The sequence below is a fragment of the Vigna angularis genome, chromosome 1, assembly GCF_016808095.1.
Source record: "Vigna angularis cultivar LongXiaoDou No.4 chromosome 1, ASM1680809v1, whole genome shotgun sequence".
Lineage (NCBI taxonomy): Eukaryota > Viridiplantae > Streptophyta > Magnoliopsida > Fabales > Fabaceae > Vigna > Vigna angularis.
Genome location: NC_068970.1, coordinates 3,685,123 through 3,754,533, shown reverse-complemented (window position 1 = coordinate 3,754,533; position 69,411 = coordinate 3,685,123). Strand labels below are relative to the sequence as shown.

General features: G+C 31.8%; 10 protein-coding genes and 1 non-coding gene across 16 annotated transcripts; 7 read left to right on the top strand and 4 right to left on the bottom strand.

Annotated features, from left to right (window-relative positions):
• The first annotated feature begins 1,173 nt into the window (after positions 1 to 1,173).
• LOC108322935 (uncharacterized) lies at positions 1,174 to 6,187 on the top strand. Of its 3 annotated transcripts, none has more exons than XR_008246521.1 (5): positions 1,174 to 1,330; positions 1,621 to 1,695; positions 1,833 to 2,185; positions 2,419 to 4,392; positions 5,686 to 6,187. XR_008246521.1 is itself a non-coding variant. In XM_017555254.2 (5 exons), the coding sequence occupies exons 3-4, from the start codon at positions 1,836 to 1,838 to the stop codon at positions 4,310 to 4,312; spliced, it is 2,244 nt and encodes a 747-aa protein (XP_017410743.1). In that variant the 5' UTR covers positions 1,174 to 1,330; positions 1,647 to 1,695; positions 1,833 to 1,835; the 3' UTR covers positions 4,313 to 4,331; positions 5,686 to 6,187. The 3 variants fall into 3 exon arrangements, 2 of the variants coding, with proteins under 2 accessions (XP_017410743.1, XP_017410734.1); XM_017555254.2 differs by having other exon boundaries at positions 1,647 to 1,695; positions 2,419 to 4,331; XM_017555245.2 differs by having other exon boundaries at positions 2,419 to 4,331.
• A 2,867-nt stretch (positions 6,188 to 9,054) lies between these two features.
• LOC108324617 (late embryogenesis abundant protein D-29) lies at positions 9,055 to 10,828 on the top strand. The gene is made up of 2 exons (XM_017557562.2): positions 9,055 to 10,241; positions 10,511 to 10,828. The coding sequence occupies exons 1-2, from the start codon at positions 9,164 to 9,166 to the stop codon at positions 10,642 to 10,644; spliced, it is 1,212 nt and encodes a 403-aa protein (XP_017413051.1). The 5' UTR covers positions 9,055 to 9,163; the 3' UTR covers positions 10,645 to 10,828.
• Positions 10,829 to 21,641: 10,813 nt separating this feature from the next.
• LOC108333444 (CBL-interacting serine/threonine-protein kinase 1) lies at positions 21,642 to 26,214 on the top strand. Of its 2 annotated transcripts, none has more exons than XM_017568889.2 (11): positions 21,642 to 22,136; positions 22,319 to 22,381; positions 24,137 to 24,208; positions 24,296 to 24,403; positions 24,494 to 24,574; positions 24,662 to 24,841; positions 24,938 to 25,243; positions 25,397 to 25,513; positions 25,621 to 25,683; positions 25,763 to 25,837; positions 25,916 to 26,214. In XM_017568889.2, exons 1-11 carry the CDS (start codon positions 21,987 to 21,989, stop codon positions 25,967 to 25,969), a joined length of 1,269 nt encoding a protein of 422 aa, XP_017424378.1. In that variant the 5' UTR covers positions 21,642 to 21,986; the 3' UTR covers positions 25,970 to 26,214. The 2 variants fall into 2 exon arrangements, with proteins under 2 accessions (XP_017424378.1, XP_052727735.1); XM_052871775.1 differs by lacking the exon at positions 21,642 to 22,136 and adding an exon at positions 23,546 to 23,610 and having other exon boundaries at positions 22,348 to 22,381.
• Positions 26,215 to 28,634: 2,420 nt separating this feature from the next.
• On the bottom strand, positions 28,635 to 31,962 carry LOC108338591 (probable GTP diphosphokinase CRSH, chloroplastic). The gene is made up of 4 exons (XM_017575601.2): positions 31,502 to 31,962; positions 29,748 to 30,680; positions 29,221 to 29,505; positions 28,635 to 28,926 (listed from the first exon to the last, which is right to left on the bottom strand). Exons 1-4 carry the CDS (start codon positions 31,877 to 31,879, stop codon positions 28,792 to 28,794), a joined length of 1,731 nt encoding a protein of 576 aa, XP_017431090.1. The 5' UTR covers positions 31,880 to 31,962; the 3' UTR covers positions 28,635 to 28,791.
• Positions 31,963 to 32,290: 328 nt separating this feature from the next.
• Positions 32,291 to 34,291, top strand: LOC108337119 (pentatricopeptide repeat-containing protein At5g66520). Its single transcript, XM_017573579.2, has one exon. The coding sequence runs from the start codon at positions 32,345 to 32,347 to the stop codon at positions 34,160 to 34,162; it is 1,818 nt and encodes a 605-aa protein (XP_017429068.1). The 5' UTR covers positions 32,291 to 32,344; the 3' UTR covers positions 34,163 to 34,291.
• Positions 34,292 to 34,651: 360 nt separating this feature from the next.
• On the top strand, positions 34,652 to 34,847 carry LOC128195128 (U2 spliceosomal RNA). Its single transcript, XR_008246700.1, has one exon. It is a non-coding gene; the product is annotated as a U2 spliceosomal RNA (small nuclear RNA).
• Positions 34,848 to 34,990: 143 nt separating this feature from the next.
• On the bottom strand, positions 34,991 to 37,235 carry LOC108337382 (pyruvate dehydrogenase (acetyl-transferring) kinase, mitochondrial). Its single transcript, XM_017573906.2, has 6 exons — positions 36,772 to 37,235; positions 36,300 to 36,540; positions 36,026 to 36,206; positions 35,746 to 35,893; positions 35,430 to 35,649; positions 34,991 to 35,109 (listed from the first exon to the last, which is right to left on the bottom strand). Exons 1-6 carry the CDS (start codon positions 37,021 to 37,023, stop codon positions 35,048 to 35,050), a joined length of 1,104 nt encoding a protein of 367 aa, XP_017429395.1. The 5' UTR covers positions 37,024 to 37,235; the 3' UTR covers positions 34,991 to 35,047.
• A 5,115-nt stretch (positions 37,236 to 42,350) lies between these two features.
• Positions 42,351 to 47,036, top strand: LOC108323862 (novel plant SNARE 13). The gene is made up of 10 exons (XM_017556659.2): positions 42,351 to 42,767; positions 43,509 to 43,601; positions 44,026 to 44,119; positions 44,395 to 44,432; positions 44,700 to 44,797; positions 45,639 to 45,718; positions 45,785 to 45,841; positions 45,933 to 46,025; positions 46,109 to 46,183; positions 46,522 to 47,036. The coding sequence occupies exons 1-10, from the start codon at positions 42,691 to 42,693 to the stop codon at positions 46,624 to 46,626; spliced, it is 810 nt and encodes a 269-aa protein (XP_017412148.1). The 5' UTR covers positions 42,351 to 42,690; the 3' UTR covers positions 46,627 to 47,036.
• Positions 47,037 to 47,385: 349 nt separating this feature from the next.
• Positions 47,386 to 52,192, bottom strand: LOC108322982 (probable sugar phosphate/phosphate translocator At3g17430). Of its 3 annotated transcripts, XM_017555302.2 has the most exons (10): positions 52,022 to 52,192; positions 51,751 to 51,860; positions 51,535 to 51,642; positions 51,007 to 51,038; positions 50,876 to 50,926; positions 50,017 to 50,078; positions 49,677 to 49,938; positions 48,150 to 48,415; positions 47,984 to 48,078; positions 47,386 to 47,845 (listed from the first exon to the last, which is right to left on the bottom strand). In XM_017555302.2, the coding sequence occupies exons 2-10, from the start codon at positions 51,832 to 51,834 to the stop codon at positions 47,657 to 47,659; spliced, it is 1,149 nt and encodes a 382-aa protein (XP_017410791.1). In that variant the 5' UTR covers positions 51,835 to 51,860; positions 52,022 to 52,192; the 3' UTR covers positions 47,386 to 47,656. The 3 variants fall into 3 exon arrangements, with proteins under 3 accessions (XP_017410791.1, XP_052727733.1, XP_052727734.1); XM_052871773.1 differs by having other exon boundaries at positions 51,751 to 52,192; XM_052871774.1 differs by having other exon boundaries at positions 49,887 to 49,938; positions 51,751 to 52,192.
• Positions 52,193 to 61,743: 9,551 nt separating this feature from the next.
• On the top strand, positions 61,744 to 66,277 carry LOC108321004 (probable receptor-like protein kinase At5g18500). The gene is made up of 8 exons (XM_017552629.2): positions 61,744 to 62,349; positions 62,938 to 63,604; positions 63,753 to 63,857; positions 64,218 to 64,340; positions 64,438 to 64,608; positions 64,969 to 65,098; positions 65,369 to 65,581; positions 65,722 to 66,277. The coding sequence occupies exons 2-8, from the start codon at positions 62,958 to 62,960 to the stop codon at positions 65,845 to 65,847; spliced, it is 1,515 nt and encodes a 504-aa protein (XP_017408118.1). The 5' UTR covers positions 61,744 to 62,349; positions 62,938 to 62,957; the 3' UTR covers positions 65,848 to 66,277.
• A 2,061-nt stretch (positions 66,278 to 68,338) lies between these two features.
• On the bottom strand, positions 68,339 to 69,166 carry LOC108339331 (uncharacterized). The gene has a single exon (XM_017576472.2). It carries the CDS (start codon positions 68,987 to 68,989, stop codon positions 68,522 to 68,524), a length of 468 nt encoding a protein of 155 aa, XP_017431961.1. The 5' UTR covers positions 68,990 to 69,166; the 3' UTR covers positions 68,339 to 68,521.
• Between the last annotated feature and the right edge of the window lie 245 nt (positions 69,167 to 69,411).

Sequence of the window (69,411 nt, the reverse complement as noted above, 5' to 3'; positions counted from 1 at the left end):
GACATGAATCGACAGTTTGCTCAACTGAATCAAAATGTTAACTTGATTCTTCACCATTTAGATGATTAAGTATTGTAATTATGACGTCACTGTATGCAATGAGTTTATATTTGATGTAATGGATAATTATAACTTCTGTTAATTTTATGCGGTCTACAAAATGAATAAATTTTACTTCCATAACAATTAAATTTATACTTCTTAAAACTAAATTATATCACAAACAAGTACTATATTTAAAAAAAAAAATCATTTCAATCAAGTATATTTTAATTATATTTTTAAATTAATTTTAATAATTATTCCAAATTTTTATCTTTTAATAAACATTTTTACAATTAAATATAACATTAACAAATATAATTTTATATTACTTTAATACCTAGGGACATTTTGGTAATCTTCAATTTCTACCAATTAAACCAATTTTTTAAAATCGTCACATCAATCAAATCCTACAATAATTCTCACAAACTTTCACCCAAAATTCACTCTCAATTACCTTCAAATCCACTCAAATAAACACACAAAAAAATCACCCTCAAATCCCCTCAAATCCACTCAATCACTCTCCCCCAATCACTCTCCCCCAATTACCTCCAACTAAACACACCCTTAGGGATTTAGGAAAATACAATCTAATTTTCATTTATACATAAACTATCATAGATTAATATCATTCAATTTTATGAGAAGTTATTCAAAATAGATTGAATTTTTGTTGTATTTGTTATGAGTTTTCGATGATTGAATCACCAAGTAACTTCATTGACGCTAATCTAACAAGGAGGAATTCAACATAAGAATTTTCTTATTACATATACAAGATTTAATTATTTAAAATTATAATAAAATTAAATATACAGGTAAAAGAATTCAGACATTTTGTCTTCTAAACCATATAAATTTGTTCCTTTTTCACACTTTATTTTACATTAAGTTAATTATGTTCCTCATATTTTTCTTCTCCAAAACAATCACTTCTTACAAACCGTGTTTTATATAATATAAAAAAGTCACTTTAAAAAAATAATCATAAACTGAAACAAAAAATCAGAAATTATTTGAAATGGATTTGACCCTAAAAAGGAAAAAAAAGATTTGTTAGGGTAGAATGATTGTAATAAAAATAAGTAGAGTGGTGTTTTGTGGAAATCAAATCAGAAAGGTGAATGTGAAGTGACATTGTCAATACGTCGTCGTAGAGTGAGGCTTTAGACAATTTGGGGGTAAACACAAAAGAACAGACCTTTCTCTCTCCGATTGCTTCCCTCTCATCATCTCTGCAAACATCAATACCAGCAATTGCACCCTCCATTCTGCATTTTAGGTTCATATTTTCTTCTTCTTCTCCGATAGGGTTTTCTTCCTTTCTTTCTCTTTTCATTTCAATTACATCCTTTCCAGCACTCTTCTGCTTTCTTGATATCAAAATAATATTTTAGTTCACTGTTTTTTCTTTCTACCAATAAACTTTTCTCTTTCTCTCTCTAAATCATTGGTTTTTCATTTGGGAAGCTCCTGCTATTTGTGTTATAGAGATTGGAATTTTATCTAAACTTTCTATGGTAGATTGTGTTGTTCTTGTTTAATGTGTGTTTCGCTTCTGAAATTTGATAGCAAACGTGACTGTGGATTCTGCGCAGTGAAATTTACTTGTTAGGCCCTTGCAGTAAGGAGTTCAGAACACTAAAGGCAAGGACCTCTTTCACTGTTTATTATCATCTACCCAGATATTTTGACTTTGAGTTATGAGTTATGAGTCATGACATTGACATTTTACATTTTGTCACCTGTATAAAAATAATAATTGTATGTTTGCTACTTGGCAGGCCATGGCTACGAGGAAAGTTATTGCTATATGTCAATCAGGAGGTGAGTTTGTGACAGACAAGGATGGATTATTGTCATACAGTGGAGGGGATGCGTATGCAATAGACATTGATCAGCAGACGAATTTAAGTGATTTTAAGTCAGAGATAGCAGAAATGTTCAACTGCAATATAAATACGATGATTATCAAGTACTTTCTTCCTGGCAACAAGAAAACACTTATTACAGTGTCTAAAGACAAGGATTTGCAACGCATGGTCAGTTTCCTTGGGGATGTTAACACGGTTGATGTGTTTATTATGTCAGAGGAAGGAGCTGCTCGAAATAACAATTCCAACATGCCTGGTAGTAGGTAGTTTTTCACAAGTCTGTTTGTTTATCACTCATTCTTACGTAGACTTTCCCTCATACTGATAGACATTTATCATTTATATACTTTGATTTGGCCCATAAATGTAGAAGTTAGGATGTTGAAGAGTAGTGGATGCTGTGGCTGCGACCAAATAAGGATGGCCATAGGATTTGCTAGGATCATATGCATTCACATGTGCACTTGAAAATCTTTTAGAACACTTGTTTTTTCAGGTCAAGCAGGACAACTGTGTCGGAAGCCGTTGTTCCTGTCGTTGCTCCTATTGATGTGATTGTTGATGCTGTCCAATGCATTGATCAAGTAGAGGTTGATGTAGCTAATGATGTCTCTGCACGTTCTATTTGTTCTGGGGGTAATGATGACAGTCATCGTAAAGCTGCACAGCAGTGGGAAAATACCATCACTGGTGTGGGCCAAAGATTCAATAGTTTTAGTGAATTTCGTGAAGCATTGCATAAATACTCTATTGCTCACGGGTTTGCTTACAAATATAAGAAAAATGATAGTCATCGTGTCACCGTCAAATGTAAATGTCAAGGCTGTCCTTGGAGAATATATGCATCTAGGTTGTCTACCACACAGTTGATTTGCATTAAGAAAATGCACTACAATCATACTTGTGAAGGATCTGCCGTTAAAGCTGGGTATCGAGCAACTAGGGGTTGGGTGGGAAGTATTATAAAAGAGAAATTGAAAGATTCACCCAATTACAAGCCAAAGGATATTGCTGATGACATAAAGCGGGAATATGGGATTCAGTTAAATTATTCTCAAGCGTGGCGTGCAAAAGAAATTGCTAGAGAGCAGCTTCAAGGCTCCTATAAAGAGGCTTATACGCAGTTGCCATTTTTCTGTGAGAAGATAAAAGAGACCAATCCAGGGAGTTTTGCAACATTCACAACTAAGGAGGACTCAAGTTTTCATCGTCTCTTTGTAGCATTTCATGCCTCAATATCTGGTTTTCAGCTAGGTTGTCGCCCTCTCATTTTCCTTGACAGAACTCCTTTAAACTCAAAGTACCAAGGGGAATTATTGGCTGCCACTGCTGTGGATGGAAATGATGGCATTTTTCCTGTAGCCTTTGCAGTTGTAGACACCGAGACTGAGGACAATTGGTGCTGGTTTCTGCAGGAACTGAAATTAGCTATATCAACATCTGAGCAGATCACATTTGTTGCAGATTTTCAAAATGGCCTAAAAAGTTCATTGTCTAATATATTTGAAAAATGCTACCATAGCTATTGCTTACGTCACCTTGCTGAGAAATTGAACAAGGACTTGAAGGGACAATTTTCTCATGAGGCCAGACGGTTCATGATTAATGATTTTTACGCTGCTGCTTATGCCCCCAAATTGGATACTTTTGAACGTAGTATTGAGAACATTAAAGGTATTTCTCCGGAGGCCTATGATTGGGTGATCCAAAGTGAGCCAGGCCACTGGGCAAATGCATTCTTTAATGGAGCAAGGTATAATCTCCTTTCATCAAATTTTGGACAGCAGTTCTACAGTTGGGTGTCAGAGGCACATGAGTTGCCAATTACTCAAATGATTGATGCATTACGAGGTAAGATGATGGAAACAATTTATGCACGACGTGTAGAATCTAATCAATGGATTACAAAGCTGACACCATCCAAGGAGGACTTGCTACAAAAGGAAACATTAGTTGCTCGTTCACTTCAAGTATTGTTCTCAGAAGGTAGCACATTTGAGGTCCGTGGAGAATCTGTTGATATTGTTGATATTGATAACTGGGATTGCAGCTGCAAGGGGTGGCAACTTACTGGTGTACCATGCTGTCATGCCATTGCTGTCTTTGAATGTGTTGGTAGGAGTCCATATGATTATTGTTCAAGATACTTCACAGTTGAGAATTATCAATTAACATATGCAGAGTCTATTCACCCTGTGCCAAATGTTGACAGACCACCTGTACAGGGTGAATCCGCTGCTTTAGTTATGGTAACCCCTCCACCAACTAAGCGCCCTCCAGGTCGGCCAAAAATAAAGCAAGTTGAATCAATAGACATAATTAAACGTCAGCTTCAGTGTAGTAAATGCAAGGGACTTGGCCATAATAGGAAGACGTGCAAAGTTTCATAGTATCACAATTCACAACGTAGTAAGCAGCCCTCTCTCTCTCTCTTTGTGCAACCACTGGGGTGTCTGTGTATGACTTCTATGTATGTATATTTGTTACCAAGCTAGATTTTTGCATAAAATTATTGGATTGGATTGATGGGAGGTTTTAGACCTTTGTAACTTGTTATAACCTGTTGGGTTTGGACTTCTTTTAGCACAAGTCCACTTCCACACACTTTCCAAAGCACCCGGACACATCCAACTCAACAATTTTGAGGAGGAAATCATTTCTCTTTTCCTAGAATACTTGTCAGTGTTGAAAAACTCAAAAACCAACATGATGATTCATATATAGGACAATTGTATGAGTTTTGTTGGTATTTACTTGTATATTTTGTTTACTGTTAATTCTTTGTTAGTAGTTTTGATAATTTTTTCAGAACTTATATATCATATCAGCATCGTTAAATGACCGTTTTGGCGGTTCTACATTGCTGTTGCATTGGGGAATTCCTTGACTTCGTGACAGCAATTCTGTCCACTTTGTGAGCAGAATGCGTGTCATGGTCGGAGCATACTCCTGCATCCTCATGTCATATCCAGCAAGACTCTGGCCAATTGAACTTTTGCCTTAATATTAAGCAAATTTTAATACATTTTTCTTATTTGCACATAACTTAGTTTTTTACACATGTATAATTGATATATATTATTTTTCAACAGCCATATAAGTTCCGCATGTTGGTGACGCAATCAGCCATATGATGTTGTGCATTATAGGCTTTCCAGTATTTTCCGTGATACGCGATTGATATCATATTATATAAGAAGACTACATAAAAAATTCAATATAGTAGTTATCCGATATCACGCATCTTGCTATCGCGTGTTTGGTACCGTCACTACATGCCTATATTTGGGATTTAAAACATGGTTTAGAATTCATTCAAATAATATTTTAGTTTGAGTTCAGAAATCTTTGGTTGAAACTTAAATTTTCACAAAGCTGTTTAATATTTTTTTTACCACATTTGAAAATCACGTGGTTTAGCGAAATGTTCGTTTAATTGGATGCTTCACTAATTATTCTAACTAGCCAATTGCTGTTGAATTTATAACTTTTACACATGTTCCTAATCAGGGATAGAGATTCTATCTGTTGGGATGACTTTATGATAGCCTTTATACCTGAACAGTTAGAGGTCTTATTCTTTTGTAATGTCATACATGCATTCTAATCTTTACATAATAGCATTTCTGATATATATATATATATATATATACATATATATATATATGTATGTATGTATGTATGCTTAATGCTGCTTATTTGTAATTATATGATTATTTTTACCAGTAACTGATACAGGAAATCTGAAACATTTGTGTCACAGGGAATCTTTAATCATATTGGATATCTGTGAGCTATTTCCAACAACAGTAGAAATTGAGATAGTAAGATACATTGTAGTGGCTGCATGGGATTTGGTTTGAATCTCCTAAATTCCTTGCTGAGTATATAGAGATTGTCAATTTGTCATATTAGTCAGTTTTTCTATTGTTTTCTCCTGTCCAATGTTATCTTCGAGGGAACAAATTAATTGGTCTTGAGAAGTAAATATAATTTTGTATACTATTTAGATAGAACAGAATCCAAGAGTTCCATAGTAGGCTTTCTTTCCTTGTTACTATTTTCTGTTTATTTATTTAGTAGAATCTAGTTCTGGGCTGAAGGCTTGTGTTTTTCTCATAGAGCCATCTTCATGACGGGTAGAAGACATGTACTTGTAGAGATATATGTTGCATACAATACAAGTCTGCAAGAGTGCTCATATGAAGTGTCTTTTGCAGGCTTACTGAATGCCAAATTTATAATCATAGGTGCTCTTAATGATTTTTTAAGGTGTATTCCTAAAATTTTCTCTGGGCAAATTAATTAAACTGATGTAGATTTAAGTTCAGCCCAATATTTATTTATTTATATATATATATATATATATATACTCATCCAATTCCCAAGGCCCTCGTGGTTGTAACTGATTGAACAAAATTTAGTAGCAGAATTGATTTTGATGGATTCTAGTGAACTTGTATTTACCGTGCTTAAGTTTGTGTGCTGATGTAAATATTGACAGGAACGGATAACAGAGCAGGTAAGGTACATGTAAATCAATTTTAATATTCAGTAATTGTTTATAAAAGACTAGAGTCTTTGTTTACATGCGTGTAATTTAAAATATAAATAAATCTGAGTTTAAGGCCAGGCTACGATACATGTTACAGTGTTTGTTCTTACACTCTGAGGATTTGGTTTTGACGTTTGGAGTTTCAAAATTACCTTTCAGATGTTGAAAAGTAGAAGATATTCAAAATAGTTTTTGTTTTGCTATGGTCCCATCTTCTTCAGCATTGGTGTTGAAAAAAAAGTTTGAACAATGAGCATATTTCATATTGCGTAGATATATGAATGTTTGAGTATAAGCAGGTATAGTTAACATCACATGCTTCCTTTGATTGCTAGTATGAGCAAGCAGTGTTGTGCACAAGGACAACCACAACATGAAAAAGTACTCTTTTAGTTCAGTGCTGCAAGGGCCCTTAGCGATACTATGTGGTTACTGTTTCTTTAAGATTTTACATTAATTATAAGCCTAATTCAAACTTATTATCGATTATATGGTAGGGCAGTGAGTACTGCTTTTACAGTGAATTTTAATTTAAAGTGTGGTAAAACTACTGATCCATGATAGGTTTTGGTTGAGGTATGTCAATATATAAAAATTACACCACCCTACATTTTAATATTACTTTAATTAATATAAATTGGGAAAGTTTATAATATCTCGAACCCAATTGACTTAATAATTTGAGTCAAGTTGAAAACATTCTAAAAGACAAATTAACAATGTCGTTATTAAAAGCATCATGTTATTTTACCATTCAAAAAAGTTTTACACCACTTCACTTTTATTATTTTACCTTTTAATCTATCTTCTTTTGTATAAATATAAAAAATCACTTTTTTAACAACTATTTTATCCTAAATTTGAGTTGTCAAAAAGCCATTCCTCTTATTAAAATCAAATTCATGAGTGTGTGTGTGTGTGTATAAGATAGAATATAAAAAGTTTTAAAATTTTATTCTCTATATTAAGTAGAAATATTTTAACTTTTAATAATCAAATCAGACTTGTAAGCTTTTAAAATTTCTGATTCAGATGACGTATTTTGTTGAAATAAACATTCAAATTCTACGTATATGGATTACACTCTACAAATTTTTCATCTACTATTAAATTTCAAACTTATTTGTAAATTGAAACCTTAAATTTTGACAATGGGCTTGATGTTTACTTTTTCACATTCGAAACACATTGTTTCATTATGATGGTTCATAAATAGGAATGGTAAAAAAACCGATTCCCATATATATTACCTGAATTGGTCCGGTTTTAATTGGATTCTACGCATTGATTGAGATTTTCGGATATACATGAGTATACAATTTTTTCAACTAGCAGTAGAAATGAGATGGGTATGTATATATATATCCCTATATCCGTATGTCCCTGTACCCATCTCATCCTCGTACTCTTTAAATTATTAAAGTACTTGTAATATGTGGTTGCTGCTTAGTAGTGGAACTAATAAACAACTCACTTTTATATTATTTCAATTATATGATGCCATGTCACTTTAATTTGCACATAATTTATTTATATTTTTAAAATAAATAATTTATTCAATAAATTATAATATTAAAAATAATAAATAAAAATGTAAATCTAATTGCCAGATCTTCCTGACATTTTTAAATATATCAAATTCAATCTAAATTTAGAATTCTAAAAAGGATTTAATATAAATTTGTTTATAACATTTTAACATAATACACATATTTTTTTTATTAGTTTATTATCTATTGCTATTGTGCTAATATACTAGAAACTTAATAAGAAAATTACCTGTGTGTGTTGTGTTACCATTGGAAAATTTTGTGTTAACGTATTATTACCAATAAAAATACTGCTGATTAAAAAAAAAAGAACTACTGAAGCTCGTTTCCACTCTTGTACTGTTTCCAGATTAATCCGCACTAGCCCATTGCAAGAAAAGCTACATGCAACTTCCATTTGTTCATCACTTGATAATATTGTAAATAAATTATTGAAACAAATGTATTTTATATAATGTGAAACAATACCTTTTGAAGAGTATATATTTAATTACTCTTCAAATATACAATAATTTTGCCCTGTATCCAATCCTGTAGAAAGAAGTTGAAAGATTCATCCTAAATTTCTCAAGTCTTCAAGATGATAGCTAAAATGCAGCTTGAGACTCTTCCCAAACAATTCAGACTTTTTAGATTAATTTTCTAGCAAGAAACAAAAAGGTGTATTAATTCAACAATGTCTAAATAAAAACTAGAAAATTTTTGTTTAATGGGAGTAGAAGAAAGAAAGTAAATAAAAGACTGATGAGGCCTTTCTGCATTCTCATGGAGTTCTTTGGCGGTGTCAAGAATAAAGATTACAAGAAGCAACCAGAAAAATTATAACCCCTTCTCATGACACGTGCCAATTCCATGAACCATACCTTAAGAGGCAAATGATGTAATGGCATGCAGTTTCAGACATTATTTGTTCCTGTAACTGACACGTTAGATTTTGACATGTCTGTAAAGAAGCCACGTTGCATGCATCACACCCTTCATGTTCATCATCTCCCTCCACTCCCTTATATAAACCTCCCAATCCTCAACCACTCTCTACCACTACTTCTACTTCTGTTTCATTCGTTCTGGAATCTCGCAAACTTTTTTGTTTACTTCTTCTCAAACTTACATATATTAACCTTTCTTATACTATCATGGCTTCCAGGGTGGTTTTTGTTTTGTTGATGGCGGTGATGTTGCTTGCCATCAACTGTAACTGCACCAGTGTTGGTCACATGCCTTCCACCAAAGAGGAAGGTCGTGATTTTGACGAGGCTAAAGCCAAGACCACGCAAACAGCCAACAAGGCCATGGACACTGGTAAAGAGGGGAAAGAAGCTGCAGAGTCATGGACAGAATGGGCTAAAGAGAAAATCACCGAGGGACTTGGCTTCAAACATGATCAAGAACCCAAGGAATCCACCACCAACAAAGTCTCTGACTGTGCTACGGATACTGCACAGAGATCAAAGGACTGTGCAGCTGACACTGCAAAGAAGACCAAGGACTATGTTGGTGATGCTGCTCAGAAGACCAAGGATTCTGCCACCGATGCTGCCCAGAAGACTAAAGATTATGCTGCTCAGAAGACCAGCGATGCTGCCAAAAAGACGAAAGATTATGCTGCTGAAAAAACCAAGGAATATGCCAGTGACGCTGGTGATGCTGCCAAAAAGACGAAAGATTATGCTGCTGAAAAAACCAAGGAATATGCCAGTGACGCTGGTGATGCTGCCAAGAAAACCAAAGATTATGCTGCTGAAAAAACCAAGGAATATGCCAGTGACGCTGGTGATGCTGCAAAGAATGCTGCAAAGAAAACCAAAGATTACGGTGCTCAAAAGGTCAGCGATGGAGCACAGAAGACCAAGGAGTATGTCAGTGGTACTGCTCAAAATGCAGGGCAGAATATCAAAGATTATGCAAATGATGCAGCACAGAAGACCAGAGAGTACACTGGTGATGCAGCTCACAGGAGCAAAGAAGCTTCTGATTATGCCAGTGACACGGCTCAGAAGACCAAATACTATGTTGATGATGCTGCTCAGAGAAGCAAAGAGGCATCTGAATATGCCAATGATGCGGCTCAGAGGAGCAAAGACTATTCCAGTGATGCTACCAGAAAAAGCAAAGATGCTTCTGATTATGCCAGTGAAACGGCTCGGAAGACCAATGAACAGGCCAGTGATGCGGCTCAGAGAACCAAAGAGAAGCTCCATGAATTTGCTTCTGGTTGGTACACTAACTTCAAAAACATTTCTGCTCTGCTACCGCTATACAGCATATGAAAACCATTTTCACACACATAATCAGTGGCCTCATTTCCTGTTTTCTTTGTTTTTTAAACAAGTTAATGGTTTTCAATTTGATTTCTTTTATTTTTTGACATAGCAGAACATTTGCAGCATGTTATTAACTCAAAAGCATGAAGAGTTTTAAGCATAATTAAGAAAACAGTTATGGAAAAGGTGGTTTAATTTGATGTTGTTGATGATGAACAGAGGCTGGTCAATACAGTGCAGAGAAAGCGAGAGAAATGAAGGATGCAGCAGCACAGAAGGCTAGTGACATAGCAAAAGCTGCCAAGAAAAAATCAGAAGAAGTGAAAGAGAATATAAGGGATGCTGAGCTTTGAAATGGCTTGATGGCCTTGAACTTTTAATTATACTACAAAAAGTTGTCAAATTCTGCAGAAATAATGTGTTGTGTGTTTGTATATGTGGGACTGTTTGTCTATGGTCAAGGGTGGAATACTTTGTACTAAATATCTAGTATTTTCTTTTAAGTTTTTTCTTCAAAATAATAATAGATTTTCTGCATCTCATTTCTTTAAATAAGTGCCTAGCTTTTGAAGTGAGATAAAAATAATAACAATTAACTATATTTCATTTATAAGGGCAAAGAAATAAGAATGTCACTGTACAGAAAAAGTACTATTCATGAAAAAGAGGAGAATAAAAAAGAAGATAATCATCCACATTTTCGAAAGACGCTCACCCATTCCTATTCCGGAAAATATTTTCTGAAAACTTTGATAGGGTGCAGGAAGAAACCTTTTGGGGTGCGGGAAGAAACAACCTAGTCAAGGCTTATTGCATGGGATAATTGGGTTTTGGGCTACACTCATTAATTTGTCGGCCTTTTAAATTTGAGAACTCGAACTCCAATGCTTAAATATATATATATATATATATATATATTCTCATTTTTCTTTTAATGAGAATTAATAGCGACCTCAATTTTGTTTTATTTTTCTTCAAATAAAATAATTATTCAAATAAGTGATAACCTAGCTATATAATATATTTCCTAACACTTTTTTTAGTGATATAAAATCATATACGAGAATCATCATACTACATTATAGTATTAATAATATTACATTGTATTAATAATATTACATTGTATTAATAATATTACATTGTATTAATAATACTACATTGTATTAATAGTATTAATAATACTACATTGTATTAATAGTATTAATAATACTACATTGTATTAATAGTATTAATAATACTACATTGTATTAATAATATTAATAATACTACATTGTATTAATAATATTAATAATACTACATTATTAATAATATTAATAATACTACATTGTATTAATAATATTAATAATACTACATTGTATTAATAATATTAATAATACTACATTGTATTAATAATATTAATAATACTACATTGTATTAATAATATTAATAATACTACATTGTATTAATAATATTAATAATACTACATTGTATTAATAATATTAATAATACTACATTGTATTAATAATATTAATAATACTACATTGTATTAATAATATTAATAATACTACATTGTATTAATAATATTAATAATACTACATTGTATTAATAATATTAATAATACTACATTGTATTAATAATATTAATAATACTACATTGTATTAATAATATTAATAATACTACATTGTATTAATAATATTAATAATACTACATTGTATTAATAATATTAATAATACTACATTATTAATAATATTAATAATACTACATTGTATTAATAATATTAATAATACTACATTGTATTAATAATATTAATAATACTACATTGTATTAATAATATTAATAATACTACATTATAGTATTATAGTATTAATAATATTAATAATACTACATTATAGTATTAATGTATTAATAATATTAATAATACTACATTATAGTATTAATGTATTAATAATATTAATAATACTACATTATAGTATTAATAATATTACAGTATAGCCGAACGCTAGCTACAAGACCAAACAGTTTACAAAATAAACTATTATCGAACGGTCTTACAAACGATAAAGCTAACAACAGACCGAATATTCCTAAGGTTTGGCTTTTACTTTCGCCACATCTTCTAATACTTTTTCCAGCAACTCTTCTCCTTCTGCTCACATCCACATAGATGATCATTGCAACAGGACAACGACAGAACGCATAACACAGACAAAAATTGATAAACAAGGTAAGCTTATGTAATTTAATTTATTCAATAACAACATACAACATTCATAATTAAACCAACAACACCCAAATCATCACTCATATATCAAGACATGCAATTGACGACCACTTGACTCTGACTGTCCGGACTGTATAAATCCTGTGTAGCTACGACGTTCGTGCACCCGGATGATGTAGTAACTCGGATGCCCTCAACAGCTGCCACCTGAGGTTAATCCATTTTGTCCAAGTTAACCTTATAGACTAGGATCTCCTGCCATTCTCACACATGACTTACTTCTCTCTATTTGAGAATGAGTAATCATGGAGTATCAAGATAAACGTCTGCTAAGCTTTGCCCACATTCATACTTTACCAATCAATAACCGCTTTCTGAGATATTCCTCCATAGAATACTCGTTCATAATCAAACTATTTCATTCACATCACATTTCAAATTCTCTTATACTTCATCATTAATACATTCAACTAAAATACGATCATCCTCTCTCATCATAGCATAAGTCCAACTAGAATAACACTTCTTAGAAAACTAACATGACTGAGCGTTACTTATTCACTTCAATAAACAGACCACTAAGAGTTTCAAACGGACGCCACGAAGCCTAGGCCGAGTACTAAGACTCTAGGTCGAACACCTTTTAAAGACCAACACTGTTTGACACACAATACTAATACTGATGAGAAACTATGAGTAACGAACGTTATCGATTTTGGCTGAAGACCCTTATTCTAAAACGGTAAAAATAGATTACTGAAAACGAGACCCAATGCTTGGTTTAAGACCGAGCCCTGTAGAAAACGAACACTATCGAACGAGCGCTGGTCCAAGACCAAGTACTTATCATGAACGAGCGTTGCTGAGATCGAACACTTGGTCCAAGACCGAACACTGATAAACTTACATAAAACGAATGAATATATATATATATATATATATATATATATATATATATATATATATATATATATATATATATACACACACACACACAATTGCTCCACACTTATTTTTAATGAAAAAGAACGATAACGTCTACGACCTTAAGTTAGTATATAATACATTAACTACACTATTTAGGAAACCTAAAGAAGGACTACACTTAGGCCGAACATTCATTTATACTTATCTAATATTATAACACTATCTTCATTGAAGAATTTAATATAGACAAACCTCAAAGGAAAACTGAACGGTGAATACGAACTCTCGATCACAGTTTACCAAATCCCATATAGTATTACAGAAAGACTCTTAGACACTATCCCTAAAACATGAGGAATCAGTTAAGACCATGCACTCCCAAGAAGAATCGAACGCTCGCTAATGATGCTCGACCATACTATCACCTTTACTCAGAGTACTACAGTTTGAATATCAAGCCATATCTCAACTCAGTTCACAACGTGTATCAGTCATCCATCTACACATCCAAACAAGCAGTACACGCATATTTCATACTCATCAAATAATCAAACAACGTATCATGCAAACATACCAACGTTCAAAACAAGAATTTAATCAAATTATATAAGCTTCCCTTACCTCTATACATAACTGAACGTTCAACGAAGCAGAATAGAGCTCCCCACTACCAAAGACTTAACGTTCGACAGTCACGTTTTAGGAGTACTGAACCAAACAGAAAACCAGAAACACTCAAAATTATACGATTCACTCAGGCAACCAGAAATAGAGGGTTGCATGCGAGACTAAACGAACGTGCTAAAGAGAAAGAAACTCACCGGCTCAAAATCACAAACCGATCGGTTTAAACGAAAGCTCTTGATGCCGGGAATCTTCAAACAGTGCCTGAGAGGTGATCGGAAGAAGAAAATGTGAGATTTTCTTAGAGAAAAGGTGGAGATTTTAGAGAGAAGGATGAGAAAATGGTTTCAGCAGTTTGGAGAAGAAGGAAGACATGCAGAGAAGTGGCACGACATTTGAAATTTGACATTAAATACTTTCGTCACTCAAAACCGGACGACCACTCTCCTGCAGTCACCTGTTTCCCACTAACTGAAACGTTCACTCTCTCCTTAGTACATGAATCCTACTACTTGAGGTTTTCAGTGGATTTTTAAAGGTCTGACAGTATCATCAGATCACATTTTCAACAATATGGGTTGATTTAAATTGGGAATTTTTTAAACCAAAAGGAGTTTTTATTTTTAACATCCACGGTATAAAAAACTGTTCAAGATGAGAAAATTAAAAATCAATAGTAAATAGTATCCATAATTAAATATGGTAAAACATTAATTATTTTTTTCATATATCAATGTTCTACGTGGGTTGCTCACATAAAACAATCATATTCCAATCAATCGTTCAAAACTTATATGAAATAAAGTATCACATGTTAATACACTATGGATATTTAATTTAATTGTAAGAGATTGTTTGATTAATTTAAATGTAGATATGATTTGAGAAAATGATCTGTTTTAGGTAAGAAGTGACAAAGACTAAAGAAACATAAAAGGTTGTTATGTTCTAAACTGGAGAAGAATATATTTTCTTTAGTGTGTCAAAATTATCCGTCTCGCTTTCGTTGCATTCTACTTCCTTTTTGTCAACACGTTGACATGGCTTTCTCGTTTTAATTGAGATTTTGAAAGTCCTCTCTTTTGGAATTTGTTATACTTTCTTCGCATGTGGTCACAGACAGAGATTACACAAAATATTATGAAACCAATTCACCATTTTTGTTTAGTGGATCTTGCTTTGTTCTTGCACCAGGGGACGACACGAGACTGATGTTCATACCATAAATACTCATTTTTCTAATTAATTAATTATTTACTGGTAGAAGATATTTTGTAAAGCAGTTAACATACTCTAACAGGTGTTATATATAAGACACATGTCTTAAATTTATGTGTATGTTGAATTTATCATATGAGAAGTTGTTAATAAAATAAATTAAAAAGGTATTTTACTTTATGGTATAAGATGTTTCTATTAAAATAAATTAAAAAGGTATTTGGTGAACTGGGCATGTTAATAAAGTGTTAGTTGGTTTCTTCTCAGAAACGGGAAAACAAATTCTCAGACAACGGGAATGCTCCCTCAACGACATCCATGGACTATCTCATACCTATTTTGTTTTTTTCTAAAATGAATGTCAGCATCTATTTTACCTTCAACGGATGTTGATATATGTGAACGAATGTTAACATTTGTCTATATATTTTATATTTTGATTTATTATTTTTATTTAAAAATTTTTTTTATCGGATATGACACATTCGTTAACGGATATGCCATATCTGCTGTTTTAATAAATTTTTTAAAAATATTTTGATTATTATTTAAATAATAATACATAAATTAAATTAATTAAAAATTATTTTATTAAATAAAATAAAATTAATTTATAAATAATTAAGTAATAATTTTAAAAAAATTAAATAATATTTATATATTAATTTAAAATATATTAGAAAACAAAAAACTAAAGAAAACTACAACCGATGTCGCCACATCGGATGTGGCACATCAGTTTTAATAAATTATTTTAAAATATTTTAATTATTATTTAAATAATAATATATAAATTAAATTAATAATAATTATTTTATTAAATAAAAATAAATTAATTTATAAATAATTATTTAATAATTTAAAAAAAGAAAAATATTTATATATTAATTTAAAATACAATAAGTTAAAATACTAAAAACTAAAAAAAAAAGAAAAAAACTCAATGGATGTGGCACATCCGTTGAAGAATTTTTTCTTTAACGGATGTTGACATCCGTTTAAGAAAAGAGGTGGGGGTGTTGGATATTTTAAAATATAAAGAATAGTTTTGAAATTTTAAAAAAAATGTGGTGGTGCAAGGAGCAATGTGGGGTGGTGTAGGGAGTAACCCTCCGGGCATGTTAATAAAGTGATTGTGTTGGGCTGATATCCTTCTACTCTCAGTGCATTTGTTTGAAGGAAAAGAGGAATATAGAAAAAATAAATTGTTTCTGTTATGGAGTTGAGTCACTAAACATCTTACATCTTTACAATTTGTCTTTTCTTGCCGTCCGATTTTGCTCCTTACGTTCCTGGTTCGCTATTCTGGTCGATGTGTACATGTTAAAGATATTCCGATGCCAAATTCAGAAATTGAATCGTCCGGTTATCTAATATAACAATGACAGTAATTAATGCACAGTAAATGCCTCTACCTACCTGTTACCTTTGACTTACATTTATAATTTTATGGTGTGGGCCTAGGATTAGCGATATTTTAATCTCGGTCCAATTCAGATCCGGTAGACTTAATTCGTAATTTACCTTTATTTTCTTTAATTATTATTCGTGTGCGCTTTTGAGGCCGGCCGTCCAGTCCAGTCCGTTCAATCATACAGTACATAAATAAATAGGAAGTAAATAAGAATAAATAATAAAAATAGAAAAATGTCATTTATGTTAAAAATATTTTAATTTTTAAACATAAATATAAAATTATATTTACTCGTTATTAGGTTCAAAAAACATTGTAAATAATTAATATTTTATTATATTTCACTGTTATATATATATATATATATATATATATATATATATATATATATTTATTGCATAAATCAAATAAAATAATAATTTTTCTAATATAAATAACTATTGTATTTCTAAAATATCAAAAGTGACGTGAGAGTTATGTTTTGATGGGACTATATATTGATGCGACTATATAATGAAAAAAGAGGGAAAATTTTATAAATATTAACGGTTTGGTGGTGAAAGTTATATTTTATACACTGCAAGAATGTAAATTTGTGTAAAAGGGTTAAATTTTTGAAAAGTCATGGTTGAGGATCCGTGTTTGAAAATTTAAAAAAGAAAATGAAGTTAAGGTAAAAATGTTTGAATGTTGTATTTCGCAAAATTATCTCTTAAGTGATTTAAAGAAATTTGAAATTATCTAAAACTTAAATTACCTAAATAAATTTGAAATTATTTGAAAGAGAAAATACAAATAAAACAAAAATATTTGAGGCATAGAATTTTTGAAATTTTATTGTAATATCACATGTTAAAATCAACAAATGAGGTTGACTTATGAGTAGTTGTTATAAACATCACATAAGTCATGATCTAAAATTTTTCAAAAAACTTAACAAATATTGGTATATGACTTTTTTTCATATTTGTATGCTATGAGATTTATCAAAAAGTATTGTTCAACTTTTATTACAGAAAAAGTTATAAAATGTCATTTGGAAATAAACTTTATATAACTAAATAAATAAATAATTTAAAATTATTTAAAGTTCATTTAAAATACAAACCTTTTGCTTTAAATTTTATAAAAAATGAATTAACTAAGAAGAAGATATTAAAGAAAGATAAAAAACATCAAATATATTTTAAAGAAGTTTAATATTAAAGAAAGAAATGTCAAAATAAATTAACTCAGTTCACCGTCTTAATTCATTACGGATTGAGTTAAAAATAAGTTAATTAACTGACTTACTTTACATTGAATAAAAATCTAGTTTGATTTATCATTTACTGAGTTAAAAATGTTTTATTTTATCAATTTATTTCATATATTTATTGTAATACAAAAGTAAATTAACTTATAGATTATAACTTATACTAAAAAAATATATTTTTATTTTAACATTAATTTACAATAGACAAATAAAATGATATTGATAACATAAGAAGTATAATGAAAATTAAAAAAAATGTTCCATAAAAGAAAAATAAAGACAGTAACTACAAACAATAAAGAAGACAAAATTGAGCATGGAATGTAAAATTTGAATTTTAAGAAAATATATATGAATAAAAAAATGTTAAAAAATTTACTATATATTTTTATTTAATATATTTTTTTTGCATAATGATGAAATATACTTATTTATTATTTAAATATAAAAAATTAAGATTGAAACATTATAAATACTTAGTAGCTTGATATATTTTAATTTTGTTTATTACATTAAGTACATTAATAAAATAAAATAACATAAAGGAGTTTTTTTTTTCTTGCATGTAAAAAGCGAATTTCGTTTTATTTGGAATAGTGGAAAAGAGAGTTAAAACAAATAACTTGTGTAAAAATTATTTTATAATAGTTAAAAAATGTAACTTTAATAGAATTTTTAAACATAAAATTATTTATTACTGTAAAAATTATATTATCAAAGTAGTTTTTAAAAATTAAACATAAACATATAATTTCCTTCCCATTTAATTTTATTCCGGTGGAGATATTTTTTTTCTGTCGGTGTTCCACTTAAAAATGTCCTCATTCTTTTTTATTCTTTTCAAGTACACAACAAAAATAAAGTATTTTTTTTATCATAATCATTTTCTTTATTATAAAAAAAAAATAAGTGATCATTTTACCATCAAACAATTCTTATATCTTCGTTTTACTTTGAAATATAATCCTTAGTCTCTTAATCTCGTCGTTAACAGTTAATGATTAAATGAGAATTTTATATATTTATATATTTAATAAAATAATAACTGAAGAAATAATTGAATGGTAGATTTAAAATATGATTTGGATGTGTGGAATAGGTGGATCCCACTCCTGAATAAAGTAAAACATAGTACATTTTGTGAAGACATATGAACGAGTTAGGTTCCTGCAATACAGAGGTCATAATCACGTGCATAAATGCTTTTCCCAATTGGTTGCCCAATATATATGATCAATAAACATCATCTTAATAACGCATGTACTTTTTTAAAAGGATATAAACCACATGAAAAATGTTAACCACCACTTTACCCTTTTATAAATTAATTTTACATTAATCATCTCATCACAATAATATACTATTTTTCAAGATTAATTCAGTTATAATTAGTAATCATAATGATCACAATAATATATATATATATATATATATATATATATATATATATATATATTTCACATACCCAACAAAGGCAAATAGCTAAATATTACCGGTCTTTTTTTTTTCCACAACAACACAATATCTCGTCGTTATTCAAATTATTGGCAAGTTGGATATTTCATCGTTTCCCACCAAACCTTTTATGTTTTAACGTGGAATATATATTTCAAAAGTTGAAAAAAAAAACGATAATTATTTTCAAGTTTAAATGATTAAATTGATTTTCTTTTCACTATAGATTTTGTTGAGTATATAAAAAAAAAATTGAAGTGGTTTGAATTAAGAAACAACAGAGAAAGGTCTAGTTTTAGACGAGTATTTTGGTCAAAATAATTTTTATTGTTTTTTTATTTTTTGACCTTTTTTTTTTCTTTGTGCGATTGTATATGTTATCGCACGCATGCATGATGAGATAAGGACAAACAATCTCTTTTAATATAAATTTGTAATAGTATATTATGGATTGACTTTTTTGAGAATAATTTTAAAGAATCTCTCGTAATTATTATCATTTTTCTTTCAAAAATAAATTTTATTGAAGAATATTGTTTTATTAAGTAAACTAACTTAAGTTATTATGTTTGGTTGATTTGAAATTATAGTCAGAATCAGTGGATTAAACTCTCTTTTAAAGGTTTGAGTTGGTGTTAGATCTAGTTAGAGATTATTTGGACTTTCACTCAATGTTAAATGCTATCTAAATTAGAATTTGATGAAATATATGTAGATGTTAGAAATTTAAAAACTAAGCTACATATGTCATTGTTTTAATAATTTTGATTACAAAAATTAAGTTGGATAATAAGTTTATTTGTGGATAAGAATAAATATAAAAGACTTGAAGTTGGATATTCCTAATTTGTTTATGTTTTGTTGATATTTTTATATATTGATCAAGTAATATATGATTTCGAAATACCTATGATAAAGACAGGAGTTGAGTAAGCTTAAAATAATATTCTTGAATAAAAAAAAACTTCTGCAACCATTCTTCAAAAGAGTTGTTAATATTAATTTCAATATCTTCTTATATTTTCTAATTTTCTTTTATATGTGTGTATATATTCATGTGTATGTGTTACAGAAAATTCTTTGGTTTTATTTTAATATCTTTATCTTTGTTGCTGTCGTTAAAGAAAATATAAAATTATTTTAAGATATAGTAATGTATAACTATTTTTTTATAATATTATAACAAAGCAATATTAAAAGTTAATTATACAAGAAATCTCAACCGATCATAATATCATAATTCAGGTAAATTCGTTTAGAAAACAATTATATTAAGACAATAATAAATAAAATCAACAAAAAAAATAATTGTACTAGATAACGAAATTTTCACGAAAAAAAAATAAAATTAAGATAATAATTAAAAACAATTATATATAAGTCTCCACGTTTATGTATTTACTAGGTAGAACATATACATATACCTTTCTTCGAATGTAACACAAAATATTTTTCGATTATGATCCAATTGATGATTTTTTTTTCTATCTTAAAATTAATTTTTTAGAATAAGAAAGAGGACAAGAATAAAGTGCCAGAATGGAAAATTAAAAATTTCATACGATTATCGAAATTTTAAATTATAGACTTAAATAGAAGTATTCGCTGTTAAAGCTAACACATTCATTACAATTATTTCAGAGTGACTAGACAACCTAACAACATAGTAAATTACATTACAACAAATCAAACCTAACCAAATTTTGTTCATTAAAAGAATGCGTGGCGGTTCAGAATTGCAAGAAACGTGTGACGGACGAAGAAGCTACAAAACCACACAACTACCAATTCCATAATTTACGTGTAGGGCATCACTTGCTTTTTCTTTGGTTTTTTTTACCAACTATAACAAAACCAACACTCAAGGATTTCAAAAGTAAAAAACACAAATATTTAATATCCTTTTCAATTATCATAAATAAACAAGTAAAAGGAAAACGTTTCCATGAATAATTATAAAAGATTCATTGATACTTATTATAGTAAAAATTTGCATAACTTTTTATTTTAGTCTATATCTGACTACTAATGTAATACATCCTTTTCGGAAAAAAAAAATGATGTGGTTTTTTTAATCTATACAAAATACAAAAATAATACAGGTTAACGATGAAATGGGTATACAATTTATAAATTATTCAATATTAAATTAGTCTTCAATATATATATATATATATATATATATATATATATATATATATATATATATATATATATATATATATATATAAATTAGTGGCAAGTGTCTTAACGAGAAAAAAACAATGCGTGAGTGTGATGCCAAAGCATCATCAATTTGACAACTTGTTTGGCTAATTCTCGCATTGGAAATCTTCTTTCTGGTTTTTCCCTGGATAAAATCATCCTTAATTGTTTCGTCCACCTTGTCATTAGTTACTTACGAAAAACAAACTAAAAGGAAGCGACAAAATCGGCACTTGCCTCTCCAGAAAGCAACAAGATTGGTTCCTTCGATCTCATTTCTTTGTTTTGGACTGTTTTTTGACGTGAAGAAGAGAATTTAGAGCTGTTTATGGAAAAGGGAATTTAGACATTTTGCAAAAGCAAGGAAGAAGAAGTGAAGCAGAAGAAGAAGGAAAGAATGCGACTTGGGAAATACGAGTTGGGTAGGACCCTGGGTGAAGGCAATTTTGGCAAAGTCAAGTTCGCCAAGAACACTGATTCTGGTCAACCTTTTGCTGTTAAGATCATCGAGAAGAACAAGATCATCGACCTAAACATAACCAATCAGGTTTCTTCAGAAAACTTCCTCTTTCATTAACGTTTCTGTTACTTCTTTTTGGCTCCTCTTCCATGGAAAAGGAAAAAACTTTCTGGCCCTTCTTATAATCTTCTTCTGATGACAAAACTCAAGTTCATTCAAATGCATTGTGTATGATCATAGAAGAATGAGTCTCTCTGGTTAAATTGCAGATAAAGAGGGAAATAGCCGCCTTAAAGCTCCTCAGACATCCCAACGTTGTTAGATTATACGAGGTACTTCCATGAACATATATTTTTCAATTCAAAAAACATTATCCGAATCCCAATTTATTGCATTCACTAATCTTATGCGAATTCCAATTCACACACAAGAATAAACTAAACTATTATTTTCAGTGCAAAATTAGCTGGGCTTTTTTTATGGACTGAATCTTCTAAAGAATAAATTATGTATTATATAAACCTTTATATATATGTAGTGTTATTTTTAAAATATAGAGAAGAAGAATGTAAGATGTTACTAGTGTAATTAAGGTTTTTTAGTCGGTCATTACTGTTGGTCTCATATGCAAATCCAAATCCGGATTCCATACGTAACCTTAAATCTGGCATGTTCGTTACGCCGAACATGTCAAATATCACTGGTGTTGGATCGGACATAAATTCCAACGAAAACTTAGCATATATTCACTGTGTTGTAGCAGAATGAACAATGAACATTTGAACTTAAGCAGAACTTTATTCTTTCACGGTAACTTTTCAATACCTATATAAATGCTACGTTAGTCTAGAATTACAACTCATTACAGTGTTGTTAAGTTATAAATGTAGAAAACGTAGAATTCTGACTTGTGAATTAGGTCATTGATGTGACATTCCAGTATAATATTTTTCGAGGAAAAAACAAAAAACTATTATAACAGCACATGCTTTTGTTCGGCGAAAGAAGGAATCATGAGCGTGATTTCTCTTAAATTTTAAAAAAAAATTAAAAACTAAAAAATGTAATTAAATAAACTTCTTAGATTAAGTTTTTTACCTGACTCCCATATCATACTGTGTATGTATATATTTAATGTTAATTCCACCGCACATTCGTGGCACCCTACTTTATTATATGTTTTATGTCTCTACCATTTTCATAAGTTTTTATTGAATCTATTATTCTTTTTAGCTGAGTTTTGTTGACGTTGAACTGAGTCAGAGCACCAACTTTTCGCACACGATTCTGATATATCACATACACTAATTAAAGGGCAGGGACGGTGACAAATACTTTTTTTTTTTTCATTTTACCATAATCATTCACGTCATTGAGTTTGACAGAGAAATTATTAGATTATGTATGATAAATATTGATGTGATTAATATTGATATAATAAGTAATCAAGTAGTATTAATTTGTTTAAAACTTATTATGTCATGTGTATTCTTGAGTGGATTGGACTTCCTAAGCATAGTATTCAATGAAGGTGGAGATGAATGATTAACATGTGGCACAGGTACTTATTTGGATTCCACTCCAAAATCCATTGCATCTCAACTGTCACAATTAAGAAAAATGTGGCATGAGAACATGATTGAAAAACATCACGACAACATATTTTATTCAGATCGGATAATGTACTTTAAACAACATTTTTTTGACAACATTTTAACATCATCTACGTGTCATTCAATGATTGGTCCAAAATTACTCTACAATCAATAATAATAATCATAAACACTAACATGGACCAATCACAGAATAAGACGTAGAAGATGTTAAAATATTACCAAAAAAAAATGTTGTCAAAGTATCATTATCCATTCAGATTCGACGGTCCCTCCGTATGCATATAAATTGTAATGTACGAACACTATTGGCATCGCACTCAGTTGACCAAGATTTTGTTCTCTGTGTTTATATATTGTTTACTTATTTGGTAGAGTAATCTTTACTCTGCAACTTATAATTGCAACATGCATTTCTGTCATTGATACTTCTAATTATGATTGATAATTATTATAATTATTATAATCACGCAGGTCTTGGCTAGCAAAACAAAAATTTATATGGTACTTGAATATGTGAATGGAGGAGAGTTATTTGGCATGATTGTAAGACCAGATTACTTTTCATTGATTTTGTTAGTGAGAGTTAAAATTTTATACTGCTGTAAAAATGCTTCACCATATTTCTGACAGGCATCCGAAGGTAAACGTTCAGAAAGTGAATGCAGAAAGCTGTTCCAACAGTTGATTGATGGGGTGAGCTACTGCCACACTAGAGGTGTCTTTCACAGGGATCTCAAGGTTCTTTTTCTTCCTTTTCATGCTCAAATTGTACCATATAGTTCTCTTTGGTCTTGCGTTTTTCACACAAATTCTGCTATGTCCTTGCAGCTTGAGAATGTACTGGTGGATAACAAGGGAAACTTGAAAATAACTGATTTTGGTCTTAGTGCTTCACCCCAGCATATCAGGGTAAGATGTTGTTATGCTTTCAATTTCAACCACTTTGGGTAAAGCATATGATTTTTGTTATTGGGTTAACCGTGTGAAAATTTTCAGGCAGATGGATTGCTGCATACAACTTGTGGAAGTCCTAATTATGTTGCTCCTGAGGTTCTTGCTAATAGGGGCTATGACGGTGCAACATCAGATACATGGTCATGTGGTGTTCTATTATATACAATTCTAACTGGATGTTTACCTTTTGATGACAGAAATATGGTAGTTCTCTATCAGAAGGTATATTCATTTGTTGCCACGATGTTCTTTCACATGGTTAGTATATCAGTTTCATAAATGAATTCACATTTTTCCTTTTTCTGTGAGGGATAACAGATTTTCAAAGGAGATGTTCGGATACCAAAATGGCTATCAGCAGGTGCACAAGACTTGATAAAGAGGATTCTTGATCCAAATCCTGAAAAACGGATAACAATGGCTGGGATCAAAGAAGATCCGTGGTTTAAGAAGGGTTATGTTCCAGCAAATGCTGAAGATGAGGATGTATACGTTGACAATGAAGCAGTTTCCATGCATGAAGCAGAACAGAGGAATTCAGGATCATCACCAGCCCTTATCAATGCATTTCAGTTGATAGGGATGTCTTCGTGCCTAGACCTCTCTGGCTTCTTTGAGAAAGAGGTGAGCATGAAATTCAGGATCACCAACCCTAATCAGTGCATTTCAATTTCTACTGATACAAAGTTTGTGCATAGTATTTCCTGTGTCTTTAAACAGTCACCACTTCTTACAGAATTTAACTCAGATTTATGCACAATGTGGTTTGAGAAACAGGGTGTTTCTGAGAGAAAGATAAGATTTACATCAAATCTTTCAGTTAAAGATCTGATTGAGAGGATTGAGGACACTGTGACAGATATGGAATTTATAGTCCAGAGGAAAAATGACAAAGTATGTTTGTTAAGGCTGCTTTTATTTCTGACAAACTTGCATATAAACTGAATGTTTGTTTGGCTAAAAGAAACATCAATAACATGAACAACAATTTAATATTTCAGTTGAAAGTGATTTGGGAGAACAAGGTGCACAAAACTACTGGATGCCTTTCAGTGGCCGTAGAGGTAATACATGTCTAGAATGAGCTTAATCTTTGCATATAGTTTGTTAATGCTAAGAAAAGTAACTTGTCAAATATAACAGGTGTTTGAAATAAGCCCATCACTGTCCGTTGTAGAATTAAGGAAGTCTTGTGGTGACACTTCTGTATATAAACAGGTATTTTGCTCATACCCTTTTTCTGTTCATCTGCTGAAATCAGAGGCTGATGTATATTTTCTTCTTCATATGGTGCAGTTATGCAATAAATTATTGAATGATTTGAGTGTTCCCCCAAGCAAGTGCTTGTGAACTCAGCAGCCATGTAGGTGCCACAGATACTGCATTATTGTAATTATTAAGAGGAAGAAAAATGCAGAAATGTTAGATAGGGATGGCTGCATTCGTTAGATAGGGATGACTGCACTTTTGAGTTGAGCAATTCATCAAACAGATGAAGTGGGAAAGATCTGCAAACTTTATTCTTTTCCTTCTGTAATGTTGTTCTTCATGTTTTTCTTATCAATAATGAAAATAAAAATATGTTCAAAATTAAACACACTAAAATAAAATACATCTAAACTAAAAATATTTCTGATTTGTATAATTATTTAATTGATTAATTAACCTTTTGGTTTTTGGAAAATTATCATTCTAGTTCAAATTTTACTTTAAAATTTTCTCACTTTACTTTTCTTGTGCTTAAGACCTCTTACCTTGAGAGATCTTCCCTCACGATATTTATAAAATAGAACTTTATATTATGATTTTCTTATAAAGAAACTATGACGTCTTCTAATCATAAAATTTTATTTTTTTTAAATAAACTTAAATATTATTTCGGTCTCTATTGTATTTATTTTGTTGTTGTTCAATGATCTCTATTTTGATAAATGTTATTTAATTTGATTTTTTTCTGATATGGTCTAATTTTTTTAACAAAAGATAAATAGGTTTTTCTGATATGGACAACTTATTTTAAATTAAAAAAATTTAATAGATTGTCAACTATTTAAACTCATTATAAAAATAACTAAATTAAAAAAATTATTAAAATAAAAACTATTGGATAACACAATAAAATAAGAACCACTTAATAAAATGGACAAAAATAGAAAACAAAACAGTATTTAAGCCTTTGAGATATTTCAGTTAAAAAATAGCAATTTTATGTTAGCTTTATTTCACTTTTTTTTCTCCCATAATTTCATATATAACAATATTATTGTTATTATTATACAATAGAATTTAAATTATATCGAAACGACAATATTGAATACAACCAACATCAATAACGAATATATTAAACAATAAACATTTACCGTAAATAAAATAATCAATAACAAACAATAAAATATTAAACATATAAAATTTATATATTTTAATTCCAATAATGATAATTTAAAGTAACAATTTATATATATATATATATATATATATATATATATATATATATATATTAAATTGTTATTATAGGTTATCATTATTAAAGTACACACATAAAGTTCACATGCCTTAAAACAATGAGATGTTGCTTTCTGCACCCCAAAATAACAGAAAAAGCTCGCCTTCACCGTTGTATCACATCACAACTTGTCGGTCACCATCACAACGCTGCTACAGAGAAAAATGAAAAATAAAAAGAGAAAATGCGGTGGAAAAAGAATTTGTTCCTAAAAGTTTTTCTGAAATGTATTTTATATATTCCAAAAATTCTTTTCGGAAAACATTTCATAAAGGGTTATTTTGAAAACTTATTTTGTCAGATATTACATGCATTCAAGAAAGTTTATTCTAGAAATCTTATTTTAAGAAAATTATTCCAGAATCTATTTTATACATTATGAAAATTTTGTTCCGAAAGTTTTATTTAAAAAATTCTGTTTAAAAAATCTTGTCTTTGAAAATTCTGAAAATATTCAAAATATATAATCCGAAAATCGCTTTCACAAAAAATAAAATAGTCATTTTAAGAATTTAATAGGGTGCACAAAAAAGTCATAGGAGTGCAAAAAGTAAGAGCCGAAAAACTGATGAAAAAGATTTAAGTTGGGCTAAATAGTTAATTAATCCAAATTGGGTGTTGCTCCCTCCACCACCACACCTTTCTCCCTCCACCTCTCCTTTATTATTTTGCCCTCAGTAAAATTTTATTTTTAGGGTTATTATTTTTTAATTTTATCCATTCACAACCTATTTCACTAATAACTTATTCTAGTCCTGTACATGAGCAAAATACTTTTCTTTCATTTTAACATTATATTTCTTCTTCTTTTTCTTTCGTCGTTGAGATACTACAAGTTGCAAAGGTTAGTGGTGATGGAAAGAATTATTAAGCAGTCTCTCTCGTGGTGCAGTGCATGTCATACTTCCTCCAGATGCGTATTCGAATAAACCTTGAAATAAAACCTTAAAATAAAAAACGTAACCTTTAAACGGAGGTGACATCTTCAACGGATGTCACCTCCGTTGATGTATACTTCCTCACGCTGGTTGAAGCTCCGGACACTCCTCGATGTTCCTCCACACCACGGCGGCAATGGAAGCTTTCAAACAAAAAAAAACTAGAAAGAAAAAGGAATGGAAGTGCGGGAGGTGGGGAGGTGAAATAGAAATGGGAAAAGGAGAAGAGAGTTCCGTGGGTGAGTGCTGGAAAAGTAAAATTAGGGTTTCAAATTATTTAAAATAGGGTAAAAGTAAAAAAAAATTTAACTTAAGGATATAATTGTATTTAAAATAATGTGGAGAGGTGAGGAAGTATAGGGTGGTGGTGGAGGGAGCAACACCCATCCAAATTTCTACCACAATTGATGTTGATGTACTGTGAAAATATCAATAACAGTAAAACATGTTTAGAACCATTTGAATAGTTACCCAACAGTTCATCAATCCTCATTATAGTTGTTATTTGTTTGATATTAAGTTAGATTTTAGATTCTCCTCTGTTCTCACAGAAACATTTATGATTTTGCCATAATTTCTTAATCACTGGAATTTCACTATGCCATTAATTGTAATTAGTTTACATGGAAAGTATATTACTTACATGAGGCTGATGATTAATGATCATATCACAAGTGGAGCAAATTGTGCTTTTGTTGGGTCATTCATATCAAATAAATGCAGCAGCAGCACTAGCTCACAAGCCTGTTGCCAAACTCCTTATTATAAACCTGAATTAAACCACTCTCATCTGACATACGAAGCTTCACATCCAATATTTTCTTGTATTGATCATCTCGGGCTTCTAGATTACGCACCAACTCAACCTACCACAGATGAGATGAGATTTAGCAAGCATTTTTTTTATGTACATCGTACTCTGTTAACCAGCCTCATCATAAAAATGACAGCAATCAAGAATTTAGTCCAAAATCAGTTAGTTTGGACTTATCCAATTGTTCTGACTTAACCATCAACATGTAGTGAAAGTAAGCTTTGGTAATCAGATGCTCGGTTCATTAAGAGACCAAAACAAGAAAAGAAGAGTTCTTAAAGGCAGGAACACACAATTAGCAAAGAACAAATCAAATTTTATTCTTTGTTACAGGATATCAAATCACCTGTTCTTGGAACATATGAAATTCGTCACAGCTGAGGGAGCCATCACTGTTTGAATCAAGGAGCTGCATCATTTCTCGGGCATCTTCTCCTGGAGCCCCGAGCTCTTCCATCACTTCTGTAAGCTCCTCAATGCTAATTTTACCATCTCCATTCTTGTCAAGAAGGCGAAAAACTCTATCCCTCTGATCAGTCTCAGTCCCCTTATGATTTGTACCTGGAAAATCTTTAAGGCGCAGAGCAGCCAATTCAGCCGCAGCCAGCATGATAGTCTTCAGACGCTTCGCCTGAGCATCAACAACTAAAACGTAAATGCCCATTCCCTTCATGTGATCTCTCAACAAGATAAAAGAATAAACATAAGTTCAATGTCTCCATTTGTATGTTTTTAGATATCTATAGAATTCATTGCTTCTGTTCTTTATATATATATATATATATATATATATATATATATATATATATATATATATATATATATATATATTTTTTTTTTTTTTTTTTCATTTGTGGGAAAGAAGACACTAACCTCCTCAGGATCGGTAAGACCAGCCTTATATAACGAATGGGCTGCTGTTCCACCAACTGCTAACCTGTCCATTTCAGTTGTTCTTATCTGTATTTCCATCAACGGTCTGATCTTACCATTTTCACTCACATCAACTGCCATATGCAAACTTTTATACCCATTTGCTTTTGGCCTGGCAATATAGTCCTTTGTCCGATAAGGAATTTCCTTCCACATAGATTGGATTATCTGATGAGACCTATAGCATGCTCTCTCTCCAGCCTCTGACGCATTCTCTCCACCCTTAGGATTCAATATCACTCGCATCCCAAGCACATCATTCACATCTTCTGGCTTCCTACCATCCCTCAGCAGCTTCTTCATGGTGCTATAACGACTCTTATATCGACCTTCAACCGATATATCATCCAAAAGTTCTGAGAGCAAGGGATCAGCCTTCAGAGTCTGGAGAAGTTCCTCCTTGTAGATGTCAATAAGAGATACACCCCCAGTCTCATGACTTCGCAACCACGCATCAACATAAAGATATGAATAAGGAAACAAATACTGAAACGAGAGATCTTCCAATTCCAGTGACAAGTTGGTAGTTCCCATTGCATGAGCAAGAGGGGCATATATCTTCATAACCTGCAAAGAAATTATCTGCTGCTGATATCTGGGCAGATAATCAAGGTGTCTCATCGTGTCAAGCTTCAAAGCCAGGTCCAGGATCAAAGCCCTGATGTCATAGTAAGTGAGGCAGAACTTTCTCAATGCAGCAGCATTGTCATCATCCACCACATCTATTCTGGATGGAATATTGTTCACACGCAAACTCTCGTGAAGCAAAAGAGCAGTGGCCAAACCAATCTGATTCCGGATTTCGTGTATGCTCAAGTGGCCTGCTTCCAACACCTCTCTCAATATCCCGGCAGAGATAACTTCAGCATCCATCTGCATTCACATTCACTATAAACAAACGATAAACGGTAACGAAAATAATACTAGTAATAATAACAATAATATGTCCCATACAAGACAATAAACAAAGGAAGGACCGTTTAAGCCGATGAATTCCTATACAGTTCATAAAAAAACTTGTTTATATAAACAACTACAAACAAGGTCGCTTAAGCATTAAAAAACAAGTTTTGAAGTAAAATGAAAATCCATGCGTGAGTGGAGAAATAAAATAAACACTCAAGTTGAATTCTGTAAAAATTAGTGAATATTCTTAAACTTGATATCAAAACAAGGGGCATACTAAAAGAGAATTACGAGCCCCCAGATAAAGATCTTGATTAGAGATGCTCTGAATTAGAGAAATACTAATATGATTTTAAATTTATTAAATTAAATACGCCCTATGCTATAAATTAGAAAGCAGAACTTGAAATGCATTTCCATCTTACTCCCACTCAAACATTCTTAATATCTTTTTTTTTTCTTTTATTTAGAAATTTATTTCACACGCTATCCTATAAATGGCAACAAAATTTCAAACTATTTTCATTTATTTTCATATGTACACGTGATCCATTAATTGAGGTACCCTCATTTTATCTAAGCTGAATTTCAGTATTCTATTTTAGAAGAAAATGCCAACAGCCATATATTAAATATATATAACATGTTTAAAAAAAATACTTATTAAGATCTTAATCATATAAAGAAACAAACATCTACTAAGCTAAAATACCATAAAGTAGTACTATTAAAAACGAAAATAGAAAAAATCTAAAAGAAGTAGTGAGTAAGTAGGAGTGCTAACTAACTTGAAGATCGGCGAGGAGCATGGCGACGGACAGGGCCTTGGAGAGAGGGGAGCGGCCGTCGGGAGAGAGAGGGGAAGCTTGAAAGATGGGGATGGAGAGTTTGAGGCACTTGAACAGAAGACGAGAGGAGCTAGTCGACAACACGTTCATTCTCTCCGTCAACTCGTTGAACGCTCCCACCAACTCCATCACCATCTTCCCTCCCTCCGGCACCTCCACCGCGCACGCCCTCGTACCCCACCACCGCACCTCGCCGCCGCTCCCTCTCCGGCGACGGAGCATAACGGAGAGCAAGTGAGCTGGTGGAAGGGAAACGGTGCGTTTGGAAAGGGCGTGGCGAATGGGGTAATGGAGAGCCACCCACTGTAACGACTCCATTCAATTCACCTCTCTCTCTCTTCTCCACCACGATGACCACGACAACAACAATATTTGTGGTGGTTGGATCGTTACCCTTCGTTCAAATTAATATTTTATTTAAAATGATTGAGAAATATACTTTTTAAACAATAATTTTATATGGGATCATCTTTAGTTTTTTTTTTTTTTTCATATTTTCATACTGTTCTACCCGGCTATTATTTAAGGCTTTTTATTACGATTATATAATAAGACAGTTTTTTTTTTATAAATAAAACTTACATTTCTTATATTTTTAATTAAATCACACTCACTTTCTTATTTTATCTATGAACATATTATTAAAATTTTAATAAATATAAAACTTTTAAATAAAACAAAGAGTATCATTTAACACAACAAAAAGGAGGTACAATTTTTTATTTATATTTTTATATAAAAAAATGAAAAGAAGAGATAAGGTGTGCAGTGTTGTGAGCTGAAATGAGTAGCTGTTTGGTTGCTCCACCACCATGGCCATGTTCAAGCATGGCGGAAGCCAAGCAGCACCATTCTCTCCTCCTCCGTCTGGGACTCTCTACCGACAACCACGCGGTGTCTGGCATCTTCACCTTCTGCTCCCTCTCCAACCACGGCAACCTCAACTACGCCCTCAAACTCTTCACCACTCTTCCCAACCCCGACACCTTCCTCTACAACACTCTCTTCAAAGCCTTCTCCATTTCCCACACCCCTTCCCTCTCCCTCCTCTTCTACTCCCACATGCTGCAACGTTCCATCGCACCCAACTCTTTCACCTTCCCCTCTCTCATAAGGACCTGCAGACTCCAACAACAAGTTAAACAGCTCCATGCACACGTTCTTAAATTCGGGTTTGGAGCAGATACCTTCGCTCTTAACAACTTGATCCACGTGTATTTCGCTTTTGGGTCCTTGGATGATGCCAGGAAGGTGTTTTACACCATGCCTCATCCAAATGTCGTGTCTTGGACGAGCCTTGTTTCTGGGTACTCTCAGTGGGGACTCGTGGACGAGGCTTTTCGTGTTTTTGAACTCATGCCTTCCAAGAATGGCGTTTCTTGGAACGCCATGATTGCGTGTTTTGTCAAGAGCAACCGGTTTCGTGAGGCGTTTGATTTGTTTCGGAGGATGAGGGTGGAGGAGGTGGAGGTGGATAGGTTTGTGGCTGCTACTATGCTCTCTGCCTGCACGGGAGTGGGGGCATTAGAGCAAGGGAAATGGATACATGGATGTGTTGAGAGGAATGGGATTCTGTTGGATTCAAAGCTTGGCACAACTATTGTTGACATGTATTGCAAGTGTGGTTGTTTGGACAAGGCGTTTCGAGTTTTTTGTGGTTTGGAAGTGAAAGGAGTTTCTTCATGGAATTGCATGATTGGGGGGTTTGCAATGCATGGCAAAGGAGAGGATGCAATTAGGCTTTTTAGGGAGATGGAGGAAGAAGGAATGGTTGTGCCTGATGACATCACTTTTGTGAATGTTCTTACTGCTTGTGCTCATTCGGGTTTGGTTGAGGAAGGGTTTTATTACTTTAGCTACATGGTTGATGTTCATGGCATTGAACCCAGCAAGGAGCATTACGGTTGCATGGTTGATTTGCTTGCCAGAGCTGGAAGGTTAGAGGAGGCGAAAAAGGTGATAGATGAGATGCCTATGAGTCCTGATGCTGCTGTGTTGGGTGCACTTCTCGGAGCATGTAGAATTCATGGGAATTTGGAGTTGGGGGAGGAGGTAGGCGAGAGACTGATTGAACTAGATCCTGGAAATAGTGGGCGATACGTGATACTAGGTAATATCTATGCTAGTTGTGGAAAATGGGATGAAGTTGCTGGTGTGAGGAAATTGATGAATGACAGGGGAGTGAAGAAGGAACCGGGATTTTCCATGATAGAAATGGAGGGAGTGGTGAATGAATTTGTTGCAGGGGGAAGAGATCATCCTCTGGCTGAGGCTTTATATGCTAAGGTTTATGAGATGTTGGAAGCAATCAGGGTTGTTGATTATCTTCCTGATACAGATGGTGTGTTGCATGATCTTGTTGAGGAGGAAAGGGAGAATCCTCTGTTCTACCACAGTGAAAAACTTGCAATTGCTTATGGTTTGTTGAAAACTAAACGAGGGGAGACCCTACGTGTCACCAAGAATCTGAGGATTTGTAAAGATTGTCATCAAGCAAGTAAACTGATCTCGAAGGTTTATGATTGTGATATAATAATAAGGGATAGAAATCGTTTCCACCATTTTAGTAATGGAGAGTGTTCGTGTAGAGACTATTGGTAACTACAACTGTGATCAGTTACCGAGTTTTGTTCTTCTTTTCTTAAAATGTATAAATCCTGTACATTTCATTTGAATCCGAAAGCAAACAGTATGTTTAACGTATATCTATGCATCTAATCATCAGTTAAGCTATAAATGTTTGTACTTCTATAAAATAAAACTGACATACTGGATCATATCTCTATTACATATCAGTAGCAAAAAGTTTCCCTATTTGGTTCTTGTCTCTTCAAAACTTAACTATATAGAGGCCTAAATGTGAATAAAGAGTGCTCCCAGACAGTAATCTCACCATTAAAAAATAACGCTATTTAATTTTAACTCATCATGAGGCAGAAGATACTTTGGAATATTGAAGAGAATTCTTATAAGGAACAGAGGTATCTGGTGCATAGTGTTGACTGCAGTAATAAGTCCCATACCGCCTGGATCATAGAAGAGTCTCTCTGAGGCTTTTTATAAAAAGAATTTTCCTTCTCTTAAATCTTCATACCTTTCTCGGCCTTTTGGCTAAGATCAAGTGTAGTATCTGTTCTTATCAGTTTAATATCTGATATGTGGACCAATGGTCCACACGATATTAAATTAATTTTTTAAAGGGGAGATTCCATTACAGTGGCTTGCTACTGGGAATTTCAAGTGTCTCTCAAGCCTTACACTACAGCTTGAGCTTGGCACACCCTACCAATTAAGTATTTAATTTTGATATACCAATGAAGTTTTTTATAATGATATCTGGTAAGCATATTATATGGATTGAGCTTTGCATCTTTACAAATTTGTATGAAAGAACTTTATAATTGGTACCAATATAAGAGAGAGACAAACTGAATTACTAAATCACTGTTAATAGTTCTCACTGTCAATGTTACATAGTTTTGGTATTTATTCGGGCAAAGGTTCTTGAGAGTCTCCCAAACGACACAAATGGAGATATGCGTCAGTTCCTGCAAAGAACAAACCTATGAATTAATCAATATAAAAATCAGTTAAGTGCAGGTGCAAGGTATAACATTTCAAAAGGAATTCTAGATTTGTTGAACTAAATTGAAGTATTGTCCACATTTTATATTTTTAAGATATTGAACACGTCCCCTTATGAATAATTTTCATAAAGTATTTGGTACACGTCACAAAAGATATAACCTTAGTGGTAGCTGTAACAGTTCATATGTCAAGGTAAGAAGAAACAAATACTTTAGCCAAGTAGAATGTTGGAATTGGAAAGAAGTTTAAGTGAAAATCTAATGAGTAATAGTTCACTTACCATATCCTTCCATAGATATTACTTGAAGATCACCACCAAAATACCTAGCATACAAACGACAAATAGGAAGTCCATAACCATTTCCAGCCATTGGTGCATTACCAGCTATTCCAAGATCAGAAGGTTCAGGTTCATTCGATGAATTTCTGGCTGTACTGTAATGATATGTAAAAATTTTTGAAAGACCACTTCTTGCTATTCCGCCTCCCTCGTCAGAGACCTAACATGTCATTTGTTAAACACAAAGCACCTTGATTATGCAAGTAAAAAGCCCCCAATAGAAAGAACAAAAGGCATGTCGATGATGGAAACTCACCTTTATGGTAACATCCTCTATTCCGTCAGCTATTATTATTCTAATTGGAGGAGCAACTTTGTCAGAATCCATAAAAAGCTCTTGCACAGCACGCAGTGAGTTCTTAACCAACTCAAATACCATAAGGTGCAAGTGAGCTGAAACATACCTAAAGAAAAAAGACAGAATTCTAGAGAGAAAAAGGAAAGATAACAGACCATTTGATGCACTAGACATAAGAAGGGTGTTATGAAGAATAGAAGGCAAGTGAATTCACACAAGAAAAAGGACTGATACTAACGGAAAAGTAAATTCAGGATCCCCATAAATGTTAACATCTGGGGCACTGCCATATTCACGATAACACATGGCACGAGCATCTTCACTGGCATTCCTAGCCACAACCATGGGAGACAGTTTTGTGTGTATGTAACCAACACAATTTTGAGGTGGGTTGGGGTTGTGCAACTCAACATGCTGCCCTGAATCCATCAAATGAAAATGAGCTATAAATTGTGAAGCAGATACATAGATTAGTCTGACAGAAGGTTAGAAAGTGTGTTGTTGGAACTAACCTATGAGCATTCTGATTCCTATTCTTGACATGTAGAAGCGATCAAGAAACTCATCAATCTCATTAGGATCCTCATAAAAAATCTTCAGTTGCTGAACACCTAAGGCCATTGTAGGAACCACATTGTTGTGTCTCACCTTCACAGCCTTAATCATCTCTGTGAATTCTTTCTCATCATCCATATCCTTGATCTCAGGGAAAGACCTAAGGTCTCGGAAAGAATCCAAGTACCAATCTCTAACCTAAAAACATAAGCCAGTAGTACCACAAAGTTCAATAACCAATAAACCATCTGCAAAACCAGAAATTACTTCTAGAGAGAAAGTGCAAAATGGAAACACAAAAAGGCTTCAAAACATCTCAAACCATACAATTTAGGTCTTTAACCTTCACATGTTTATATGTAAATTGGTTTTATCGGATTCAACAAAAACCAGCCAATGACACCAAAAGGTGAGGTAAAAAGGTAGAACCTTCAAAACAGGAGCTGTCTGAGACAAGCCATGAGGGAGAATGTGAAGCTCAATGGCTCTCTTTGCAATCCTAATGGGAAGCTCTTTGTGAAGGAACTGAGCAGAGATGAGCAAATTATTTGGAGTGGGGTTGGAACCAAACTCCATCATGTACCTCAGACTCACCCCTGTCTGCTTCAAAGCACTCCATTTCTTCACCTCTTTCATCAAACTTTTGCACCATGGCAACGTTTGCTTAGCCTTAATCGACATGCCTTGTTCCTCGACCCAACAACAACATCTACCAAAAGAAACCGAGAGCTAGAAACTGACATAGATGAAACCAATTACAGAAACAAGAGTGGAGAGAGACGTTGAAAAGTGAAAGGACAAAAGGTGTCTGAAAAAAACAAGGGGTAAATGATCCATTGATGTCAAAGGTTTCAGTTTTTGTGTGGCGTTTTGTCGCAGTTTTCTCTCCTTTGTCGATTACAGATATTCAGAGGTTCTGCTGTTGGCACGTGGCACACTCTCTCACCCTCACACATGTTTGTCTATTGTTCACTTAACCAAAATTACATACAACAAATTATTACATAATCTAACATTATTATGTTTCTTCATCTAATGTCTAGTTAGATTTCACTACTCCATTCTCTCTGCTACCTTATTGTAACTTAATTTCTTTTCCACACTAATCCATGGCATGTTATGTTTCAGAGAATTTAGAAGATTAGTATTATATTATTTAAAAATATTAGTGTAATATATATATATATATATATATATATATATATATATATATATATATATATATATATATATATATATACACACACACACGAGAGTGTGGAAATATAAGTTGAAAAACAGATAAACATTATTCTGAAAAACATTTATAGATGATATAAGAGGTCTTTGAGCTTTACAGATGTTTATATTTACAATATAATAATAATAATAATAATAATAATAAACTATGCCTTTTACATTAATCAAAAGAATGTACTATATTGATAACATCTAAATATGAATATTAAAAAGCTGACTATATTGACTTTTGCCTTCACATGGAGTTATTCCATATTTTACCTTTTCTTTTTCTGTATACTCATTTACCAAAGCACATGGGAAAGAACATGGCAAAACATTATTCAATTTTTGTGTATAAATAAGAAGAAAAAAACTGTCTATAAAAATATAAATAATTAGCTTCTAAAATCCAAAGTGGGTCTTAAAATTAGTATCAATGGGATGTTTCAATTTAAAAAAAAAAGAAAAAATAAATGTATTTTTTTATTAAAATCAAATTTAACAAACATTTAAAATTTTAACTAACATTTAAAATTTTATAAACTTGGGTTGACTTTTGTTCCACTGATAAATATTTTTCTAGTGATTAAAATTAATTCCACACGCCATTTAGTTTATTTTTAATATGAAAGCCATTGTAAAACTTAATCTGTATCTACCTTCAAATTACATTAACATCAGATCAAATTCAACCTTGTAATTATTTACATTTAAAGGAAAACTATTCCGAATAATTTTTGTTTTTTCACATGCAAAATGGTGGTCCAAGATTTTAAACTTCTAATTAAACACGAACAAAAGTTGTTTTACTCAAATTTAAAATAAAAAGGGATATTTTCATAAGAGTTGTGAACTTGTTTTATAGGTATGAATAAAAATTTACTCTTTTTTTTCTGTAGTAAGTAAACCTACACTTCTATAAGTTTTATTGTTTACATCTTACTTTCATGATTTTAGTATTATTTCATGTGAAACTATTAGGTTCAAATTTCCTAATCTTTAAAAAACTTAAAATGCTTAGTATTAAAATATATCATTTGGATATAATTTTTTTTATACTAAAAAAGTTATTGTCCTCAAATGTTATTTTTTTACAAACATGTATAAATCCATAATAGATAAGATATTGAATGATTTGGACTTTTTAACTACACATTATATACTTTGTAAAAACTTATGAGAGAAACTAAGATTAGTTAATAATGACATCAAATAAATTGTTCTCGTGTTAAAAGTATTTATTTTAAAGATGTTGAGTTTTGTGATAATTTATGAAATTGTTTGCAGGCGTTGAAATTTAGATTCAACTCGTGAACACTTATTACTTTTAATTCTAAGTTGAAAGTAACATAATATTTTTTTTTCAATATTTAAATGTGATTTTAGTTGACAGAATCAATTTCATTAGTTATCTTTGTATATCTATATATAAAAAAACCAAGTTTAATTTAGTTTTAAATGGTAACAATCCATTTTTTTTCTAAACAAACATTCATTAAATACCAATATTAAAAGGTATTTGCACAATAATAATGATAAGTACGATGATGCACATTATATATTAAATCAGATAATATTGTATTTTAATATATATTTAAATAAATTCATAAATTATAAGTACTTTAAAATATAAATTAGAAATTTAATGTAGTTTACTAATCATTTAGTTCCTCCTATTCTAGTGTTAATTATCTGTCTCTATTTATTTATATAATATACAATTATAGTAAAAGAAAAGAAATAAGAGATATAAACAAAAAAAATTGGTAAGAATAAGCTAACATAATAATAATAAAATACCAATTTGAAGATATGATAATTTTCACAAAAGTTGTCAAAATAAATATTTGAAATGTATACAAACAAAAGTCAATTCTTAACCTAGTTTTTTCTCCATTTTCCTTTATTACCATTATAGTTTGTGTATAACATACCATGTATGCTAAAACCAGTTTTATAATCTTATTTCAATTCAACCATCATAATATAGTTCCCAAGAATTAAACAAAATCTAAGTTAATTTATTCAATGAACATATAAAAACCAGCCCAAAAGTTTAAAAATAGTCAAAAATCAACTATCAACAACAATTCCTACAATTTTATCCCAACCAGCTCATTCAAATCTCAACCCAAATGGTTTAAACAACATACATATAGACATTGCTTTTCAGAAGACTGATGTATTGAATAAACTCATAAATTTCTGCACTTGTCATGCTTGCTCCCAAATCCCTTAATGATGTTCCATTCCAACAGTTAAGACCAAATGTCCATAACCAAGCCATGACAAGGTTAACCCCACTAAATTCCTAAGTATGATCATCTTTCATATCATATCGTCTGTTATGTGTAGTCTCATTCGACTCACACCAGCTATGTTTCAAACTCTATGTGAATAAAATACTAGTTGAGTCAAGATAGTCTCATCCCCAAAGTCTCTTCCAATACACTTTGATTCACCATAGATTAACATTTTTCCTTGGAAATATATCACAATTTTTTACTAACTTACAAAACATAACTTAATATTATCATCAATACAACTTGTAGCAAGTAAGAAAAAACTAATTAATAAATTAGAAATAAATTATAGTAGAAAAAAATCATATAACTACCACCTGACTCTGAACTAATCAATTTGACAACCACAACACACTATATATTTCACCTATACACACACTATAAAACATATATTTATATAATCATAACTATCGTAGGTAGCATGCAAGAGAAATTATTGAACCAAAACTATAAAACACTTCAAGCATGGGAATGATTTCACAAAGGGGTGGAAGTTGTTGCTCAAAGACAATGCAACAACAAATTTCTGTTTTCATGCATCTTGAAAATTTCTTATGTTCCTAAGGTTTCCATTCTCCACATATTGTAACAATTACATAAGTAAGCTACACTCTCAAAACACAAACATTAAGCCAAATACATTAATAAGTTTTGCAACCATACACTCAAAATCATAGGTTTTTAATTTCTTTAGACTAAGGTATTCAAGTACTCTAAAGTTGGTGAGAAAAAATTATATCATTGAAAATATTCAATCCTTCGAACCCAAACAATTACTTCACCATAATAACACCAAAAGTCTCATTTCTTTTCTTATAAGCAAGTTCTTCTGTACACATTCATAAAATTTTCTATTAGTACATCATCATTCACACTTAAACTTTTCTATTAAGCATTTCTACTACAATTATACAACTTCACAGTCTAGACCAAATTTTCTTTCATTACATTTCTCTATTATTCTCAAATATCACAACTAATTTACCATCCAATAACTCATAATTCTCGAAAATGAACTCTTAATTTTAGCAAACATATAGCCACAACAACCATCACTATGAAATAATAAGACACAAAAATCACTATAAAATCAGCTTCCCTTACCTAATTGCGTTTGTCTAGTACTACTCTCGTCTCTTAAATAGCTTTACATAAGAAATTACTCTATCTACATAATCAAAGGTCTGATCAACAAAAAAATTTTAATATCATAAATCAAAAAAGTTTTATTAAAAGAGAAAAAAAACAACATACACTCGAAAGTAACTTACATGTAAGGAAAACAAATTGTTCTCATAAAGAATGGACAAAAGTTGATCTCATTTAAAAAGAAAAATTGATTAAGGACTTCGATAAAGTTCTCCAAATTGATTTATTCTTGTAGTGTTAAATCTTAAGAAGGGTGAGAATTAAATTACAAATAGAAAAAACAAATTTTAGGAAAAACAAATTGTAAAAAAAGTAGGGTTCTCACATATTTTTTTTTTTGTGATATGATTCTTATATTAATATTGATAAATTAGTTTTTTCTATCTAACATTTTCTTTAACTTAGGAATCAATTTATTTTATAAAAAGTTTGATTAATAAATTAAAAAAAATAAAGAAAAATATGTAAATTGATTAATGAATTAAAAAATAAAGACAAAAATAATAATTACATCGTATTTACTCAAATGAAAGTATAAGATACTTAAAAACAATAAAACTAAAAAAAATAATTTAAAAATACTCAAATAATTTATATAGTAATTAAATATTAAGTCGAACAATTAAAAACAAAACCACAACACTATTAAAAGCGAGAGGAAAAGAAATGTAAATTTCTTGTTTGAAAAAAAATAGATAGAGAGTAGATGGATGGATGAACGATGATGATAATGTTTGAAATTAGAGTTAAAAGTGAAGTGAAAGGTGAGCCAAAGTGGTTGATGGGAATATGAGAGGAGAAGACAAACACTCAGACCCACAAACAGCACATTACACTTCAACTTTTCAACTCTTTTCCTTTCACCTCTTTATTATTCCTTGCAAATTTAATTAAAACAACCTTATTGCATTTAATTTCAATATTCAACCACCACTATTTTTAAAGGAAATTGGTTAAAGTTATTCATTTATAAAAATTAATTATCCTAAAAATTTCATTAAATTTATCTAAATAAGATAAAGTAAAAGCTGCGTCATAAATGACAAATTATTATCGCATAAATATCTTATTAAAATTATCTCATTTTGAATAAGACGCTGTTTAAGAGTTAATTTTATTTAAAAGAAAATAAACAAATGGCGACAAAACTCTCCCTCGTTGTGCCAAGCTGTCATGCATTCTATTTTTAGTTTTATAGTTTATAGTTTCTTTATTTTCATCGCTTAATGAAAGAAATCGATGAAAAACAGAGTTGAATAATATCACCTTAAATAACTAATTGATAAACTAAAAAGAAAACTAAAAAATTATATAAAACAATAAAATATTATCTGACAACGGTTCCTTTCCTAATTCCATCGTTTGTTCCATCTCATTGTACAGCACACAGAGGTCGAACTTCCTCGTTGTGTTGTGGTGTGTTCTGTTTCGTGTGTTGTTCTGCCTCTGCTCTCTCTTTCTCTTCCTCTCCCACTCTCTGTTCGTTCACTTTTCAATTTCATCCAATCCAAACCTTCCACATTCTCCTTCTGCATTCTCTGCTCCTTTCTCAACAATTATTATGCACCATCGTCCTAATCGTCTTCTCTCACCAACCGACTAGGGTTTGTCTCCCACGTTAGGTTTTTCGTTTTTTTTGCCGGGATTTTGGGGGCAGACTTAATCTCCGGCAGCTATGGCCTCCAATTTGCAGATGAGTCCTGAGGTGGAGCAGATCCACGGTGAAATTCGCGACAACTTTCGTGCTCTTGCGTATGCCCTCTCTTAATTCTCTCTTGCTATCGTTATGTGTATCACCCTACTCCTTGAGATTGAGAAATTAATTTGATTCATGATAATACTAGTAATGGTAGATGTTGTGATTTGTGATTTTATGATTGTTGACATTGGGGGATTGATTGATTACCCTCTGAAATGTGATTTTCTGTGATTTCAGACTTGGGGTTATTTGGCCCCTAGGTTTGGGGATGTTGTAGCTTTTCTGTTCAGGTGATTCGTTTGTATTATTTATGCAGACGAGAAGAGTTTTCATCTTGACTTTAACGGGTAGTGAAACTATAGGGTGGAGTTGTTTGTTTTTTGTTTACCACTACACATGTTTTCTTCGGTCACGGTGGTTTATTTTTCGTCTCTTGAACCTCTGAATATTACTGTGTTGGACTTGGATGACTTGGATTTCCCTCTCCCATTCGAATGATGGGTTGAACCAGTTGTTGGTAGTGACGTTATCTTTCCTTTGCTTGTCTTTATACAAGTGATTTGTGGCTTGGTCTTACTTTTCTTTTGCTGTAGTCTCGTGATAATGTATCCCTGGTTAGTGTTACGATCATAGTTGTTTTAATGCCGGTTCACTGAAACGAAGGAACCGGGGATTAATGACTTTTGTGAATAGATCACATTGTTTAAGCAGTTGCGGATGTGCTATAATGTGGATGATATGTAATTTGTTGCTTAGTTTATTTATTGTTGACATGCTTCACCTTTTGCATCCAGAAATGGCTTCCAGAAGTTGGATAAGATTAAAGATGCCAATAGACAAACTAATCAGCTTGAAGAACTTACCGAAAAGATGAGGGAGTCCAAAAGGTTAGCAGTTATGTATTTTATATTTTTAATCTTGTCATCACTCGCTGTAAACTGTATCTCTCTGTACAAGATAATAAAATTTTGAGTGGGAGGCAAATGCACGCTTTCCAAAATATCACCTTTTCTTCTCTCCATAGGTTGGCATGCTGGAAAATTTGCTTATTATTGTTAAATGTAATAGCAAAAGCTCTGTAATGGAATTTACACCTTATACCAATTTCCCGGGATTGGATGATGCTAACATGGAAAACAAACCTATTCTATATTGAATATTTTATGGAAAAGTAATGGATGGCTATTTTGTTGTTTATCATGCTGTCGATGTGCTTTCCAGACTTTTTATTTGTCAGGTAGACTTAATTTGCCCCTTTTTCAATGTCCCATTTCTGAAAGAAGTGAAATTCCCTGTGATTAATGGTTTCAGGTTGATAAAGGAGTTTGATCGTAAAATTAAAGATGAAGAGGGGGGAAATCCCCCAGAAGTGAATAAGCAACTGAATGATGAAAAGCAATCAATGGTCAGTACCCAGAACACTTATTTTCAGTTTTTCCTTGCTCGTGTTGAAAATTCTGTATCTAATTCTTCAAAGTTTGAATTGACATACCAGCTTATTCTGTTTTTGATGCGACTTTACTAAAAATTCCTTTGAGTATTGTCAAGACACTTAAAGTGATTCCCAGACGATCAGAAAATAGCTTGTGTCTGAGGATTGTCCACAGTTGTTTCATATTGCATGTGCATTTAATCAAACAGCCAAGTCTTTGTGTTTGCTAATGTACATTCTTCTTGCAGATCAAGGAGCTAAACTCATATGTGGCATTGCGAAAAACGTAAGTTTGTCTTTATTCTTCCATTTCTTTCTTTAACATATTCAAATTGATTTTATTCAAAGTTATGGATCAAATCAGGTTGTAAAGACCAATTTTCTTTATGGGCGTATTCAATTTTCTAAATCATGAATTCATTATAAATGTTGCTTCAAAGATTAGCAGAACCAATAAAGCAAAATTCAGTTTCCCTTTTTGTTGACTCTACTGCTAAATAAGGTTTTGGAGCTTTGAAAGGAGGATTTATGCTATCACTTCAATGATTAACAGGTACATGAACACCATTGGAAATAAAAAACTTGAACTTTTTGACAATGGAGCTGGAGCAAGCGAACCTACAGCAGATGAAAACGTTCGACTGGCATCAGGTAAGATATTTGATGGAATTGGTAACTGGTGCAATGAGGTGTTGTCAGAACTTTGCCATATTAATGAAATTGATTTCACAGTATATTTGTGCTTCTGTTGTAGTAAGTTTCCATATAGCATTTGTGCATTGTGTGATTACTTATTTTTGCAAAGGCATACTTCAGGCTTTTATCTTTGTTGGTGTGTCCTTATAAGATTGATCTACTTTTGTTTGAGTTGTTTCTACAATTGAAGAGCAATTAGCTGTAAGCTGTTTTCATAAGCTATCTTGGAGAGCTTGTTGAATAGCTGCAGGCTGTGACGCAATTCACAGGTGGCGAGAGCAGCAGCGTTATCGGGGGTACATGAACCAAAAAGGAGGTTGTGGCTTAAAAAAAATAGAAATATAATTAAAACTGAGAATAGAAACCAGAAGAGAAAAAAGAAGTAGGAATCGTATGCCTCAGGTTGGATCGGGTTGTGCTGCCCCTAGGCTGCTTCTTTGTGAAGATGTGTGCAGTATGGGATTGCAATTTCTGCCATGGCCATTTCGATCCACCATTCTGTGACACCCAATATGACATAGTGCTGCCATGTAAACCCTGATTGTCTCTACCATGTTCTGTCGATCAACTTTCCATGGCATGACTGCCTTTTTTCAGTAACACTGCCAGAGCTATTTTGTGTGTTCTCTTAAGTCACAGTGCCTACACATTCACTTATGTCATGAGGCAACTTGTCCACAAGCTCTTCCAAACACTCCCATTGCATGCTTATTTATATTTTTGTGTAGCAAGTATTAAAGTAACTGGTAAATGTCCTAATTATCTTAGCATTAATGCCTTTTTGCTTCTATTATAGAAATGTCAAATCAAGAGCTAATCAATGCTGGGACAAAGACAATGGATGAAACTGACCAGGCTATTGAGAGATCTAAGCAGGTGAGTCACATCATACTTACACCTCCATTGCTGCTGGACCTTGTTCTTACTTATTTCAAAATGTAGGTTGTACATCAAACAATTGAAGTTGGCACCCAAACTGCTGTTACCTTGAAAGGCCAAGTAAGTCTGATTTGCATTGAGTATGCTAATATGAAGGGAAAAAGTGATAGATAACAATTTGACCTCTATTTCTGTTTATTAATTTTTGCAGACTGAACAAATGGGCCGTATTGTTAATGAACTTGATTCAATTCAGTTCTCAATTAAGAAGGCCTCCCAACTTGTTAAGGAGATTGGTAGACAGGTTGGCTTCAATCGATTGCTTCAATGCACTATTTACCTTTCTTCAAGACTGTCATTGAACTAAATCGTATTTCCCTATTTCAGGTAGCTACAGACAAGTGCATCATGCTTTTTCTGTTCCTTATTGTCTGTGGTGTGATAGCCATTATTGTCGTGAAGGTATCATTTTCATGTCATCCATTACTTTAATGAATTTGTACTGGATATTTATTTTCCTCTCATATTATGCTACAGTTTTTAAAGAACTAAGATGCTCCACAATTTGTTTGAAAGAAGCCTTTTACGAGAAATATTTGAAATAACTTAATTTGGAATATTGTGATACAACACTAACGTAGTGAGAACTTATATTACATGATGATCCGCACTACTGATTGACAATTAAAGAAATGCTTATGTTCAATGCGTCATGTACAGATTTTCCGTTCTGCACTAATAAATGTTTCATATTTATGCACAATACCTACTGTTTCTGTTTTAACTGTTATCTTCTGTAGATTATACATCCCAACAACAAAGATATTAGGGATATCCCGGGATTGGCACCTCCAGTTCCCACAAGGAGGCTTTTGTATGCAAGGACAACAGATCATTTCGATTAACTCTTATATTTGAACAAGAGTGAACTGCGTCCTACTCCTACCAACTTGATACTTGTTCTCATTGCTGCGGAAGTTATAGGATTGCTGTCTGGAGGCATTATTTTGGTCTCTTCAATTAATTAAATATTGTACACTTGCATACCCTTGTTTGTGATTTTATGTAAATCACACGAGAGCCTTCTGCTTTTCTTTCTTGAGTGCCATGTTTCGTTATTGTAACATTCCAAAAGTGTAGGACCAGAGAAAGTAAATCTGTTAAATTCGTTCTGTATATGTCTAATTCAAAGTGAGATTTGCCCCTCCCCCTCCCCTATTTCTCTTTAATGTACACACATTCCGAACTCTGATGGATTGCTTTTGTAAGTTACGTTCAGCGTTTTGCTTGCAGTTGTTCATATCAAGTTTCTTTACTTTGGTCTTATAAATTTTTTTTTTCTTTTGTATTAGCAGTTACTTAACCAGCCTTTGAATGAGAAAGAACGTGACTGCTCTCTAAATTCCAATAATATGTTCTGAGTGTTCAACTGTTAATTTTTATGTTAGGAGTCATCCTTAACTGTAGAAGACGCGATACCCAAATCAGAATGTATTAAGAAGTTTGACTTACAACTAAAAAGTGTATCATACCTAACCATTTTTGTTTTCCGGAACAGTTTAATATCTTCGCAAAAATTTTAAAAATTAAAACTTTTCTGATGATGGTATATACACACACACGCAATAAATAATGATAATTATACCGATAGACACTAAGAGACCTTTACAAGGAAAACCAACCTTTATTCAAAATTTCTGCCCCAAATGGTGGTAATAAATTTAAACTGATATAGGAATTATGAGGAGATTTGGTCCCCCACTCTGGTCTCAAACCCCAGATCAACATATGAATGTGGTTACAAAGAGCAAGCACGAAAATTCCATTATAAAGCATACTATTTGAGAGAATAGAGTGGTATTTTTTACCAACTTCCACTTTCTTGTTCTTTCTCCAAAAAGGGAAAAATATATGACGATGATTGTATTGGGGTTTTCATTTTCCTGTCGCATGGTTGGCAAGCTGCATGCGTCCAATATGAGATACCCTTGATGAAGAAATTAGCGGTGCTTCTTCATCAAAGTTCATATCAGAAAGAGAACCATTGCCTCCACCACTTCCTCCATTGTTACTAACATCATCTGGCACATATAAATCAGATGACCTCTTCTCGAATTTCCAGTCCTATATGTCAATGGAATTTAATCAGACAAGATGCATAAACTAGAAATTAAAATGACCATGCTAAAATATTTGAGAAAAAATTCCCGATCTTTATCAGTTACTTCATTCTTAACTCATATTAACATGCCAAGAAGATACCTTTGTCATTCGATCTGGAATAATTTCAGCAGGTGATTGAGAGGCTCGGACATCCCTAACCTTGATGTAATTGTACATAACAACTCCACATAGTGCTGCAGGTAAAATATGAAAGGATGAGGAGGGAGAGAGATTAAAAAGAATTGATCTTTCAAACAAATCTTACCAATAGCATAGCCAATTATATTCAGCCATGTTATTGCTGACTCTGGAAATATAACGGTAGAAAGGGCAATTAGTATCCAGTCTTTGAGCACTCCAGCAACCCGTATGGTTACGGCACCGGTTCTACCGATTACTAAGAAAATGGAAAAGTTCAAGGCTAAAGCACACAGAGCATTGGAAAAGAATATCCAAAAGTTGAACTGAATCTGTGAAACTTCCATCACAGGCTTTTCCAGCAGGTACCAAGGCACAAAGAGAAACACGAAACTGCATTTAACAAAGTACAAATGAATGAGCAGATCACATATGGTAAGCTGGTTTTGAACAAATGCAAGCATTGATGCTACCAATAACAGCGTATAAACTACCTTATAACAGAAGCAATATGACAACTATACTTATAAGAAACTAAAAGTACAAGAACGACTGCTGCTTACATTGTTTCACGGATATTTCTTTGTATCACATTTGTATCCGATACTTCAAGATTCTTGATCGATACTTATCGATGTATGATGATAATAATTTATAATTTTTTATTTTGTCAATATTTACGATTTTAATTTGGACAGCAGAATTGCATTCATATATTTATTATATTTTAAGGATTTTTTTAATATGCATCTATCATGTACCAGTTATTTTTAAAATAAGTGTCTCCTCCTAATGGGATACTCATCGTATCCGTGCATCATACATTTAATCAAGTATGTGCATGTTGTGCAGGTACATCACCCCAATATATATATATTATAGCACATCATTATCTGCTAAATCAAATCCATTGAGAGAAGTATATCATCTTTGAAGCTTGGATATGCCTCTTAAATGACATGTTCCTGTGTGTGACATGTACTTAACACGACTCCAATACAATGTTAATAGGAATCAATACAATGATTTTCTAAAAACTCATACACTAATTTATAATTATAAAAATAAAAAACAAATATTATATGATCACTAATATTTAGACTATATATGTATTATTGAGAATGTTTTTATTTAACCTCTTATGATATCTTCATATAATGTGGAATTTTTTAAAGTTTTGTCTTTAAATGAATCTCAACTAAAGCGACTAAAGTGTCGTTTTCAATTATAAGGATCAAGAAGGAGATGCAATGTCTTAAATGAATTATATCTTCTTTTCACTTTTTGGATGTTAGATAAATGGATTAGATTCATTTTTGTATAGGTGATAATATGACTAGGTTGTTATGTTTGGCTAACTTTGTTTATAGATGATTTTGAATACATAAAATTGTAAATTTAAATAATTTATACTGATTTAATATATAGATCTATGTTCCCGTGTCCTATATTTTGGGGATTACATGTGACAAAGTGTTTGTGTCCGTGTCATATTGAGTGTCTGTGTCAGTATTCATGCCTACTTAGATCATCATCGATAGGAACATGCTTTGTATGGCTAATAGGAACAGAGAAATTTGTACAGGTGGGTTAATATGACCTCTGCATAGACTCAATTGACTTATTTATATATAGAGAAAACCACAAAATATACCTGCATGGAGCTATGTAATATAAACTTGTAATAGGATTTAAATTCAAGCCCTTCTTCTGTAGAAGGACTTGTGTTAAGACCAGTCTTAAAGCTTCAGCAAAAATGCCCGTGACCTGGTAAACTGTACCGACTACATTAAAATGAATTTCTCCGTAGGAGGAAATGACAACTCCAACACTGACCAGCAACATGTTGAAGAACACATCGCACCTTGCTTTGTCAGTGCCACAAATAACAGCCACCAGGAATGTTGCCACGGGCACTGAAAGATCATGTTTTAGAATCAAGAAAATATCAATGAGAGAATAAGCAAAGCATGTGAAGTCTGTTAAAAACGTACTTAGAGCTTTGAGCATCTGGATGAATGCCACAGAAATATGCAAATAAGCTGTGTTACCAAACCTGTAAAGACATAATAAATTCTTCATAAAAACATGACTGTTTTTTTTCAGAAGTACTGATATTGCACAAGGTGTGAGAATGCGAATAGAGCAACACAAAACAGCCACCAAAGTAGTACAATCGAGATCTCATAATTTTCTTAGAAACATCATAGTTTGAACGGATTAATTAAAATGATAGAAAATTAACAAATTTCAAATGTGAGTGTTCTAACCCCAAAATTGCCCCTGGTTCAACTTCTAAGCAATTTGGAACTATTAGATATAATAGAACCACGGGTGACACAAAAAGTAAAATATAAGTTTGTGGCAAGCATATTATAATGACCTAAGGCCACACAATCTATTCCAGAGTTTAATAATGACCTTTCATTGAATAGAGAATCATGGTCATTCCAAATGATGCACTTTTCCCTTTATTATGCCACCAGATTCTTTCAAAAAGGGCTTTCAATAGAGAACATATAACTTCATGCCTATAGTACCATCTTAACAGTTTTAGTCGCTGCGTCATCTCCATTCTTATGCAGGCTAATCCGAATATCCTTAAACGGGTTTACATTAGAAAAAGGTTTTAAAAACAAGATCCTGCTGAGAAACTCGTTAAGTCCCAGGTCTAGATAATTCAGAAATGTGGTGCAGAAAAGAAGGGTAAAAAGTAGGCCAAAAGCAGTCAAATCTAATTAGTAAGTAAACCAGATTTTTCACAGATGTGAAGGATACTCCCATTATCAAATCTGAGGGTAAGTTTGATCCCTACTCAGAGCAACTTCAGTTTGCCCGTTTTGTACTGCTTACCAAAGACTTGAAGCAAAGAAGGCACTTATTGGTATCACGCAAGTTGCATATCTGAAATGCCATAAAGAAAGTGTTTAAGAAATAAGTTGACAAAGGAGAAGAAGATAAAAAAGGCTTCAAATGACACTTACATTTCAAATGTCATTTTGACAGGAGATACAACCTACAATCAGAGAAAAGGAAAATAACTCAAGATAATCAAATAACCAGGCAAAGAAAGCGATCATAACAAGGATGAAAAGAAGGCACTAAAAAGTTCAGGTAAGAGGAAGAGTTGCAAAAGGGCACAAAGAAGGACATCTTAATGAAAATGAAACACTAACATCAACACTTAACCAAGCACGTATGCATATAAAAAGGTTTTTAGAAATCACATCATTGAGTTGAGATTCACCCAAAAGAGAAAACTATAGTTAATGGTAACAATAACAAACAGAACATGACAGTGGTGCCCCTAGATGCGATCAAGATCAAAGCCTATACACTCGAATAAAGAACACAGTAACATCCACTCTACAAACTTAGCACACAATTCCACTTTTTGGTCAAAACAAAGCCAACACTGCATGCTAAAGGAAATCAAAATTGACAATAAACCAGCAAAAAGAGCACATTCTCAAAGTACAACACAACACCAAAACAAAAGCGCCATAACATACCTTAAAGACCCGGACAAGAAAAAATGCCACTGCCCCAGAAAAGCCCATGTGAATCATGGTGAGTGTTATAGGAAGCGGAAAGTTGAAGTACTTTGGAGACAGAACCCACTGCAAAATTTATCAAAAAGAAAAAGCATGATACTCCATTGGAAATGCTTTAACTAAAAGTAAAAACTAGTCTAAGGTTGCTATGTACATATATTCGTATTCATATACCTTGTTGTACAAAATGACTCCAGAAGAAAGCAAAATGTAGACAAACAAGTAGAAATAAGTGAAGAAAAGCGTTTTGTTAATCATTATGGTCCCAAAGAAAGAAGAAGCTCCTGAAACAGAAAACGCTCAGTTAAACGAGAATCCAAGACTGGGATGAGATGAAGGCGGTTGCTCAAGACCCATCTCCTAAAATGGAGCAAAGCTCGTATCTTTGGAGTTGCAGCATCGATTCAAACGCTGGAACAAGAAGAAGAAAGAAAAGGGCACGTGCAGAAAAGCCAAGAAGCTAAGCGTTTGTGGCGATCTATGGCGCGAAGCAATGAAGAGAAGATCCAGGTTCGCGCGAGTGGGGTTCAAACGAAGGAGAGAGCGCGTGAAGAGGAGAAGGAGCGTGTGAGAGCATATGTGTGTGAGAAATGGGTGACTGTGCAGAGGAAGAGTAACGGACCTGCAACGTTGGTACTACAGAGTACCTTCTGTCTCTTACTTTTCAAACTTTTTTACTTATAAAAAAAATATAATATTCCTCTAAATTATTTTTTGGTATCAGAATAATTTTATTTAATACGGAAATTAAAAAGCGACCTTTTGATACTAAACAAAAACTTCTATTAATTAAGGGAAAAAAAGTGTTATAACTTACAAGTCTTTATAAACAAAAACTTCTATTAATGAATGTAATGTGCATTTGAATTTGAATGCTATGTGAATGTTTTTATGTTTGTAATTAAATTGAGATAAAATTTGACTTTGGAGTATCTTAATTTTGATTTTTCTTTTTCTTTTTTGCAATTTTGGTGTGGTATAATTATTATGCATACGTTACGGATACATTGTGCATTTATGATGTTGTGTCGGTGGTGATACTGCGATAGAGATATTGGGACAGAGGGAGCATATGGAATAAAAAACTATAATTTGAAATCAACAATTTCCTTAATCTAATAGTTTAAAATTGGAATAAAAATTTTACTAAACAATATCACTCGTGATTTTTAAATTTGCTTAATTTGAAGTGAAATTTCTAGTTGAATTAGATAGATGTTTTAAAATGTTATATTCACACATTCACCAAGGCAAAATAGATTATTATTCTTTATTACTCATTTGAAAGTTATAACTAGTAAATTAGTTGCCAAGGTTCAATATGTACATAACATATATATTCAATTAGTACTTCAATAATTCAATACGATGCGTTTCGAAATTAATTTGAAGATTAATATATGATTAATGAGCTCAATTATCTTTTAAAAAATTTCTGAAATATTGGGTATTGGATGGTTTGATCCAGCCCATCTTTTTATGGACTGGTGAAACTTTTTTAAGACTTTTTTCCTGCACTCCCATTATTACTAACTGCACCCTCATACTTCTCATCGTCATTGTTGTATCATCACCTCTGTTAGTCCATTACAGAGGAAGAAGAGAGAGATCTCCAAAAAAATTTCATCCTGAAAAGCTTATTCTAGAAAGCTGATTCTGAAATAATCATTCCAGAAACTGTTTCTGAAAAAAAAAATTTCTGAAAAACTTGTTTGAGAATGAATTTCGTGTGTTCCAAGAAATTTATTCCATAAATCTTATTCTGAAAATCGTATTTAAGAAATATTATTTTCTAAACTCTGTTCCAAATATTCTGTTTTTGAAATCATGCTCTAGAGATTTTGTAAAGTTTGTTCTGGAAGATTTTCATATTAGGTTCCAAAAATAACTTTTACAAAGGATAAAATGGTCATTTTCAAAGATTTTGGAGGTGCATTTAGAAATTATGAGCTGCTGGAAGAATAAACTCTTTTTATTAAATGGAAACAACAGATTGTCATGATATATGGTTGGGATGACCGAAAATTTGGCCAACTTTATTTTTCTTATTTCAGAGCCAAACTGATGGAAGAAAACAACTAACCTTAAACAACCAACCTTAATCAACTAACCTAGTTTTAAGACAATCTGGCATGTCTTGGATACCTTCAATTTTAATAATTAATATATCAGAGTTTGTTTATTATTCTTACTGTTAGTTCTTTTAATTATGTTTTTTAATACTACATTTGAGTAAGGATCTATTTTATTTCCTGCAAGAGTTGACACCATCACTTCAGTCTTAAACTTTGATCTTCAATCATTGAAGAAGTGACATCAAAATTGTCTTGTGCAAATCACAGGTTGATGTGTTAAATTGATGACATCATCTTCCAGGAACTCGATTAATATTTCCAAGTAAGACATTGGATTAATATTATATTCATATCACCAACCAATTAAACCGATCTTAATTTTTTAAAAGACCAAATTGATGTCAGTCTCCATTTTTCATTAAATTAGTGGCATTTATTTCCCAGAAGAAACAAGTGGGCATCTCGTATACATATATATTTGACAGTTTTGCTATGTGACAGACATGATCTCATGTTTAAAATTTTTGTTTGAAGCTTAAGAAGAAAAGAAAGAAGCAGTTTCGATTTTAGGTATAGGAAGGAGGGGATTGTAGTCACTGTCATTATTCATGACAAGCACTTTCTATCCTCTGCAGAACACAATTATTAAAAATTAAAGACACATTAAAATATGCAGAGATGTTGGATTTATGCATAAACCTGAACCAGACCCAACCTCTGCATAATAATTGATAAAAGAATCCTGGTGAAGTGTTGAAGGTGTGAGAGGCATAAATAACAATGACTTTGATGATGATAATAATAATAATAATAATAATTATTATTATTATTATGATGGATGAATGGAACTATCGTGACAAAAGCAGCTAAGCTAACTATATAATAAGTATAAGATGAAGGGACAAAGGAGTTTCAACTACTAATACGAGACAGCATAAGCAACAGCAGCACCAAACCAGAATGCAGAATGTTGCGTGTGTGGAGATGTCTGAAATTTTGATATCCCACCAGCCACAACTTCACATGATTCTTTTGAAAAACTCACGAGTTCCTCACCAAGGATTCTTGTTTATGGACTCATTCCACCAAATCATTTGCAAGAATCCCATGATTGGGACTCTTTTCTTTCTGTCAAATCTTCCTCATATCCATCCAACACACAGATCAATTCATATATTCAACATTGTTTCCTGTCACCTTGACATATTTCAGTTTTGAATTAATATTCAGACATTTTTCATTTGTAGTTTCAACATAATTTGCTATTATAAAATATTTGCAGTTCTTAACAAAAATGTTGAATCAGTTAAACTAATCTTGATTTTTAGATTTTGTATTTAAGAATTATCTATTTCTATATACACAGCTTAAATATGTTTATGTTGTGAAAATTGAAATTAATTTCTTTTTTAAACTTTGATTTAATTTAGTTTCTCAATTTTAAAAATGTATAAATTAATATTTCAAATACATTTTATGATAGCATTTGAGTTGTTTACCATATTTAACATATATTTTTTTTTCAATATTAATTGACAAACACACATTTAAAACATCAAATAAACTTAACAAAATTTGATTCAATTAACTAAATTCATGTATTACTAAAATTAAAAGACTAAATTAGTCCATGATTTTAAAAAGAGACCAATTCCAATTTTTATTAAAAATTAAGAAAATAAAAACATATTTAACTATATAATATATTATTCTATAAGTTAATTTAAAGTTTAAAGTTCACTTTTCTTCTTTAAAAAGTATTTAAATTAAATTGATTGACTTGTTAAACTCGATATTATTAGATATATTTGAAAAAATATTTAAACTAAATAAAAAATAATATCAAATTATAACATATAAATAATTTTCTTTTAAGTAAACTCTTTTACCATTTTAGACTATTTTAACAATCATGATTGTAAATTATTGTTGTGGTTTAAACTAAAAACAAAAGCAACTATAAATATATCAAACAATTAAATTAAATTAGAGAGCAAGTGATCTAATGATTGTTGTCTAATGTTTTTTTAAAATTTGGGTGACAAAATATAATCCATATTTTTAAAAGCATATGTTGTTTTTGTTAGGAGGAGTTTGATTAATGATATCTCCCACTATGTTTCTTTTTTTGTTAAGCATGTGTAGTGTTGGTTTTGGAACTTTCTTAACTACATAGGAAGCACAATAACGTTAGGGTTTAGGGTCCCAAATTTATGCATTATAATTTTAGACATGAGGACCCTCTGGAAGGTCAAGAAGACAAGGTAAGAATAACTTTAAAGGTGAGTTTGTTTATTGACCAAAAAGGGTCATATTTTTTCTTTGTCCTTGAGTGAAAAAAGGTGAGTGTGTGAAGTGAATGAATTGAAATTCGCACACATTTCACGTTATTTATTTATGTGTGTAGAAGTACAAATGTTTGAGTTGTTGTTAATGTATCTAAGTTGTGTTGTGTTCTGACAAAATCTAAGCAGAGAATGCAAATGATGTCTGAAAGATTGAGCGTGAAAAATGAAATTTAGTGGGCAATGTCGGTTGAATAGGAGGCTTTGCATTTGTTTACGTTATCTGCTGTGCTGCCACAATTGTCTCTTTGCTTGGTTTACCCAAAGTCTAATCAGACAAAGAAAAGGGTAGAAAAGTTAATTTTTATATTTCTTCTTCAGAATATCTTCTAAAGCTTTTAACTTTTTCCAAAGCCATTCAAATATTTTTTTTCTTTTTAATGTGAAAGATTGAATTTAGTGTCTATTTTATATAGCATTCACAATCCATGTTTATATTATATTGTAATTGTTTTTAGTGGTAAAAGTTAATCAATGGGGACTTAGATGATAATATATGTCCAACTTTTGGGGAATTGATTAAATGTCAATAATGTGTTAGGATGAAAAAATTATCAGAGATCATCTGTTTTTATAGATAATTCAAAGAGTGTTTATGAAAAAAATATGTAGTTTGGATGAGAAATTTTTAAAAAAAATTAAAATTTTGAAAATTTATTAAAGTAGATTGATTATTAAAAATTATAGAATTTCAAAGTTTATTTAAAAAATAAATTTTTTATTTTGGTATAAATTTTTATTATTCGTATTTATGTTGGCCTAATTTTTTTATTGAATTTAGTCAATTTTTTATTAACATTTATTAAATTTATATTTTTTGTATATACAGAAATTAATTTTCAATCAATGCTAACCATACTAATTATTACCAAAAGTCCCTTAGAATTTGTTGTCTAATGTCGTAAAAAAAAACCTTAACAAATATTACTCAACAAAAACTCTTGTTAATATTAATTGGGAAAACCTTATCAGAATTTAGAAAAAAAAAAGTTAATTTCAGAAGATGTATTAGGTGGGTAATTAGCAGTTGTGGATAGGTAATATATTAGTAATGAGTTAACTATTTATCGTCGTTTTATTTTTAGAACAACAGATAGAAAATTGTAGATTTATAAATTGTATTGTTGATTGTATGAATAACAACACCAACAAAAAGTGAATCAAGTTTTTTCATAACAGAGAGTTTGTTGTTTATATATACTCCTTATTCAATAAAAATGGAATAAGACAAAAATTTTATATTGATATAAAAATAAGTACGTTGATGAATTTTTACATATAAAAATGAAGATGAAATATTAAAACTCATCCTCACTTTATTATCATCCTGTTATAAATAATTATTTTTTTCTATATTTGAGAAAACAATTGGAATGCATGTGCAATACTCAATCGTGAAACCAATCGTTAGCATAGGTAGAATTAATCATATAATTAAATCAAAATAATTAAAATCAACACGAGCTTATTTGAAAAAATAATTAAAATTATTTACATTTTTTTCAAGAATTAAATATTTTAAATTAATTATCATATTTTTTTCCTCTAAAAACTTGTTGGAACCTATATCAAGTTAGTTTAGTTTTTAGTTCAATTAGTTTGAAGATTTTGATTAGAAAAAAATGTCCATTTTTTAAGTGATAGAAAAAAGAAATAGTCCATACTCTAATTAAATAAAATAAAATAATTGTAATACATGAAAACTCCCCGTAAATATATAACGCAAATACATAGCCTGAATTAAAACTTGGTATGAACTTAAAAGAACAATTTGACTGTATCAATAAATAATAGTTTTACTAAGTGCCCTTTCTGATGAAAGAAAATGATGAGCACGTATATATTCACTATATCACATAATTTTCTATAGGGTTTGCAAAATAATGTTCTGTGCAACCAATGATTTCATTGTGTTTTATAATTGCAATGATCCAAAACTTGACTACACCCTGTCAACAATATTGCGTGCATCCAAGTAACACAACATAAAAATTAAACAATGTTACATCACTATTACCTAAAAAATTACAATTACATGTTTCTTATTCATAATCACTCAATAAAATAGTTTGTCTCCACTTTATATAATATATAAATTAATCTCATCTTTTTATCAACATGTGAGATATTTCATCTTTTGAAATGTATTTGTTTGGTTAAAGAAAAATCTTTCATTATATTTTAATCAATAATTAAAGATGTTTAAGTGAAGAAAGCTCAAAATCCAACTATTTCTCGTATGAATAAATTAACAACTTTTTTTAACAATTTTTTGACAACAAACTATGTGTTACTATTTTATTGGTCCGTATATTTGAAACGAACCAATCACAAACTACCACATAGGTTGTTGTAAAAAAACTGTCTAAAAAAGTTGTTAAAAAGATATTTTCCATAAATTAATTATAGCAGAAAAATGTTTCACATGAACCTTTTGCTTTCTAACCTTTGCTAACAAAGGAAAAGACACCTAATCCTTCTTGTTTTGTATCATTTGTTTAGAATGTGTATCACAAGATTATCGTTTTATGTCAAATTAAACACAACATTAATTGTATAAGAGGGAAAACATCATAGGAAGAAGCAAAAAAATATTCTTGCACTAACGTAGAAACATTTTCAATCCTTTCTTAATCAATCTGGAACACTTCCTAGTTAAGCTTACTCCACAATGAACCATATACTTAAGCATGACAACAGCTTTATTAAATACAAAATAAAGTTAATTATGCTTTAGCATGTATTTATCACCTTTGTTTCTGCTAATTTTTCTTTTGACTGGGCCCGTTTAAATTGAATAAGAAGCACCATATGATTAACCAAGTATATAAATCAAACTTAAAACAAAATTATGGAGAAAAAAACACAATAATTAATCAGTGTTCAAAAGAGGCATTGACTGCAAGATCTGTTCAAGAAAGAAAACATAAATAATTGTGATTTGTAGACCCTATCTATTGCTAAACAACAATGTGAAAAGCACAATACTCGTCTTTTTAGCTCAACAATTTTATTTAAATTGGAAAATTCTAACTCGTTCATACCACATATATAATTAAAATCTGATCACAAAGTAAAAATTAAATAAATAAAGAAAGAAAAATATAAATACGTATGAATAGCATGCAAGCAGACTAAATCGAATACTATAGTAGTTGAGTGAAAGGAGTCTTATTAATATTCTTCATCTTCATAACGTGTATTTATAATTAGAATATGATTCACAATGTAAAAAACAAATAAAGAAAGAAAATAAAAGTATAAATCCGTATGAATCGCATGGATGCAGACTAAATAAAATATGAAATCAAGTAGTTGAGTGAAAGGAGTCTTATTAATACTTTACATCTTCTTAAAAGTGATGTTAAGTAAATAATAATAAACAAAATTTTATTGGAAAATGTTTTTCTTGCATTATAAATCCCAGTCTATTGTTAGACGTTATTAGTTTCCTTACTAAGTTGTGCAACATTGAATATTAAACTAAAATTTATTCTTTACAAGTTGCATTTGTTATTTTTATTTGAATCTCAAATCGTAATGTATAATTGGAGATGGTTTTATTTTTTAATATGTTTAATTTTTATAAATCTTACGGCTTGAATAAGCTTTCAAACTTTTGTATGAAAATAATGTTTTGATTTTGGCATTGTGTTCTTACAACTCTTTCCTTTAATTTTAAAAGACTTGTCTCTTTCAAGTTTATTTGAATTCAATATAATGAAATATTTAATAGTTCATTTAAATGATTTTACTTGTACTTTCATTTAATTTTTAAAATATTTGTATAAACTACTTATCTTTCTACACACAATAATATATAAGGTATATAACGACTTATTCTTTTAAAAAAAATATTTTTTAACACGTAATTCTTTTATATTCACTTGACATTACATTTTTTATTTTTTATCTTTTTTTGATAAATTACAAAAATTTAGTCTTTTATGATCATTTTATCATTATTAAGTATGTCAAATGAATATAAATGTGTATCATCTTATCATTATTCTTCCTTTTTTTCTTTCTTTTCTTAGCTTCATAACAAGTTAAATAGAATGATAACTTTATAATCACATAACACTAATCCATAAAAGAATTACATTGAACTGAAATCTGAAGCAATGCAGTCTGAGAATATGAAACAATTGCTTGAAAACCAGAATAATTTAGCCAAAAGAAAATATGATGCATGCATGGGACCACAAAACCAAATCACTGAAACTGCCCTATGTGAATGTATTATGGAATGTATGCAATAAGCTTAAGCCTTCCAAACCAATCATTGCTCCATACAGTAGGGAATGTATAGCCCTAATAAGTTAAATTCGTCATATATTTCTCATCACATTGCAACATTTTTTGTCTTCTACACCATCTCTTTCACATCAAACTGTACAAGACCCTTATCCCTAATTAGGTATTAAGTTGTAGTACTTCCTTCATCGAAAACTTCCTCTCTTCTGAGATGATTATCAGTTTGGTACAATTTGTGTCATGTGTTGTAACATCACACTGATTAATTCAATATATATATATATATATATATATATTGGTGAATACACCCTGTTAAGTTCGTAGAAGTGTGATGTGCTGTTACTTTAATATATAAAAGTTTAAAAACATCTAGAAGAATGGTGTGACATAAGAATCATTGTGAACAGAAAAGTAAACATGCATAATAATATCAACATGTTTTGAAAAACTGAAGTGATGAAGTAATAAACTATTACCTTTGAAGAATTCACATGACAGCACTTTGAACTTTCATAAACTCAAACGGCAGTTTCCATTTGTATATATAGTTTCTCATGCTAAGTCAAACCAATTATGTTAATACGTGTTTGAATTTAGTATAATGAAATGCAGAGTATCAGTAAATAGTTTTATAGTAGAAAAAAAAATCAGACTCTTGAAAAGTTTAGAGTGTACAACTTTATCTTTCCCATTTTCATTCTTTCTTGCTCTGATGTTTGGAAGAAGATGAAGGTAGAATATGGAAAGTAGAATTGAGTGGAATGTGGTTGAGGATGAGAAGACAGTGCCCAAGTTTTAATGTGCATATGGTAAGAAGAAAAGATTACATTTACACCCTCCCCACATAGGGTGCATAGGATAAGGACCTTAAGAATAGGGTATAGGGGTATTATAGGTATGAGAAAAAGTGGTATGGTGTCCAGTCTGTTTCCTTGACTATCCAGCCTACTGAATGAGATAACAAAGTCTCATTAAATATAGAGATTCAAATGAAATTTAGTGATTTACGCAATTCAAGGAAATGGGAATTTGCAAAAACAAATGACTTTAGGCTTATTCGGTGTGTAGTCTGTTCTTTTGACCTTTTCAACCTTCTGTTTTTATTTTCTTACAAATATGCAGTATTCAATATCACACTGATTTCCCCTGTAATGTAAAAAACTAGCAGCAGTAATATTTAAAATTGAAGTTTGACTTATAACGTGAAAGAAGAAAAGAAAAAGAAACTGATATCAGAAAATTATGAAGTAATGTAAAATAAATTTACTCCAACGGTTACATCATGATTAGCAGTAATTTTGACATTCAGCATGTTACTACTGTTTGTAAAAAATGGGTATTTTTCTTCACCCTACTGTTTGTTTTTCGCTTTCCACACTTGTGTATTTAATGTCAAATAGTACCATTGAAGAAGCATCTGTTTATCTGTCACCGTCTGAAGAAACCTTAGGAATAATAAAAACAATAAAAAAAGGGAGTGGAAATAGAAATTAGAAAGGGAAAGGTATACGCACAGAGGGAATGAGAGAGAGAGAGAGAGAGAGAGAGAGATGATGTGGGGGAGGGAAGAAATTTGAAGAAACAGCAAAGAAAGTTTCCAATTTGATGCTTATTTTTTACCATATGGCAATGTGAGTCCATGTCACTTGCCTATCACCTACCACTGATAATTCCATGCCTTGTTATTAACCCAACCACACCATTTCCCTCTTCTCACCAATTCATGTGCCTCTTGTGTTCTTCAATTCCCTCCGCAACTGCACAACACAGAAGGGTCGGTGCCTTGTCTTTACCTTCTCCTTTCTGTTTGTGTGAGGAGGGGGGAATGCTGCTGCTCTGACAAGGTCCACTTTTGAGATTGGAAACACAGACCCATTGGCACAGCTGAGGAATCCCACAAACCAAAATCATATTTTGACAATGGGGTTTGACTGGGCATGTGCCACCGGGTTCACATCCAAGAGGAGATTTTGACTGCATAAGAGATCTAGTGTTTAGGTGGATTCGGGGTCAAAAAAGAGGCTCCAGAAAAATCTCTGAAGGATTTTGGTTGTGAACAGTGTCTTCTCTTTAAATCTCTGCCAAGTTGCTGGAAGGTAACAACAAAGGGATGTTCTCAAATGGGTTGCTTTTGTGGTCATTGGTATTTTATTGGGTTCGATAATTTGAAGTTTTGTTGGCCTCATTTTTCATGTGTACAAATTGAATGAGGCTTTGGTCTTTTTTTCTAATTTGGTTATCAAGTTCTACTTAAAACCGATTTTATACACTTGAGATTTGTAATGTCCAAAAGCCTTTGAGTCAACTTGTTGCAGATTTCTTTTACAGCTATGGTTGATCCTCGATTTGGTTTCTGGGATATGAAAGCTCAGTTTGTCATGTACAATTTACTTTTCTTTCCGTTTGCACTTTTATTGGGGAACTGAGTTTCTTTCAACAAATGAATACCCTTTTCAATTTGTCTTTACACATGGAAGGATATCAAAAAAATTAGTTTCCTTCTGGAATTTGGTATGACTGGATTTGAGATTCTCTTTCTCAAAATAGTTGTATGTATGCTGCGAGGAATCCAATGCAAGAGTTTGGTGTTGTCCCAGTAATTTTCCAATAATGTGCTTTGTTTTGTAACATGATTTGCTGTGTACGTTGAACTGATTTCTTTTACATAACATTGACTTCTGCAGATATATATTGGCAGCTGCGAATGGCATCTGATCTAAGTTCGGGGCTGTCCAAGGAAACGTCTGTATTTGGGTTGAAAGCATGGGAACTAATGGGGATACTGGTTGGGTTGTTCATTGTAATCATTCTTGTGGTGGTATCAATATGTCTTACTTCACGAAAGAAATCCAGAAGAGTCAATGGCATGCTTCCCCTTAGCCATATGCTATCTGTTTCAGATGAAATCAAGGAAATTAGAGTTGATCATGTTTCATCCAATAATCATCCTCAGAATGGAGCTTTTATGAGTCTGTATGACAGGTTTAGTGACAGAGACTCTGAAAAGGTTTTGATCCAACCAAAGAATGGGGAAAATAGCAGTCAATCGGGCTCATTCGTTCATCTTAAGAAAGATGATGGTGGCTCTCAATCAGGTGAAGAAAGTGGTGCCAAATCTGTTTCTACCTACAGGTCTTCTTCACATCCTATAACTGCACCATCTCCCTTGTCTGGTCTGCCTGAATTCTCTCACCTTGGATGGGGCCACTGGTTCACATTAAGGGACCTAGAACTTGCAACAAACAGGTTTTCCAAAGACAATGTGATTGGTGAAGGTGGATATGGAGTTGTTTATCAAGGCCAGTTAATTAATGGGAGCCCTGTGGCTGTTAAGAAGCTACTCAATAATCTGTAAGTTTTGACATTAAATTGTTTAAGCAGGTCACAGCTGTTGGATTTAATTTCAGCTTCAGTCTAGTCTTTGATCTCTTGTTTTATTTTTTAGTAGCATGTCTTCTTCGGGTTAGTTAATCTAATACTGTTGGTGCCCATCATGCAGAGGACAAGCTGAAAAGGAATTTAGAGTGGAAGTTGAGGCTATTGGCCATGTGCGACACAAGAATTTGGTTAGACTTTTGGGGTATTGCATTGAAGGGACTCACAGGTAGCATATTGTTTTGTCATTTTATTTCTGTTATGTATTCAGATGCCACTTGTGTTTTATTCTATTTATTTTTGGAATCGGCAAAGATGAATTGTCATTTGTCAGCAATTGTGCATGCATGTATGTTTAACTGTTTGTGTCTGCTGTGATAACTGATTGGCCATTTGTTGAAACAGTTTTACACAATAATTTTTGTAGTATCTTGTAAATCTATTAACTGCAACAAATGATGTTGAGAATTTCCGTAGCATATAATTTATTAGTAAATAGTGTCCATTGTTTTATTTTATAGCTGCACTATTGGATACTGTTTGTATGATTTGGATTATTGACCCATGGTGAATTCTATGTTTATTTCAGGTTGTTGGTTTATGAGTATGTTAACAATGGCAATTTAGAGCAATGGCTTCATGGAGCCATGAGGCAGTATGGTTTTCTTACTTGGGATGCTCGAATTAAAATTCTTCTTGGAACAGCTAAAGCGTATGCATGTTTAGCACTGTCTTAATTTTCTCCCCTTTTTTTATTTCCTTCTTAGGTTTGGTGAGTTTCCTTTTATTGATTTATGATTCTATTGCAGGCTATCTTACTTGCACGAGGCAATTGAGCCAAAAGTTGTACATCGAGATATTAAATCAAGCAATATTCTAATTGATGATGATTTCAATGCCAAAATATCTGACTTTGGGCTTGCAAAGTTACTTGGTGCTGGAAAAAGTCATATCACAACTCGAGTAATGGGTACTTTTGGGTAAGTTCTCTTTCTAATGCCTTCATATTAGGGAATTCTTTATTGTTCAGAAGCACTTTTTCTTGGTATTTTTTCATTTTACAAGCCACTGACTATTGCTCTTTTTACTTTTTGCTAGTATATTTTATAGTGCAAAGTAAATAATTGTACACTTAATCTCTTTGGTTAAATTTTCTCAGCAATTTAACCAACCTTGAATATCACAGTGAGCACCAGATTAAATGGAATCAAGCATTTCATTTTACCTTGATATTTATGAAAAGATTGCAATGTTCTATAAAAATGACCGAATTGACTTTTTTGACTGCTTTAGTTGGCTTACTGCATTCTTCTTTTTCGTGCTCCAATTGCATTTTTCAGATATGTGGCTCCGGAATATGCCAATTCTGGCTTACTAAACGAGAAGAGTGATGTTTATAGCTTTGGGGTGTTGCTCCTCGAAGCAATCACAGGAAGGGACCCAGTGGATTATAGCCGACCAGCAACTGAGGTGTGACACTTGTAAAAAATTTAAGAGATCAAGACTTTGATGTGCATGTTCTTATGTAGTCTTATTAGTGGATGATTTCTGATTGTTAAAGAGTTAAGGAACTTTTCACCAGTACATATCTTCACTTAAATTTAAAATGTGAAGGATATATACATTAGAAATTTTCATGGAGTAGTAACTTCATTTTTTTTTCATAACACTGTCTTATCATACTCAGGACTTATCAAACATCTCTCAACACTGTGTCTGATCGTTGGATGGTTATTGTAGGTAAATTTGGTTGACTGGCTCAAGATGATGGTTGGGAATAGGCGTGCAGAAGAGGTGGTAGACCCTAACATTGAGACCAGGCCTTCAACAAGTGCCCTTAAACGTGCCCTTTTGACTGCTTTGAGGTGTGTTGATCCAGATTCTGAGAAAAGACCAAAGATGAGTCAAGTTGTCCGCATGCTTGAATCAGAGGAATATCCCATACCCCGAGAGGTTTGATATCAGATCACAAGAACTTTCCAACTTTGTGTCACAGTTGTGTTTTTTTTTTTACAAGAACATTTCATCAGCCCTTAAACTCTTCTTGTTAAGAAACATGGTGTGTTTCTCTAATGAAGTGGATGATATTTCAGGATCGAAGACGCCGGAAGAGTCAAACGGGGAATATGGAGGTGGAGGCTCAGAGGGAGATTTCTGATACAGAGAAGAGTGACACTCCAGATTCAAAGTCCAATGGCAGAAGGAACCAAAAGAAGTAGAGCCATGAATCTTAAAGCTAAAGTGCCAATTCCATTATAAGGTACAGTGTTGAAGGGCAATTTTTTGCATTCTTTAGAGCTTCTGAGTTTGGATAACTGCCAGGTTTCACAGCAGAGACATGGCAAAGGAATGAGTTACTTTGTGATGGATTTTATACCTATTGTTGTTATAGCATAGATGTAGATGTTAGAATGTAGATTATTGTGTATTAATATGGGATTAAAAAGACCCCTTATACATTACACTAGTGTGTACAGCTCATTGCTACTCATACATTTCCCTTTGTCTTTTTATTTGTTTCACCTCTCATTAGGATCATAAGGAATTCATGTTTCCTTGTGTACAAGATTATCAGAAAATTTTACCAAAGCGTGAAAGACAAAAGATCTGGTTATTGTCTATAATTACAGTGAGCAACTTTCTTCATTATTATGGTAGCATGGTTATGGTAACCGATGGAATTGGAATTATGCTTATTTTTCGTTTTATGAATCAATACTGTGAAACAAGTCCGTTGATACAACCTTTTAGATGTATTATTAACAAATTCAATGAATCAGATTTAAAGATTATTAATTTATAATTACTGTTTATTTGTTAACTGAGTGTAAATAATTAAATTAATCTAATTGTCGACAAAAATATTATTCTCTCCAAACCTTGTTGTGGTTGCTTCTTTGTCTGCTGGTGGTTGGGGTTTTGTTTTCAAAGAACAAACCCTTGCCAACAAGAGTCTTTTTAAAATTAACCCTAATGGAATTTTACACATTATTTGTTGATAGTTAAACCTAAATCATGTTGATAGTAAAACTTATTAAAACTAATTGTGAATCTTTTCTTTTGAAATAATGATGCCACTTACCCCTTTAAAACATGATATGATGATAGAGTGCTCTAACAGAAAACATTTCACAAAAAGTTCAAAAGCATTGGTGAATAAGGCAAAATTATTCTTTTATTTTCAAATTTCAATATCAAATTTGTACTTTAAACCACAATTATTTTGGTTTAAGGTTAGAACTAGTCAACTAGTATTGTGGTTGATTGAAAACATACTTATAGAAATTATACTTGAAGAAATAAATATGATAATAAATATAAAAAAAAAGAAAATTTTAAAAGTAACAAAATTATCAACATCAATAATGATATCTATTGATTTTAATGTGAATAATGACATTGGGAATCAATTAACAATGTCTAGATGGTAAAATAAGAGCCTTGGACGGTTATAAAATGCATAAGCTTTCTAAATTAGAAGATGTATTAAGACATCAAATTATTTTATTCATATGATTTATTTTAGAGTTATTTTAGAGTTTGGATAAGATTATACAAAATTTAAGAATCTTATTTTAATCTTTAAATGAATCAATAATCAATCTAAAACACAATCTTTTCATTCATAGACAACAATCAAATTACAAAAATAAAACACATCATATTCGATTTAAAATACTTCAAAATATTATATTTATGAATTTTTTTTACGAATTTGTTTATTTCTTTTCAAAATTGATTTTTTTCACCTAAACAGTATACTTGAATTTAAAATTTATCATATAATTAATATGTCAAATATTTATATAGATAACTTTTTCTTTTAGATAAGAATTTGATAATTGAAGAACCGAATTTTGAACTTTGTTATTTTTACTATTTCTTTTTTCAATTTTTTCTCCTTTTTTTAAATAAATAAATAAATAAAAATTCAATTCAAAATTCGATTATTAGATAATCTAATTCTGACTTATTTTTCAATCAGTTTCCTTCAAATCACAGTTTAAAATTCGATTATCCAAAAGCCAAATTCTGACCCAGAAAAAAAAAATACTATCTGTGTAAATATTTATTGCAGTATGCTATGTAGATAACGTTTTGCACATATATGCTATTTGGGTAAAAAATCAATTCATGTTTATATAACTAGAATGTACATTATAAACAAGTTAAAATATGATAATGGTGATATTTACTTTTAGAGGCCAGCTGAATGCCCACTACAAACATCATCCACAGCCAAAATGGCATTGATTCACACAAACTGAAATGCAAACATGTTGGCCTAATACGTGTTCAAATTTCTACAATTTAACCATTACCAGTGCCAAATTTTGATTTACACAAACAACTAAACTTGGAAAGGTGTAAGCCCTATGATTTGAGTTATTAAGAGGATTGTTTTCCATTGCTGTATATATGCAGACGTAGCAGATAGATACCTTGTCATTCATGGAAAATAATCTTGTTTCAAATATCATTTTAGACTCCATTAGTATGAATGCCAGCCATAAAAGGCCAAACACTAACTCACTCAAGTGTCTCCATATTCTGCATTCAACACTGCTATTTAGTAACTTGATGTTCACTTCGTAACATACATCCTATTCTGCAATTGCATGCCCCATGAAAATAAACCAGTTTATGCACAGTAAAAGCAAATAGCATCTATAACAGGAGTACGAGTATAAAGGATTTTACACTGTTATCTAATAACAAACAAACAAACAGTTTATATATGATGTAATTAATGATTTTTATGATAATTATCATATTAATACCAACAACAATAAATTGCATACAAATTAAACTAATAAAAATTTCTTGAATATTCCGTTGCTCATTATTCATTAGAAAGACCTCACTCAGAAGCATGTATCAGTTCATGAATAATCATTCTTCGATCACGTTATTCTGCAACAGCATGTGATTTTCCTTTTCCTCTGGAGTCATGAATGCGATGATAGGGAAGGACTTTCCTATTCCCACAGGGGTCTTAAAGAGTATCTTCTTCCCCTTAGGATCTTCAATGCTCATCTCAGATATTGGCACCCACAGCAGCATCTGCTTGCTCTTAATGCCTGTCATTTTCTTCATCCTAAACTTCTCCACATACCCAGTGACCTCAACTGCATAACTCACCCTGGTGTTGGTTCCTTCAAAGAAATGCTCATAAGGGGCCTTCTGTTTCATCCACACGAACCCAGTTTCTCTAACTCTGCCACACTCCACCAAGTCCTGCAGGGGAAGAACACCCTTTGGAAAACCCAACTCTTCTAAGAGCTCTATCGACTGACGATAACACTCTTCAGAACCATACACTATCTCCGCCCCTTCACGCTCCTTTACAACACCGGCCATCTCTAGAATTTTTCAAGCTAAAACAATGTGATGGTAATGGAAGAAGCCACAACTTACCATTATATAATAACAAATGATACAGAAAGTTGTCCTGTTTTGAATGCAGTGGTTCACCCGTTTGCTTCAGGTGGCTTTTTGTTGTTTACCTACATTAGCTTGGTTAGATTAAGGTTCAATTATAACTTATGCTAAATTGTGTTAACATAGAAAAGATCAAACTTTAAGTGTTGATGTGAAACTAATGAAATAAGTAGTTGGATTTTGTTAGAGATAGGTGAAACTATGAATCAGTTTTCATGCCTGTCTTGTGGTGGTGGGGTTAGGTATGGACTTTCCAGTGTGAACAAAGTTAGAGTCTTCTAACATGCATTTTCAAGAATACCTGTTTTTCAACTAGGAGCATACGTTTCATGGTGAGAGTT

What these genes read in the sequence shown, in the direction of transcription:
- LOC108322935 (XM_017555254.2), top strand. Translation starts at nt 1,836, where the DNA reads ATGGCTACGAGGAAAGTTATTGCTATATGTCAATCAGGAGGTGAGTTT. An exon ending in TCCAACATGCCTGGTAGTAG is followed by an intron (nt 2,186 to 2,418) that starts GTAGTTTTTCAC and finishes TTGTTTTTTCAG; the next exon opens with GTCAAGCAGGACAACTGTGT.
- LOC108324617 (XM_017557562.2), top strand. Translation starts at nt 9,164, where the DNA reads ATGGCTTCCAGGGTGGTTTTTGTTTTGTTGATGGCGGTGATGTTGCTT. An exon ending in GCTCCATGAATTTGCTTCTG is followed by an intron (nt 10,242 to 10,510) that starts GTTGGTACACTA and finishes GATGATGAACAG; the next exon opens with AGGCTGGTCAATACAGTGCA.
- LOC108333444 (XM_017568889.2), top strand. Translation starts at nt 21,987, where the DNA reads ATGCGACTTGGGAAATACGAGTTGGGTAGGACCCTGGGTGAAGGCAAT. An exon ending in GAGAGTTATTTGGCATGATT is followed by an intron (nt 24,209 to 24,295) that starts GTAAGACCAGAT and finishes TATTTCTGACAG; the next exon opens with GCATCCGAAGGTAAACGTTC. An exon ending in GCCTTTCAGTGGCCGTAGAG is followed by an intron (nt 25,684 to 25,762) that starts GTAATACATGTC and finishes CAAATATAACAG; the next exon opens with GTGTTTGAAATAAGCCCATC.
- LOC108338591 (XM_017575601.2), bottom strand. Translation starts at nt 31,879, where the DNA reads ATGGAGTCGTTACAGTGGGTGGCTCTCCATTACCCCATTCGCCACGCC. An exon ending in TGCTCCTCGCCGATCTTCAA is followed by an intron (nt 30,681 to 31,501) that starts GTTAGTTAGCAC and finishes ATGTGAATGCAG; the next exon opens with ATGGATGCTGAAGTTATCTC. An exon ending in TTCATATGTTCCAAGAACAG is followed by an intron (nt 28,927 to 29,220) that starts GTGATTTGATAT and finishes CATCTGTGGTAG; the next exon opens with GTTGAGTTGGTGCGTAATCT.
- LOC108337119 (XM_017573579.2), top strand. Translation starts at nt 32,345, where the DNA reads ATGAGTAGCTGTTTGGTTGCTCCACCACCATGGCCATGTTCAAGCATG.
- LOC108337382 (XM_017573906.2), bottom strand. Translation starts at nt 37,023, where the DNA reads ATGTCGATTAAGGCTAAGCAAACGTTGCCATGGTGCAAAAGTTTGATG. An exon ending in GATCCTGAATTTACTTTTCC is followed by an intron (nt 35,894 to 36,025) that starts GTTAGTATCAGT and finishes TTTTTTCTTTAG; the next exon opens with GTATGTTTCAGCTCACTTGC. An exon ending in AATATCTATGGAAGGATATG is followed by an intron (nt 35,110 to 35,429) that starts GTAAGTGAACTA and finishes TGTTCTTTGCAG; the next exon opens with GAACTGACGCATATCTCCAT.
- LOC108323862 (XM_017556659.2), top strand. Translation starts at nt 42,691, where the DNA reads ATGGCCTCCAATTTGCAGATGAGTCCTGAGGTGGAGCAGATCCACGGT. An exon ending in AAGATGAGGGAGTCCAAAAG is followed by an intron (nt 43,602 to 44,025) that starts GTTAGCAGTTAT and finishes TAATGGTTTCAG; the next exon opens with GTTGATAAAGGAGTTTGATC. An exon ending in AAACGTTCGACTGGCATCAG is followed by an intron (nt 44,798 to 45,638) that starts GTAAGATATTTG and finishes CTTCTATTATAG; the next exon opens with AAATGTCAAATCAAGAGCTA.
- LOC108322982 (XM_052871773.1), bottom strand. Translation starts at nt 51,834, where the DNA reads ATGATTAACAAAACGCTTTTCTTCACTTATTTCTACTTGTTTGTCTAC. An exon ending in CCAGATGCTCAAAGCTCTAA is followed by an intron (nt 49,939 to 50,016) that starts GTACGTTTTTAA and finishes ATGATCTTTCAG; the next exon opens with TGCCCGTGGCAACATTCCTG. An exon ending in TTCCAGATCGAATGACAAAG is followed by an intron (nt 47,846 to 47,983) that starts GTATCTTCTTGG and finishes ATTGACATATAG; the next exon opens with GACTGGAAATTCGAGAAGAG.
- LOC108321004 (XM_017552629.2), top strand. Translation starts at nt 62,958, where the DNA reads ATGGCATCTGATCTAAGTTCGGGGCTGTCCAAGGAAACGTCTGTATTT. An exon ending in TGCATTGAAGGGACTCACAG is followed by an intron (nt 63,858 to 64,217) that starts GTAGCATATTGT and finishes TGTTTATTTCAG; the next exon opens with GTTGTTGGTTTATGAGTATG. An exon ending in CGAGTAATGGGTACTTTTGG is followed by an intron (nt 64,609 to 64,968) that starts GTAAGTTCTCTT and finishes TGCATTTTTCAG; the next exon opens with ATATGTGGCTCCGGAATATG.
- LOC108339331 (XM_017576472.2), bottom strand. Translation starts at nt 68,989, where the DNA reads ATGGCCGGTGTTGTAAAGGAGCGTGAAGGGGCGGAGATAGTGTATGGT.